General features: G+C 46.5%; 2 protein-coding genes and 1 long non-coding RNA gene across 6 annotated transcripts in view; 1 reads left to right on the top strand and 2 right to left on the bottom strand.

The window, feature by feature from the left end:
* The window catches only part of TECPR2 (tectonin beta-propeller repeat containing 2), a 43,325-nt gene extending 36,542 nt beyond the window's left edge, over nt 1-6,783 (top strand). For all 4 annotated transcript variants that reach the window (XM_041397385.1, XM_041397476.1, XM_041397295.1 and 1 more), the window contains 3 exons: nt 3,011-3,152; nt 4,145-4,294; nt 4,545-6,783. In XM_041397385.1, the coding sequence (XP_041253319.1) occupies nt 3,011-3,152; nt 4,145-4,294; nt 4,545-4,702 (450 nt within the window). In that variant the 3' untranslated portion in view covers nt 4,703-6,783. The remainder of the gene's footprint in view (nt 1-3,010; nt 3,153-4,144; nt 4,295-4,544) is intronic.
* A 15,496-nt stretch (nt 6,784-22,279) lies between these two features.
* Nucleotides 22,280-24,073, bottom strand: ANKRD9 (ankyrin repeat domain 9). The gene is made up of 2 exons (XM_041400933.1): nt 23,953-24,073; nt 22,280-23,518 (listed from the first exon to the last, which is right to left on the bottom strand). Exon 2 carries the CDS (start codon nt 23,466-23,468, stop codon nt 22,593-22,595), a length of 876 nt encoding a protein of 291 aa, XP_041256867.1. The 5' UTR covers nt 23,469-23,518; nt 23,953-24,073; the 3' UTR covers nt 22,280-22,592.
* A 5,006-nt stretch (nt 24,074-29,079) lies between these two features.
* On the bottom strand, nt 29,080-40,104 carry LOC121333175. Its single transcript, XR_005952249.1, has 3 exons — nt 39,951-40,104; nt 39,726-39,846; nt 29,080-29,276 (listed from the first exon to the last, which is right to left on the bottom strand). It is a non-coding gene; the product is annotated as an uncharacterized LOC121333175 (long non-coding RNA).
* Nucleotides 40,105-70,877: the final 30,773 nt, after the last annotated feature.

Consider the following 70,877-nt stretch of genomic DNA (forward strand, 5'->3'; position numbering starts at 1 on the left):
ATGGGAGATATCTGAGATAATATCAGCATGATTGTTCTAAGAAAATAGTTCATTTTGTCAAGAAAATTTAAAATTAATTTCATCCACCTTACTGTAGTAGCCATGAGAGTACCTTCTTGTTGTAGATGCTGCTTTCTGGGTAAAAAATAATCTGGAAGTCAAACCTTTGCAACAGGCTCTAGGAATTGCCTGTATTTGTTTCCAAACAAATTTCCTGGTCTGTGCCAAAAGCTGCTGTATATAATGATATGTATATATGATATGTAATGGTATGTGTATAATGATGTCCCTGTGTGTCCTTTGTCAGTTGTGTCCTTTACTGGCTGTTCCACAGCAGAAAGCTGGGGTGTAGAGGAATTGCCTGGATGCTTTGCAGTAGTGGAAAGAGGTTTTATTGATGTGAGGTGATCAGAAAGAACTGAGTAGCCTGAAGAAGGAAGAGAAGCTGGAAGTGAAATACCCAGATAGTCAGGGAAACTGAAGGATGAAGTGAGCTCACTTAGAAAAGCAAAAAATGAGAAGAATATTTGGCCAAGATTTAAACACATTATTTTGATGATTGGCATTTGTTTCTTAGATGTGTTGGTGGTGCAGAATAGGGTAGAAGTAATTGCTTTGATTACACTTGAGCCTGCAGTGGTATCAGGAGCAATTTAGCTGAGATTCATACAACTCCTTTTGTGGCTCTCCTTTTGGGTGTTTCCTCTGCTTTTCTTAGCTTACACTGCCTCTAAATCTGTAACAATGCACATGCTTAGGTGGCAGGTTTAAGCACTCAGTGAGTCTTTTTAGATGGAAATACTCCTCCAGCTCTTTCTGAGAGAATTCTCTTCCAGACAAAATGACAGTAGAAGAGAGGCATGGGATCCTGGCATATGAGTGGGGAGCAAGGTGCACAGATCTCAACAGTTCAGAAACAAAAGTCCCACCAAGGTGTCAGGCACGGTTTGGCATGGACCCTGGCTGGAACTTGAAGTGTATTGCAGAGCATAGACAGACACACTGTCAGTCTGTGCTGTGAAGGACATGGGGGAAAGGTGACAGAAAGTCCTGAATCTGGGAAAGAGGTGGCTATCTCCTTTTTACCTTTTCTTCTAAATAAGTGGATGTAGAAAATAGAAATATAAAAAAAAATATGAAAGGCAGAAGTCTCCTGTTCATGCAGTACTTCAGCCTGCACAAGCTAATAACTGCCCAGCTCCCTTGTGTGAAAACATGGGATTGCAGGAGCAGGAGTGTGGTGAGGGATGTGATGGAGCAGGAAACTGCACTGGAGGGAGGCACTGCTCCATGGCAGCCCTGGGGGGACGTGAGCAGGGACAAGGGGAGAGTGAGAGCCAAGGTGGCTGTTGAAAAGCAAATGAAAACGGAGGGGAGAAATGGAAACTGGGCCAGGAGTAAGGGTCACTTCCAGCAAAGGGGCAGAAGTCCAAATGGGAAAATTGTGTGGGGTTTTGGGGTGTGTTGTTTTTAGTGTGGTTTTGGGCATTTGATGGGTTGGTTTTGGGTATGTTTGGAGGTTTTTTTGGTGGGGTTTGTTGTTTTGGGGTTGGGTTGTTTTTTGGGGTTTTTTTTGTTGGTTGTGATTTTTGTTCAAGACAGTAGTTTAATACCAACCTGAAAGTAGGTGAGCAGCTGTATATTCTGTATAGTCAGTGCTTTTCAAGACAATTAGTGGCTTTACTTTTAGTGTATTCAAACAGCAGTTGCTTGTAAATTTACTGTGACCACAGGTAAATACTTGATCAAGCCTCTACCAGCCTCAAGCTTCCAACAAAGGGCAAATACCTAACGAGAGGAAAAACATGAGAAGATACTCTGTCAAGGGCCTTGAAACCTGAATAGACAGGATTGATTTGGTGGTGCAAGTCAGATTTGGTTGTGGCTTGGTCAGACCCAAGTCAGCACCAGAATCTTAAAAGCAAAACCAAAGCAGGTAACTGTTATGTACACAGAGGGCCCATCTGGGACTGGGCTGTGTCCTTGTATATACATGCAGATCATGCTTCTGTATCCCTTGGTTTATACATACAGAGAGCTACTTGCTCTTCTGTTTAGTACTCTGGAATTTCAGCTTATGCCCATGAGGCTAAAGCAGGGAATGCAGTGCTGCTTTGTGAGGAGATGATGTATTTCAGACACCATGCTGTCTTCTGCAGTGCCTTTACTAGGCTGATGTGGAGACAAACTTTTTTATTTCATGTCCATGTTTTATTCAAAGTACATGTTTTGCAGGATATTTGCAATCATCCAGCCTGATTGGACCATAGGTTTTGCTACAAAGTCTTGATGTTATGTCAATGCCACTGATTTTGAGCAGTAGTTAAGGCAATCTCTGTAGAAGCAGGTGGAGTAAGGACATGCCTGGGAGCAGAATGGGAAGTGTGTTTCACTTGTGTTTGCCACTGGGAAGTGTTGTGGATCCCCTCCTGCAGGTGAGGCTGCTCCGGTACTGCAGTGCTCTGCAGTGAGTTCCATGGATGTGTTCCTGTAGAATGGAGTACAGGCAAGAAGGCAGATCATCATTTCATTGCAAAGAGGAGACATTCAGACTGTAGAAATGTACTGCTTTAGAACATGCTTAGAAATAAAGTGTGGGTTTAATAATGTTAGGAAAGCTTTCTGTCAGGCAAAAGGAAAATGCTGCATTTTGTGCAATTCTTTGGAAGAGCTCCCTCTTCCAACTTGCAGCTCAAACTGTGTCTGATTGGAATAGCAGTGGTTAAGCAAATACTAACATTATTAGACTTGAAAACTCAACTTTAAATATTAATATCATTATCAGTAATGATACATTCATTCATGTTCTTCTTGCATTTACAAAGGGCTAAAGTTCTTGGAAAATGGATAATTGTGTACAATAGCACATAAAATATCAGATATTTTTCTCCCTGTTTTTAGTATCTGGTAAATATTTTACTGCTCCTGTGTGCTTCTGTGAAAAACCAATGCTACAATAGTACAAAGATACAGTAGTACAAAGTTTAAATACTATGCTTAATTTTTATAGCCAGTAGGAATCAACTTGGTCAGCATTCATTCAAGTCCAAATGATCAGATGTTGTGGGCAATTGATAGCAAATGGAATGTCCACGTTCGAGTTGGAATTACAGATGAAATGCCTGTTGGCACTGACTGGGAACATGTACCAGGTAAAAATTAATGCATCAGTTCCTTCTTGTTTCTGCCATTTTCTCAGTGGTTTTTTGTTTTGTTTAGGTTTTTTTTTTTCTTATTGCTTTTGCTTTTTAAATTGGATAGTAGTGCTTAATTTTTTTTTTTTTTTGCAGTCAAGTGTTTGATAAGGGTTATTTTTTAAAGAGGACCTTTGTTTTACTTAAAAACACTGAGTAATTAACTGGAAGAAATACAATTTTTAAAATTAATTTCTGATGTGTTATTTCAGGCTGCTGCCACTCAATTAGTAAGTGGTACAGTTCCATTTCAATTAAAACTAAAGCAGAATTCCTAAGCCGTAGGGAGACTGTTGTGCTGTGGGGTTTTGTATTTAATTGTGATATCACATGAGGTTTCTTACCTATATGTGGGTGACAAAAAGCTTACACTATTTTTCACATCTTTCTACTAAGCTTGTGTGCTGGATATGTTGTGGATTAGGTAATTACACTTTTGCCTTGCCTTTAAATAAAACTAGATTTTATTTCTTTCTTTCTAAATAACTGTGCATTGATGCTGTCTGCTTTTTAAAGATTTCCCACTGCATTAACTCATGGCACTTAGCTGTAGCTGTGGAGTACTCTTGTGAAGAGGGAGCAAGAGTCCACAATGTCTGTAATATTAACCATTTTTAGACAAATTAAGATTGTAGTTGTTGGCTTATTCCCCATGTGGTATTCACATAGAGTGAGAGCTCCAAAAGCATATTATGAAGGTTCTCTAATTGGATGTTGCTTGTGGCTGTGGCCACATAACAAATTATATCCATCTTGGGATAACCCTTATGATCAATAGATGCAGGGAGTACCAACTCTGCAGTTAAAAACCTTTTTTGTTCACCAGTGCTTCATGTAAGAATATATAAAAACTATTATATTCTTGATGTCTGCTCTCAGAGTACTTTCTGCAAGCGTATTTAGAGTCCAGGACAGCCTGATCATTCCCTCCTCATGTCCCACTCCTGTAGGTCTGCAGGCCTGCCAGCTGGCTCTGAGCGCCAGGACGGTGTGGGCACGCTGCCCCAACGGAGACGTCGCTCGCCGATACGGCGTCACTGACAAGAATCCTGCAGGAGACTACTGGAAAAAGATTCCTGGGAATGTCTCACGTTTAACAGGCAAGTTGGTGCTGCATGACAGTCTGTCCAAAACATTGGGATGTCTGCTTTGAGCCCTACCTGATGGTGCTCAAGCTGGCCACATGCAGCGAGAGCCACGCACACTGTGTTTCACCAAGGGTGTTTTTATCACATTGGTAAAAACCTTCTTTGGGTATAATTGGGAAAACAGATCCAAATATTATTTATTCAGTGTTTAGAATTGGAACCTGCTACTGTAATTAAAAGATGGATAATTTATGCTTTGCAGTGACCCCTCTAGATGAACTGTGGGCGATCAGTACTTCAGGATCTCTGCTCCAGCGCCTCACTAAGACCTTTAGCCATTCCCATAGTTTGCAGAAAAATAATGAGACCTCTGTTCTGCTTCACCCTGATGATTTAGAAGATGAATGGGAAGTGATATGAAGTCTGTCAAGCTTGTGAAGCAGTGAAAAAAACAGGAGGACAGAATTTCTGTAATGTATGTACAGAATATTGGATCGAAGAGCCACTCATATTGGACCTGTGATATTAGCACTTTTGTATTGGAAAACTGACCTGTTAAATAGCCCCCAAGCTGTGAGTTCTAATGTTTGTTACATAATCTTTTGGGAGACTCTTTAGGTGTGGCATACTGCAATTGTTATACTGTACTACTGTAAAAGCTCCTTTGGAAATATAACTTTTAAGTTAACCTTACTAGCAGTGGAAGTGAGTACTTCACAACAGCATGCAACTAATGTACTGATTTTGAGAAGGAATTCTATTGCATTAAATATTTCTCTACAGTGGAAACATCGAGCATTTCTCAATTTCTTCTTGTATTTGGAACTCCATAACATACTGATGGGATCGCTCCCTGACTTTTGTACATATATTTAGAATTATTTTTCCTTGCAGCATGGAAGAAAATATGGTGAAGTATTTCTTAGTAAGATCTGAGAACATCATGATTAGACAGTATTGTTAGAATGAACTTAGTTTGATCCATTTCCATATAAATAATTGTGAGGCTATACTAACCTTCCATTTCCAGAAATTTTGTTCATAATTTGGCTTCATTCACAAGGTAGAGGTTTGGATTACACCTAATATCAGGGGGACTTTTGCCCATTTCCATAGCCATCAGGAAGCTGACAGAGTTTTGGGGATGAGTCCCAGTTTGGAATAAGAAGAGGTCGCTTGTTGAGTTTGTAGTACAAAGCAGGAATGTACAAGGCAGTTTTCATAATTCCTGTTGTGCTGTATTTGTGCCTCCAGCCAGTGCTTTAACATTTGGACTCATATTGTTTTGAGTACCAAACTTAGATCTATTAAGAATAAAATGGTAATTGATAGAATTACCTGTATATCCCTTTAAAAATCATGATATTGTGAGAAAATACTTAACAATATTCTGACTTTTAGCTATGTTAGCTAAATTCTGAAGTGTCTTATACTTAACAGATGTTGCAACAGGAATATGTGATGAACTGGGAAGTAACCTAAGTTAATCATTGCAGTTTATTTTTCTTTATACTAAATCTTCTTTGAAAGATACCTCATCTTTTTTAAGCAATAGAACTATAGATGAGAGAACCTGAGTTCAGTATGTAGGCGGAGGAGTTATTTTGTGTTTGTTCTAAGCTTATAAATCATCAGGATGTTTTAAGCAGCTGCTAACCAATACTGTAAAAGAGCCAGCTTCAGGAAAGGCCAAGAGTTGAAAAGTGGGGATGTTTCTGTTTTCAGAACTTAACACAAATGGAAAAGGATGTGTTTTCTTTTTAACCTCTGCTCTCTTTCAGAATAGTTCATGCGTGTACTGCACTAAACTTGGAACAAACATGGTGCAAGGTGAGAATGTGAACTGGGGAGAGAGACGTTATGTCTTTTTTTTTTTAGTAGCACTTGTGGCATTGGCTGTCAGTTCTCAGATGAATCTCAGTCCTACAGGAAGGACAGATTTATTTCCCTTTTACAGATTGTTTGCTTCTTTGCTGTCTCATCTCTATACAGAGATTACCCCAGAGGGATTCTTTTAGCCTGTCTGGAAGTGGACGGTAAAGGAATCAGCTTGTGAAGTAACCCAGTCTGTTTTATGCAAGCATAGCTTGGTGTCTTGAGGACCCCAAAGAAGCTGAAATTCAGCTAAAAAGTATCTTATGGCAACTCCTGAGTCAATCACTTTGGAGAAAGGACATGAGAAAGAACAACTTCTCTGTGCTCTCCAAGCACCAGATGCTCAAGTACAATGGCATTATTTAACAGTAACAATTTTGTATTACATTTTTCAAAGTCATCTTAGTAATGGTTTGAGCTTGCTAGTTGTTTATTTACTGTATAATACTGTTCCTTGCTATGGTTGTTAATATTCAATTGGTGTCAAGAGCTCTTACAGACTACTTTTTAGGGTAGTTTCAACAAAATTAGGATGGGTTTTTTTACTTTTATTTCTGTATTTAGTTTTTTTTCTTTTGTTTGTGCTTTAAGACAAAGTGCAATAAATTAGATTTTTAAGAAATAAATTACAGTGGTAAGACTCATCTTTTGTGTGATTTACAAGAGAATTCTCTATGTCTGACAGTCATCTTGTTGTGAAAGACTGTGCCCTAATGTTGCCCCAGACAGCATGGTAGTGACAGTGTAAGGACCTGAATACTGTGAAGTTTATTCTATCTATTTTTTAAAATTGTGACAGGGATGTCAAGCCAGCAAAATGTTCATCACTCAAGCAAAGAAATTAAACACGTCTCTCATTTGAATATTATGCTTGTTGCATCCATATTAAGATAGTCTTGCTGTAATAGAAGTAAAAAAAAAAATTATTTCCTTGCATGCTGAACAAAAATTGCATGTTGAATATTTTAGCTCTCAGTGAAAAATAAGCATTTGTGGTTCCAGCTAGAAAATGGTGCAGCAGAAAATGGTGATTGTACCACGTGTGCTGTAACTGCACCCTTCCTTGAATTATTCATTATCTGAGGACTTCCTGTGTTTCTGGCATTTTACTGGAACTGCAGCTGGGGTTTAAGAGAGAACACCTTGGCTTTGCTTCCCAAAAGAGAGCTGTTTCCTGGCTGAGTGGGGACCTGGGTAACTTCACACAAGAGAATGTAACAGTGATTAATGAGGCTTCTGACTCTTAAACACACTTCCAGCCCCAGGAATCCTGTTCAGATTCAGATGGCAGTGTCCTTGCTAATTATCATAGCTTTTATCTTGACAAACTGGTTGAGCTGCTTCTCTGACTCCTGCAGGGAAATAGTAGTCTCCTTACAGCACTGGCTCCTTGCTGTTGTGCAGGAGTAATCCTGATGTCACAGCTTAAGGAAGAAGTCTGTGATGAGTTGTTGTGAAACCAGCTATCTTAGACAGATGAGAAACTCCTGGTTTTCTTTGTCTCACAGCAATAAAAATAGATAGGATCATGTTAAATGGTACAGAGAAAGTCTTTCACCAACAAGTGTCAAAGAAAATACACGAGTTCCTTAGGTAAGGTAGTAAACTGTTGATATGAAACAGTGCTACTGTTAGAAAAATTACAGTGAGAAGCACTAAATGATGAACCTGGGTCATTGTCTAAACGTAGCTTTACTTGTGCAGTACAAAGCTTCACAAGTCTTCAGCCTCCATTACCTGTTCCAAGTGTCTGATGGAATAGACCAGGATCCCCCTCTTCCCACACACTTGTGAACATCAGAACCCCGTAACTCTCCTACATTACTTTTCAATAGATGAGTTCTGCCAAGCTTTTCAAAAGCACTTGTGGGTTATTTCAGACTTGTGTAACACTCTGGTTTATATTTTTGCTTTTGTCTTGGAACTCCCTTTACTGAATGAGCTTTTGCTAGTTGTTTCAGCCAGTTCTGGGTAGATTTCAAGGAACAACCTTGATACACGTTTTCAGTAAATGCTGTTCTGAGTATAAAGGCTTGAAATTCAAGTGCTTGTATGCCTATGGCTTATCCTGGTTAATTAGCAGTTAGTGAAGCATAAATTGTTCATGAAGGTATGGAGTTCTCCTCATTACTTTGGTGTAAATTCTCAGGTGTCCAGATTTTACACTAACTGGCCCTGTCTACATCCCATCCCTACTGTCAGGAGTAGAGAGGTAAGACTGGATTGAGGATTTCCAGCTGTATTTCCAGCTGTTACTCCTCTTGCACTTTCCTGAAAGCCAAAGTTACATGTTGGAAACAGTATTATAGTGGCAAGTAGCTGGGAAAGGCTGATGGATCCCATGCCAAACAAAGTAGATCACCCTGATTTTTTGATAATGAGTTAACCACTCTCACATCAGCAGGACAGAAGAAAACTTGTAATATATAGGACTGGATTTTCATTACTGGAAAGTGAAAGTTGAGTTGCAGTCATTATCTTCTGTGAATTACTACAACCAGAGCTCTACCAATAAAGATTAAAATGTCTGGATGAATGAAATTATCTCCCTAGTCTGCTGAATAGCAATATCTGGGTTTATCAGTTATGGATTTCTCACTGCTTGAAATTGAGATGGGAAGTGAGGTTTGGGTTCAGTGCAGGAAATGTTTTAGAACGTTCTGTGGCTGGTATCACACTAGAAGCTGAGTGAAATTACCATGATGACTCCTTTGGCCTTTGAGTCTACCTGACTTGAAATCTATTTAAATATATCCAGCAAATTGTTATATTTAGCCACAAAGTTAAAATCCTGCTTGATGCTAGTGGAAGAAAAAAAGCATAGAAAAAGTTAAGATCTCTTTGAGAATCTTTGTGTTCTTCTGGATGGTGAACGGTTATATCTGTATATGCACATAAATAAAAGCTTTGATTTCTGTTCCGAAAAAGCTGATAACAAAATACCAAAAACGTACTAAATCTTCCAAGCTGAAAAATGCTCTTTCCATTTTGGCCCTCAGAAATTACTTCTACATACAGGGGTTTTTATAGACTGTGATTCTGATAGATGAACTGAATAGTACACAGCTGAATATCACTGAGTGGAGCTGCAGTTATGAATTAATCTTTCAAACATTATTCACTATTTTTGATACTGAAGAAACCAGTGACTTGTTTTTCCATTTTAATATACTTTTCTCATAACCTCAGCTGAGATACACTTAGAGCAGATAAAGGAAGGAGACTTCCATTTACAACACTTATGTTTTGAATCTCATATCCAGAGAAAATGTACCTAAAGATGTGTACAGAATTTTGTTAACGTCCTGTACTTACCATCTGGGGTTTGCACAAGTGACTGTGCTTTATTTGTATTCAGTGGACCTGCTGTCTAATCAGTGTGGGGAGCTTTTGCTGAGAGCTCTCTGCTGTTAAGGGTGTGCAGAGGTATCTTGTGTATGGGATGGAGAAGTGACACAGGTGTTAACATCTCTTGAAGCATGAAATGAGAATACTCAACACATGACTCCTTGCTGAGGCTGTCACGCTGCTGTATTTTTCCCTAAATGTGGGCTGGATGAATTTAGCTAAGCTCTGTTGGGTCAGGTGGAAGGTCAAGCCAACTGGATCTCTCCCAGAGAACAAATATAAGGCTGGGAGGAAAGTTCCAGGGAAGCCCCCAGCAGAATTCCTGGCACGTGTGCCTCGCTACAGAGCAGGGGGATGTACCACAGAGAATGAATTTGCTTGAGCTGCAGGGGAAAAACTGCAACTGCCAGCAAGAAACCCCACAATCCCTGGTTGTTCTAGGGAACAGACCAGCCAGCTGATCATGGGAAGTGCAAAGTAAGTAGGGTAATTGCTAGAATGACTGAGATTTTACTTGCTCAGCTCCCACGCTTGTCTTGCTAAATCCGTTTTGTGCCTCAACAGATGGTCTAGGGTCTGTTCCCTCTGTGAGCTGCACCCAGCACTCCAAACTGGGGATAAAAACATGTGAAGCAATGGACCTGCACTTTGTTCCATGGTGCTGTGGTGAAAGTCAGACCTTTTAAGTTAAGGAGAACGTGGTAAATGATCAGTGTAACACTTTGAAGTAGTAAATTTAGCACTGTTGGTTCTCTTTGTAATTGCTGTAATAATAATGCTGACCTTGTTAAATATTAACATCCATGCCATAGGTACTTGTGTAGGAGATCTGTTGGGCTTCAGGTCTCGTTAGCTGGTTACTTAAAATACTGCCAACATGGGGCATGTTTAAAACAGCAACAAAAACATCTGAAGCACGTGTTTGTCTCTGCTCGGAATGGATGCACTGGGGAGCTGGATCACCCTGCTTTTAAGGCCTGCTGATGGCTTTTCATCCTGTTCTTTGCTTAGTGGGGAGATCTTTCTCCTGTCCTATCATGTATTTACATGATGCCCATGTAAAGCAAATATTTTGAGGAAAACACAGACAATTGAGTGTTTTGTATGGCACTTTTTTCCTTCCTCCCCATCTTGCCACTTCTAATTGCTGTAGGATGGGAGTTGAGGTCCAGGGTTGTAATGAAGCAGCTCCTTCTACTTTAACTTCAGTTTTAATAAAAAAACAGCTGGGTTTTGTGTCATCTTTAACCTTTCCTTAGTCCTGTGCAGCATGTTTTTCACCATTGCTGGCTGTTTGCAATGTAGTGACTTCTTCAACCTGATTTTAATAGAAGACTTTTGAGATGGAAGGTAACAGATGTTTGGGGTTTTTTTCTTAAATGGGTGAGAGATGCCATATTTTTCCAGATGAGTTTTCAAAGCATATCAAGCAAGGTGAGCTTGGCTTTCACTTAAAAGGCCATGCTTCATTCAGTGTCTGAGTGTCACAATCATACAGCCAGTAATTTCTCAGAGCCACTTTTAGAAGGAGGTTGGCATCTATCTTGCTGTCAGCTTCAGGGACCTTAAGAATAATGCTGTCTCTGCAGAACTGTGCTGCCAAGAGCACAGACTTCAGTCTCCCTCAGCATGTTTGTTCTGGGCAGCATGGACAGGCTCATAACCTACATAGGATTCCCTGCCTGGTGAGTTTTGCCAGCCTCTGTGGGGGATAAGAGGAATCTTTTGCAGATCTGGACAAGTGGGTGGTTTTTTAGGTCTGTCTCTAAGGATTCTTGCTTTAAGTCTAGGGTTCCCAAAGTCAGCCAGGGTGGAACACATCAGTACAAGAGACACAAATTGCATCCTTGATAAGTTGTTATTACAAATGCAATTTTGTTCATGCTCTCTCAGGGTGAATTTCACCAAATTTCATGCAGTTTTTAATTTTAAAAGTTAAATGTTGAGGGGAGCAACACAGCCCATATTGTATCTACCATCTACGATTATTTTAGGACATTGAATGACAGGGATTTTCCGCAAGTACCCACCTCTGACCTTGAGATGGTTACTTTTAAAATCCAGTGTCTAAGGGACTCAACAATTAGGCCTCTCACCCTAATAATTTGCAAACTATTACCCTGTTTGCATTTTGCATTCAAGATTCTCACTTTTAGTTACTCTCTCTTTTACAAGTACAGCTTGTTCAGAGTGAGTAGATTGAAAATAGCTATTCCCAAATTCTGGAGTGGGTTGACCTGGGTCACCACTAAAACTTCCTTGTAGATTTTCCTGCACTTGTTCCATCTAGTTTTTAACAGAAAGCACCACAGAAGTTGTATGCTTCTGTAAACAAATGTGGTCCACTTGGCAGTGCCTGATGAAGCATCTTGGAGAATCACTGCTGCAGTGGGAACATAAACATTGCTTTCACCCCAAAAAAGAAAAGAAATCCGGGTTTATTTTTATTAGCACTGGTATTGTTGATCCCTTGACTTATATTCAGTTGTTTTCCCAATAGTAGATTAACAGTATCTTGTCATGTAAAGTCCAGGAAATACTGGCCACAGTTACAACCATGCTGACTAGGGGAAAAGCAAAACCGTTTTTTTACTATTTTGAAAAAAAATATTTTGTGAAAACACAGTCAGTCAAGTAGGGAATACTGGAATGGTTGTCTTTCATATTTAGTCCTATTCATGGCAAAGCTTTCACTACAATGGACCCTGGATAGGCTTCAGGAATATTATTAGTAGGCTTTGCCTATAATGCTTTGCCATATTACATCTCTGGAGGGAACTCTGCTTATGTTCAGCTAAGTAAGATGTTTTTGGAAGCCATCCCAAGCAAGTGATTTTGCAAAATAAATGGATCTTCTTTCTATAATGTGAATAGTCTTTCTTCTTTGGCAGTGACTCCTAAAATTTTAATATGGACAACACTTGGGAAAGGAACCATCTTTTTTTTTTTCCCTCTCTTTATCCCAGTCCTTCTGCTGTAGGCCACACAGGTAGTAAGGAGTATCTCTGAAAGGCATTTTATGCCACTGGTTGGGAAACAGGAGCATATCTTTTCAAATGATAGTCAAGTCACAGGAGGCCTGTGGCAGTAGTTTTGTGTAATATTTGCAGCTTTGTTCCTGGTTTGGGGTGAAGGCTTTTGCATTGCGTTGCATAATGCTAATGTGACTTTGTTTCCCTCTGATACTGATGTGTTCACATCAAGGTTACTGCAAACAGCTGGAAGGACCCAAATTTCAGAAAGGACATTCTGAGATAACCAGTGTGAGCAGAGATAATGCTCCCCTTGGGAAGGAGGGCAGGGATGGGAGTGAGAGAGCCTTGAAAGAATACCTACCTTAATCTGTGGTTGCTAGGGTGAGTAGAAGTAAAATGATGATTTCAGGGAATGTTGAAAAGAGTAATTCTGACCTGTGGAAGATGAATGAGGAAAGAAGAAACAGGCTTAATGGCAGGAAGCATTTCCTCATCATAAGACTTATTAGGTTGTGCTGTTGTCAGGAAATGGTTGCTGTTCCATTCCATGAAGCATTTAACATTGGACAAAGGGACCAAACTCTGTAATTATATAAAAGAATAAGAACATCTGTCTGTCAGAGCCATTTAATGTTCTGTTGCTTTGCTTGATTCTTTTATGTAGGTGGTATCACCTTGTTTTCACTTCTTAAAGTACTTTTATGTCCATCGTGTTCTGCTTGCTAGATCTGAATAATGTTAGCAGAATGTCAGGAATTCTGAAGGTGAAGAATGAGTGCATCTTCCTTTGATGTCATTTTCACAGAATCACAGAATATTATGAGTTGGAAGAGACCCACAAGGATCATCGAGTCCAACTCAGGAATGAATGGCCTGTACAGTCATTTTGTGCTGTGAACACACTGCAGTTTTGCACATCAGTCCTGCAGCACTTCTCTTATCCATGAGAACATTCAGGGCTTATTGATGGCCTGTGTGAAAACAGTGGTTTTTATTGTAGAAGAGGCAAAAAGCAATGCCACCAGCAGGCTCATAACGTGTGACATCACCTGTAATAGATGTAACATATCTGGGGGTTGGGTTGGTCTTTTTATTTTCAGAATCAGTATGTCACAAACATAAATAAGAAAGATTCCTTTGACCACTGATGATTTGCCATTACAACAATATGGGGGACTTCTAAAAAGCAAATGGTTAGACTTGTGTAGTAAATATGTTTTTGTTAAGCTCTGCGTGCTGGTTCCAATAGTCTTTCTCCACAGAGGTGATCCCTCCACAAGTGGATGCTCATGTGTAGTATCAGTCTTTGACTTCAACAGGTCTGAGCTGTCCCTTTTATTTATTACCTGGTCATTTTCCCCAAACCCAGCCATCTCATGTATTTATTGTGGTAAATCAGCAGTCAACTGATTTTTACCTAAAGGCAGATTGAGAAGGAGAGCAGGCAAACAGGAAAGAGGAATTGAAGGTTTGCTGCTGACAGACTGACTGGTCAGGCAGTTCCCAAAGGCTGCTCAGAAAGGAGCAAACCAGGGTGGTCATCTGAGTGAGGTGAGCCTCAGCACCCAGTTCAGCAGGATGTCAGGCACTGAGCTTACACTGAGGGGGTGGGCTTGACAGTGGCATGATGGGCAGACACACCCCACAGCAGCAGGAAAGTGAGCCACAAACCAGCAGAGTTGTGTTTTCCCATTAACCCATAAAGAGCTATGTTGCAGAGGCTTTGGAACTAGGACAGCAGGTGGAGATGCCAGGAGCACTGTGCTAGTTTCATGTTTTGATACCACAAAGAACATGGGTTTTCTTTAGAGTGAGAGCTCAAGACTTGCTGTCCCAGGGGGTGCAGCCCTTCTGCCAGCTGAGCTAAAATTCATCAGCTTGGGATGGCCAAACTTGCTTTTTTCTTCACAGACAGTAGCTAACAGAGAGAAGTAGGACACATCTTTCTGCCACACTGTATTTAATGTCAAGGTCACCTATGGTCAACATGGGATTAAAAGAGCACGTTTGGTATGTGTCCCATCAGCAAGGGTGTGTCCTACAGAGTGAGCTGCACCAGTGTCAGGTTTGGATCTGAGGAAAGCTTCGGTGTAGTCCAATTAATGAATAGGGCCTGGTAAGGTCACAATCCAAAGCAATGATTTGGTTACATAAATTTCTATGCTTTTGTTTTAATAGGGAATCTACACAAGATTTGTTTGGTATCTGAGCAACCAGTTTCTAAAGCACCAAATCCCAAGTAGGAGGCAGGAAAGGCTTCTTTTGATTCTGGAACAAAAGACTTCCGAATACCCTCTCAGCTCTGTGTCCTTGGTTTGGTACAGCACAGTGCCACTTCCCAAGCATGAACTGCAAATGCTGAAAAGGTGAATAGATGCAGATCCAGTCTACCAGCTGGGACTTATTACCTCCCAGAGTGAGTACTCAGTGCTGCTTAGCACCCTCTCAAAGGCACAGCATTTTCTCAGCAGAGCTTTTCTTTCTGAGCTGGAGGTGGGCAGAGCCAAGCTCTGTGTCAGTTCTTCCCTCTTCTGTTTGGCTCTAGCTTGGAAAATTACTCCCTCACTGTCAGGACTAGCAAAGTAATTTGTTCCCCATTTTTCCTCCCCCATCATTCAGCTGAAGTGGAAAGAGGATGGGAACACATGGGAGTCGTGCTGTTGGAGCAGAGCATTGTGGTTCTGTCTTTAGCCCCATGGGGCTCAGCTGTGCGGTGGAAACACCTGCCTGACAACCCCGGGCTGGGACCAGCAAAAATGCTGTTTGCAGCTGCAGCAGGGACTACTGCAGGGCAAGGTCTGCCTCTATCTGGCTTGTCTTGTGGGGGCCTGGGAGACTTCAGGAGTTAAAAGCTGCTGTGGTGCCACAGCAGGGCAATACTGAGCCAGAGACCTCTGGTGATAAGAATATTTGCAGATATTACTGATAAGAATGTTTGCTGATGTTACTCAGGAAAAGCTTGACCTCAAAACCTGGAATTCAGCTCCTCTATGTCTCCCTAAACTGGTAAAAGGAGATGTGCTGTGGGTTGGCTGTTCATCATGTGGGCAGTGGCTCAGCACCACAGGCATGTCTAAGCTGTGTGTAAGAACAGCTGATGCCATGTGGTACCAAAGGAGCTCAGGTTCTCACTGCATTCATGATACAAGTGTTGTGGTGCTTGGCCCCAGTGTGTGCCTATCCATGCTGTCTTCCCAAAGCCCCAGGTGCCTCCCACTCTGTGCTTCCACAGGGGCCTGATCTCCTGAGGAGCTGGGGCTCACCCAGTCCCTTGAGCAGTGAAGGACAGCTTGGATGCTCTTTGCCCATTGCCGTGCTGGCAGTGTGCTTCCTGTGCCTCCTGAGAGCAGGGCTGGAAGTGCCGGAAGGGGTCGGTGGCAGACAAGAGTCTTGGGACAGGCTGTGCTGGAGGGAGGATTTTATTGCTGACAGAAAGAATGGAGGGTGGAGTGCCTCTCCCTGCACACCCAGTCTGGGGTGGCGACTCTCGGGAAGAATTACGGTCTCATCGAGAGCAAAGGATTATGAGGAAATACACCTTGAGTCTTTCACCTAGAGCTTGATACCACAGCCCTGGATCATCATGATGGGATGGTAGCTTGCTGACCTGTCATGCAGGTTGGGAGGATGATGCTGGATGTGATTTGCTTGTCTCTGGCCAGGATGTTGTACAGAGCTCCAACACCTCAGCTGATGTTCTCCATAGTGAAGGCAGCCTGGTGATGTGTAGCTGGCATTTCACTTTGAAGGAAATTACCTGGTTTTATCCTTCAAAATATTCTACCTGCTGAGTGACTCAGTGAGTGACTCACCTGCTCTGCTCTCCCAGCAGCTCTTACCTCAGGGCTGTCTCAGAAGGTGTTTTTCTGTCAGGGTGTTTGTGGTCTAACCACAGCCCTGATGCTGCTGTTGGTGGGGAAAATGAGGTAGCAGCAGCAAAGCTGAGTCAAACCTTGGGCATCTGAAGGAGGAGGCAAACCCAAGGGAGTGCCACATTCTTCCCACTGGCATGAGAGTGTTTTTCCTAGAGCACTGACAGCTCTGCCATGGTTCTCTGGCCCTGCAGTGCTTTCAGCAGTTTTCCTAAGCTCTGGGGCCCTTAAGGTCCCAGCCCTGCTCCTGCTGGGAGAACCTGCAGATGTGTTACCAGAAGTGATGTGCCCCTCTCCTCACAGAAGAAGCTGTTCAGATCACCTCCTTTACCAGCTGGGGAATTTTATCCAGCCTGGCTTTGGCCACAGCCCTGACTGGGCATGACATTAGCAAGGGACTGAAATCAGTGGGAGAGTCTGCATCCCTCTGTCTTGTCACTTTGAGTCACCAACCATCAATAGCTTTCCCTATTGCAGGAGTGGGAGTGTCGCTTTGATTTTGTAAGACTTTGTTAAGCCTTCTGATGTTTACATTCTTTCAACAAACTTTCTCACACACAGTCCTGTAAATAACCTGTTTTGCATTCTTTCATGGAGGTGGAGAGAATTGATGGACCCTTGGTCTGTCCAGTGGCATTGGAGAGGGGGCACTGTCACCCTCCAATCCACTGTCACCTTTGGAAAACTATAAATGTTGGAGTCAGAAAATAAAGGTGCTTCTTTTTTGTTCCCCTCGAGAGCAGCCGTGTCTGTGTCATCATTTCGTGCCTTATCACAACATGGGAGAGAGCAGGAGAGCCCTAGCAGATGGTTTTAGACCAAAGCATGTTCAGAAACTGAGCTCCTCAAGGGGTTCTGTCTTACTGTGAGTCAGAAATTACTTATCCTTTTAGCCTTTGCTCTAAAATGCTGCCTCAAACATTGTCAGGAAAATGACATCACATTAAACATACAAGTGTGATGTAGTATGTGTTTATTGCAATTTACTTGCACGACTAAAAAGAAAAACCCCTAATGATTATAAAATAAAGCCTGAATATTAAGAGCATGATGACAAAAAACACTCTTTACATCAAAGCAGTAATTACCACTGGGACTGGAACAAAGGAGCAGAGGGACCATTTTGGGCAGAGTTGCTTTGCTGGCTGAGAGAGAAGATGGGGTTGCCCAGACTTCCAAACAGAGTCAAGGTCTGTGTACACAGCCTGGTCACTGCTGGGGGGACAGTCCATTTGCCCTCAGAGCATGAGACTGTGGGAGAGGAGCTGTGGCACTCACAGCAAACCATGCAGGGAGGCTGCTGCCCTCCTCGGAGCTGGAAGCTGCTCCCTGTCCTGGCTGAGCCAAGTCCTTTCTGCCTGGAATTCTCTCTCTCCTTGGCCTCTTTCCACTGCTTTCCCCTTTCCTGGGGAAGGCCTTGTCTAGCATTAATTGTTCATCTCCCTGTTGAGGTCCATGGAGTGTATTGCCCCTGTGTTTGCCTTAGCTGGGGAGCACAGGAAAGGGACACTGGTCCATGGTCACCCCTCACATCCCAGGCATGCAGGTGTCTTGCCATGGCTCCTGAACTGGGGAATTGAGCTTTTCAGGCCTTATTTGCTTTCCTGAAGGAGAAGTGTTGATTTTTTCTGCTTCCCATTAGATTTGCAGTACAGGGAATGTAACCTTACAATGGCTGGAGGGTCTGGAGCTCACACAGGATCCTCAATTACTGGCTCAGACTTGCTAAATCCTTGCTCAGAAAGCTGAAGTGTGGGACAGATCAAAGTCCCTCTCTGTCTTCCTTGCTTCTCAGAATTGTCTCTGCCTCTCTCTTTGCTGATTCAGATCCATTTTGGTCAATTCTCACATTTGGAAAAGAATATTTTTTCTTACAGAATAAGGAGGCAGGGTTGATGGCAGGGGATGTTTTGGGGTTTAGGGACAGATGAGAGATCACGGTTAGCTGGATGGGACCTTTGTTTGGCTCAGCTACAGGTTCTTCAGAGAGCCTTGGATGCACCACAGTTTAAAAATCAATAAAGTAAAGTTGGATTTAGATACTGTAAATCAATGAGATGTGATAAGCTCAACATAAGAACTGCTGGCCTGGGTCATTAGATCACCAGGCTCTGCTGGCTTTAGCAGTAATTCCTAAACATGATGAGATTCTCTTTGTTTGAGGCTTCTGAAATTAGCTTTGTTGATTCATGTGATTTTTTTTCATTTATCGACTAAACCACTGGGCAAACAGATACTGGTCATTTCAGAGGTCATCAGGGCAAATGGGGGCAATCTTTGTACCCCAGCTGAACTTGGTTCCATTTCTTGTAGCAGCAGGGAGGGATCTCTGATGCTTTTGCAAACCGCATTTGTGTTTCCTGCTGAGTTGGGTTTTGAGGGGGAGCTCAGCTCCTCCACTCTTGTGCTACACGTGCACCTGTACCTGTGTGGTGGGGAGAGCTGGAGCAAATCAGTGCAAGCAGCAGCCCTGCAGCACCACAGATGAGATTCTTGGTAACAGAGGACAACTGGATGTGGTCTGAGCAAGTCATAAGCAGAACTTGCTTTTCACACTTTACAGGTGGGGGAGGAGAGACCACTGAAGCCAGCCTGGGAATTAATGGTTATGTAGCCTCAGACATGTGCTGACACCAGGCAGGGATGGAAGTACTGTTATTAACTCAGATCTTATGAATCTTGGTTTGCAAGGATTTACAGCGCTTTTTAAATATTAAGCACATGGCACAAGTGCCTTGTTTGCCTGGATGGGATGATGCAATGCACAAGGATCTGCTGATGTCAGGACATTTCTTATACTGCAAATCAAAAACCCATATGGCTTGGACACCAGACATAGGACAAATAGGAAATTAGGAAACAAACCTGGCACCCTGGCCTCTTTCTAGTCTCTGTCTTTCCTTGACTCTGTGCCAGGGTAAAAGAAGACTGTTAAAGAGCACAAACCCATCTTTTAAACAAGTTACCCAAAATTACAATAGACTTCATCTCCTTCAGCAGACTCTAGGCAGGCTAAATTTTGGGAACTGTAGAGCAGAGTCAGTTGCAGAGTCAAAACTAACGCAATACTTCCTCCTCCCCTTGCTGTCACAGCAAATAAAGCCACTTTGTACTACAAGGTGGGTTGTATATGAATATTTTGGTTTGAAAGTGCTTGAGCAACCCATGGAACATATTTATTAGATTTCATCACTGTCTCCTGACAGAAGGTAGTTTTTTAGGGGGCTGTCTGTAACCAGGCTTTTCAGGAATGCTGGACTGTCTTGCATGCTTTTGGAAAGCATTTCCTATGGATGAGTAATTTGCCATGTGTGACAACATTAACATGTGCAGGTGAGACAGAAGCTTTTATCTCCTTACCCCTCTGCTCCCACGGTGTTAGGACTTTGTTAATCTTATTTTCCACACCTTTGTGGCCAGCTTCCTGGCTCTAGCACCACAGTTCTGTTCTGCAGTGACATAATCACTGTCCATGTTTGCTTTTTTAAGCTTGTCAGTGGTGATGCAGCTGGCACTTCTTGGTACTTTTGTTGGTACCCTTCTCCAAGAGATGGAAAACTGAATGGGCTGTGGAGCCTGCACTCCACTGTGCCCTAAAGGTGGCAGAAGACAGAGATGTGCTGGCAGGTCAGTCTGAGGAAACATGATGCTGCTATTGCTTGGTCTATAAACAAAAGACTCCTGTTTCCAATGCCAAGAAGCCCCAGCCTTTTTCCAAGCTGTGACTCTGTCTGGAAAACAAGCCTGGACCCAGCTGGGTGAGTGATCCGCGTGCTCTCCGGTGTGTTCTGCCCACAGTTCCTCTCCGGATGAAGCATGGCAGACACCAACGAGCCACACACAGCGAGGGCTGTTGGTGACCTTGGGCAGAGCCATCCCAGCGTGGGCTCAGCCCCAAGTCTGACTCCTGCCCCAGAATAAAAGGGCACAGCAGTCAGCTGGCTTGCACCCATCCCGACAGCTTGAGGGGATCAGCTCTGTTTGTTGAAATGAATTACCCCAGAGCTGGTGGGAGGGCTCCAGGGACTCACCAAAGGACAGCCTTTGCATTGGTGTTCTGTTAAAGGGCTCATTTGAAGGTGTAGGATATCCTGCCCAGCCTGTTGTGCTGTTCCAGGGTGTAATTACTCTCACAGCTTGGGAGCAGGAGCATTTTCCAGTTCAACCAACCAACCAACTCCCCCCTACTGCTGAATCTCGTTATGTGTTTGTCAGCAGAGCTGATAAACATTCTGTCCCACCCCCTGCTCTGTCTCTTCCCCACCTCACCTTGGAAACTTTGCCATGTGCCAGTTAGACCTGACTCCTTTACTACTTGTCTGCCTGGAAAGATGTTTCCACACCATTGTTACAGAAGCAATGGGGAACTTGCACTCTAATGAAGAGTGTATCAACATAGATAATATTTTGAAGTGGCTAGGTTTGGAAGATTAGGATTAGTTCTCTGGATTTCTGAATTTTTATAACCAACAAGAAAGCTGAAGAGAACAGTTAGAATTTTCCATGTTTTCCAGCAAGGAATTTGAATTTCCCATGGTAATAGGTTTGAGCACGTATCAGCTTCGTTTCTTAGGAAAAAGGAACATTTTCTCTTCTAAGAAACATTTTCAGTGCTATCAGGCTAAGAATAGCAATCTTCTTTCTGTTTCTTCTCAAATTTCAGAAGCATGGCTTATCTTTTATTGTGCATGCAGTACAGAGATTATTTTAGATTAAATACCACTTTGTTCTGCTGAAACGTGAACAGCTTATAGTTCCTAATTCTGTGGTTTTTTCGTTCCTTAACCAAAATTAATTAATGAATAAAGAAATTTGTGCCTTGAACATAGCTGTTCTCTCCTAAGCACATCAATTTCTTGATGACCCTTGAGTGAACAGCAGTCCTGAAATAGTTCAAGTGGCAAACAGCTCCCTGGCTATGAATTTAAGCCTTGAAACAAAACCCTACAGTTTCAATGACAACTTCCAAGAACAGAGCCAAGGCTGCAGTGCTGTGTCCCAGGAGATCACTATCATTGCAGGGCTGATGGAGCCAGCACAGCTCCCTGCAGAGCACACAGGGGCAGTGCCAGTTACACAGGGACTGCCCAGAATGCTGAAGAGTAAAGGCTGCAGAGCGAGGAACTGAAGCTGTACCCTTTGCTCAGTCAAAACAGAAGTGTTGGAAGCAGGACATTACCTCCAAAGGGTTTTTTGATCTGGAGCAGCTGTGAGGATGTTGTTTCTACCTTGGAGCACCTCAGAAGGCATAGCTGGGGAAAGTTTGGATATCTAAGCTACTCCTCTGGCACCCAGAGTGAACAATAAGACTGTCATGCTGCTCTCAGCTGAACCTGAGCCATCACACACTGATGGGGAGTGCCAGTGGAGTGGTCAGAATCCACTGAAAAAGCCATGGTCTAGGATCCTGGACCAGTGTCACACCTCCTTACATCCCCCTGGGAATAGCAGGCTGGCTCTCCTGCTCTGTGCTACCTCCTCACCTGCAGCAATCACACAGAGGGGCTGCAGGGTCCAGCCTGGCCAGGGCAGGTACATTTTTGGCCACAGCAACACGTGTGCTCCATCTCTCTGCCTGACAACAAATACCTTGGCCCTCCAAGGAGAACAGAGACAACTTTACAAGGAAGCCAACTGTTATTTATGCATATTTTAAAATACATTTTGTTCAGATGCACATCCTTGGCAGCCTTGTTTAGGGAAGTTGTAACAGTATCTGGCTTCTCTTTGGTCTTGTGTACAAGACGAGGAAGTTTTCATCTGTGCCTTTAAAAAAAACCCACATCTCTGCCAAGATGTATTAGGAGAGCTGTAAAAAAGGAGTCATCCTGTTCCAGGACGGCGAGGCTTATGTAACAGGGAAATCCTAACAAAAAGATACTCCCCCACCCTGCACACCCTTTTCCAATGCACATGCCACTCCAGGGTTTTCAGTTGCTTGTTTTGTATTTTGATCACATCTGCCACTGGTTTATTTGGATGTATTTACAAATATGTTCTTCCCCATACCCTCATTTGTACATGCCATAGAACATCTTTATAAAATGCAGCATGGCCCTCACCTCACCACAAGGATCTTTAAATAAAATATATTGTAAAGTGCCGGATACAATTCTTTTAAAAAATACTGTTCTCAGTAAAACAGATACTTGGCCACTGCATTAGCAGCTTTGTATAATGATACATTTTTAGCACAAGTCTGTTTCTGTCAGTTGAGCAGGAGGCTCCCATACCAGCCCTCTAGCTCTCCAGTTTCAAGTCCAAAGGCTTTAGAAAATGAGGCAGAGGCAGATTATCCAGACCCTCTGGGAAGTGCTCAGGTGAAATGGTCCTGATCAAGACACGCATGGCTCCGACAAACAGCGATGGGGGAGCTAAGCCCACCAGGCACTGGAACCTGCTCTCTCCCAGGAGGCCCTGCCACTGCTGCCGGCTGTCCAAAAGCTGCTGTTTCATTGCAAACTTGAGGTCCTGAGGCACGAAGAAGAAGAGGCAGTCGAGGCAGAGGAGCTTGGCACGCATGTCAGCTGCCGGCGAGTGGGAGATCTGCTGCAGCAGGGTGTCGAGGGGGGTGTTCCCCGCGCTGTCCCGCAGGCAGGGCGCCGCGCCGTGCCCCAGCAGCAGCAGCAGGCACTCGGGCCGCACCAGCTCGCAGGCCGTGTGCAGGGCCGTCTTGCCGCCCTCCACGCGGCTGCAGCCCTGGCGGTCCAGGTGGGCGGCTCTGTCGCTCGGGGGCAAGGCTTGGATGGCCTTGAGGATTCGGAAGAGCACCCGGACGCGGTTGTAGCGCACGGCCATGGCCAGGTGCGGGGCCGACTGGCAGCAGCTGAAGCTTTGGCTGGGCACAGCCAGGGCGCTCTGCGGGAACTTAGTGAGCAGGTGCCGGGCGTAGGGCTGGTGGTCGTGCACCAGCGCGTAGAGCAGCGCCTCCGAGGGCGAGTACACGCTCACCTTGCCCCCGTCCTCCCAGTGGAAGACCTCCATGGTCCGCATGTCCTCCAGGAACCAGACGGGCAGCAGGTCCCTCACCGCCTGGTAGAAGGCGAAGGAGGATTTCTTGCACTGCTTCTGGGACTGGGCGCCGCAGCCGCCGACCCAGCGGACGCTCCAGGGCATGGCGAGGGGCCGGGCTCCGCCGGGGGCTGCCTCCCACCATCGGCCCGGACCTGCGGGAGCGGACGGGCGGTCAGTGCCGGGCGGCCGGGGCTCCCGGGCTGCCTCCGGGGCTCGCGGGCTCGGCCTCCCCGCCGGCGCGGGGGACAGCGAGCCGGCGCGACACCCCGGTGCAGGAGACACCCGTACCCCGCAATCGCCATCCCTCCCTCTGTCCGTCCCTGCTTCCTCTGCACGGGACACCCGTGTCCCCGGTACAAGGAAACGGCCTCCCCTCAGCGCACAGGACGCCCATGTCCCTGGCGCACGGGCACCCGGTACGGGGAAACGGCCTCCCCGCGGTGCCCTGGACACCGTCATTCCCGTGCACGGAGAGCCGCTACAGGGGAGCGGCCTCCCGGCAGTGCACAGGACGCCCATATCCCTGACGAACGGGGCCCGGTACACGGGAACGGCCTGTCTCCCTCCCCCCGCTGCCGGCGCTCACCTCCCCGCCGGTCCCGCGGTGCCGCCCGTGCCGGGTCCGCCGCAGTGAAGGGGCGGGAGCGCCGCGCGCCGCCGCGGGGCCCTTTTATCGCCCCCCCGCCCGGGCGGTGAAGGTCGGTCAGGACCGGGGAACTGTCCGGCCAACGCCGATTGGCCGCCGCCCCGGCGCCCCGGCCGCCCATTGGCTGCGCCGGGAGGATGGGGCCCGGCGCCGGCGCGTGCGTCACGGAAGGCAAAGTTCCAAGAAACTTGGCTGAGGGCTCGGAGTCCCGCGGGGGCGGGGCGGGAATGCCGCGGGGCGGGGGCCGGGGCCATCGGGGCCCCGGGGGCGTAGGGATCGGGGCTTGCAGGAGCAGGAGGTCACAGGGACATGGGTTCCTGAAGTATGGGGGTGTGGGGTCCGGGGGTGTAGGGATCGGGGTTCTCGGGGTATGAAGTCCCAGGGATACGGGGTCCCAGCAGTGTGGGGGTCTGACGTCCCAAAGGTATGGAGTCCAGGTACATGGTGTCCCGGGGTGTGGGGCCCTGGGGCTAAGGGATGCAGAGAGCAGAGGGCGCAGAATCCCGGGGGCATGGGGCCGTGAGTCTGGGCGGTCCGGGGCACAGCAGAGCCTGGACACATGGGTCAAGGGCACAGGGTGTCTGGGCCACAGCGGGCCTGTGCCCAGCGGCTGTGGGACACCCGGCCTCCGTGCAGTGCCCGGGTACACGTGTGCCGGGGCAGGCGCTGTCACACCCCTGTGCCCGCCCTGGCAGGGCCCAGCCTGGCCTGTGCCAGGTCTTGGCCCCTGTGGGTGGCTCGGGCTGCAGCTTGGCACTGCGCTTCGGTCAGCGCACGTGTGTGCACATGTGCTTGTTGCTAAACTTGTGTCTCTGGGATGTCTCCAGAGAGTGACATTTGCCTGCAGCCATTCCCTCTGACAGGCACCTGTCAGGTTTAGGCTACAGAAGAGCGAGGAGATGGTCATGGCGTGGGGTGAGCCCAGCGCTGCCCACAGCCCTGCACCAGGGGCTCCCCTTGGGCACCTGCAGTCCCTTGGCCCTAAAATGCATGTGTACAGTCACACACTGGGAAAGCAAGTGCTGGCATTACTGGGATCTGCTCTCTCATAAGGCCTCCTTACTGATAACAAATACTGGGATCTGCTCCATCCTTGACCCCCTGAGACCATTTCCGTCTTCCTCTGTGTGTTTGGCCCTAGTGTCTCCCCCTCTTGCAGCCATTGTCCTCTCAATCAGGAAGATCAGACTCTCTGGCATCTGCAGGTGGGCAATGCCAGTTGCTGATGGGTTCACAGACCACAGCTCTGATTTCTCTGTCCTTGGAGTTGTCCCACTGCTGCTGTTTGCTGCTGGAATAGAGACGCTTGTGCACACTGAGGGGGATCACCAGACAGGGGCTGAAATGCTCTGCTTCCCTGCAGCCCTCTCTGAGAAGCTACTCGGGGAAGCAGGAAGAGAGAGACCACATCACGCTACCAACTGTCCTGATGACCACGATGAGTAAGAAGCTGGCGAGGAACAGCCATCCCCTTTGTTGTGCCTCTTCTGAACCACCATTCAGCCAGGGAAACAATGCCTAAACTGTGCTTCCTTTGCTTTGTAACTTCCCTGCCAAGCAATGCTCACAGCAAACCCTGGGGATCTGTGTGAGGGGGTGCAGGCAGGTGGGGGAGCTGGGCAGGATACTGTCACACTGACCGTCACACTCTTGCTGACCACATCTGAGGGAAGAGAATAGAAGAAGGATAACATCCACTGATCTGCTTTGCCGGAGAGAATTACGTCCAGCGTTTGTCAGCACAATTCGTCATCCGAGGATCCCTGCGGATCCACCACGGCTCCTGGCATCTTGGATGTCAGCCACGGCACAGAAAATCCTCTTTCACTGCTTGTTTCCGATTCCAGGTGAAAACCCATTAAAGGCAGCCGCCTCACCATTCCCTGCTATCACCACCAGGGCACTGACCTGTCAGTCACGTCCTATCACTGCAGCCACGGGATAATTTGTACCAAAGTGCAGGACCCAAAGAAATGGTTTAAAAATAGCTGCTTCAACAGCTCTTCCTTCCTGTCTGCCCGTGCCTTGCTGCCCATTGCTGATGGCAGTGGTACCCACCACATCTCTGTGTGCCTCCTGCTCTGGGGAATACCCTGATGAGAATCCCAAATCCTCTTCTACCTGTGCTAGGACATTGCCTTCGATTTGGAATGTCCAGTGTGGTGATGTCAGGTTGCCCAGCCACTTCTACTCATCCTGCACATATGCCTGGGCAAGCCAAGTCAGGGCCCAAAGGCAAGGCATTAGTACAGTTGCAAAGCCAAACTGGCTTTTTTCATGGGAAATGAATGTCTTTGGTGTAGGAGTGGAACCATTATTCACAGGCCAAGCTCTCCTACAGAGGTGGTGGGAATGGTTACAACCATAGTGTGCTTTGGCCCCAGCAGTGGTTTAAAAATAGGCCAGAGCATGCCAAGTCCTTTCAGCCTCGCAGCTGGTGGGTAACCCTTTGCAAATTGTGTTTGTCACATACATTTGAAGTGGGAGCGTGCCTGTAGGAAAGGCAGCCTGTCTGTGGGCTGCACTGGATTGCATTTGACCCCAAAATTGTTTATAGGGTGCGGTGCTCAGCTCTAGTGATGTAACAAGACAGCCCAGAAAAGTTTTACTTTTCTGATGTGTATATTTTTTTGCACAGACCCATGATTTGTTTGTTTGCAGTCCAGCCTGGTTTTAATCACTTTGAATTAAGTAGCTGATCTTATTACCAATCTGACTATGAGAGGGCTTATCACAGGTTCCTTGGCACATGACAGAGATTACTCTATTTGTGCAGCCACATCCAAGTAACGTGACGTATTCTCTCAGAGCTATTTTCATCTTCACCCTCCTCTGGGATCTTGATCCTTTGGTTTCTCCAGCCAGTGACCAACTAAAACCTTCTTAATACTACGGAAACCCCAACTACGTAATTGGGCGAAGGGAAAAGCTCTGCCATTTCTTGTGGCAGACGTCATTTGCTTCCTAAGGCTTTCATTAAATTGAGGGCAGGATAATTTTGACATAATGGACCTGACTGTGTGTGTAATTAAAAGCAAAATAAAAATAGGCACTATCAGGGAGTACACTGAACATAGTATAGTGCTGGGTTTGAGCATGAGATTGAAGATGGGCAAAGAGTACATCCCTCATTCTTGAACAGAGATAAAGGATACAGGGTTTACTCCAGTCCTTGCAAAGAATTCATGCATGGGTTTAACTCTGAACACTTACCAGTCTCCTCTGGAAAAAGGCAGGCTCAGAACCAAAGGTCAGCAAAGTTTGAACAACAGCTCTACACCCCTGGTGGGCTGGAGCAGCACAGCTGCCACTTCACTTTTAGCCTCTGGGATCTTCATCAACAAGTCAGAGAGAAATGCCTAATGTCCTGTTTAGCTAAAACTGCACATCTTCAGAGTGAAGTGAGGAATGAGGAGAGTCAGGGCTTTTGTGGTAGGGGCGCTGGGCTGGAATAGACGCAGTGTATGTCCCCCTCTCACCACAGGTACATCACTGATCTTCAGTTTAATCTCTCTGCCACCAGCATCCCCCCTGCACACGGGGTGCAGTAACGCTGCTTCGACCATCCCATTTCACTGGTGAGTTCTTTAGGTCAGGGATAATATGCAAGTATATTGTTCTGGTCCTTGGGGGGCTGGGCTTGGCGTGGGGAACCCTCTGTTCTGCTGTGTTAGACACAGGACAGAGACTGGTCATCCTGTGCAGAGACACGGTGGCAGAGCTGCTGGCAGTCACTAGACAGGATTTGTTCTCCTTTGGTGAGGACATGCCATGTGGGGAGGTGGATGGCAGCCCCAGGCACTCTGTTCAGCTCTGATGAATAATAGCTGTTGCTGACACCTCGTGGAAGCCTCACACAAACATTTTCTCAGAAACCTTTCAGTTTCATTTCTTCTGCTGCTGGTTCCCCGATGAGCGTGTCCTTTGTTTCTGTTCTCTCAGGGCCCTTGGCTGCCTGCAGGACCAGGGATGGGAAGGCAGCAAGGGAAGCTGCCTGGGGCTGCCTGATAAGGAGGAGTGCACATCTTCCTGCATGGTGGTGAGTGAGGGCTGTTCACCATGCGTGGCTGTTGCACATCAGATGTAGAGATGAGGGCATCTCCCTCCTATATCCTCCTGGGTCTGTGACACCTGGGCCATGTACCTGCCTTTTGTGTGTCTCTTTGCCCATCTCCATTTTTTAGGGGATCATTTTCACAAGTAGCTGTCCTTTCATTTCAGAATATCAAATCAGTTTGGAAAAGATACAGAAGTTCTCCTGGAAAGTGCAAAAATATTTTCATTTGATAAAGAAGACAGCTGATTAGAGAGTCAGCAATGATCTGGGTTGGGGCAATGCTCCTGACTCCCTTGCTGGAGTCATCAGACAACATTGCCCTCTCCAGGGGAGGAGTCATGGCCTTGAACTATGCCCTGTTCTCATGACTCACCATTGCACTGTCTTGCATCCACATCTTCTTCCTCCTCAGTCTTCATTTGTATTACAGTTGGTCTCTGCTTGCTTGACTTTGTGTGAAACACCATTTCACACTGAGCCAGAGCTACCCATAACCTTGGCTGCTCTGCTTTCTCTGCTGTGTTATAAGGGTCAGCTCCATCCTGATCCATGGCATGAAAGAAAAATCTGCTTTGGAAACAACAAAGTGAGCAAATCTTCTCTTGTTATTCTTGTTTCCTGCATGTTGCTGAGCAAATTCCAAAAATCTGCATCCGAAATGGTTCTTGGTGGAGTAGGTTGCCCAGAGACCTTGAGGAGTCTCCTCCCCTGAAGATATTAAAAAGCTGCCTGGACACAATCCAGATTAATGTGTTCCCAGGGACTCTGCTTGAGCAGAGTTGGACTAGCTGACTTCCAGTGGTCCCTTCCAACCTAAACCATTTTGATTCTTAAGAGCCCAAGTGAAGCTCTAATACATTTTGTTTTGGAAAGGAAATCTCTCCCGTGGCTCTATAGGAAGTACATAAGGGTGACTGCTGTCAGACATCAACTGGTGAGAGGCTGAATAAATGTCTCAGCTGGTGTCACAGATTTTTTGATGTTGCCCACCAGTGAGATTACCTGATTTTTAAGGCTTTGAAACTTATTTTTTATTCTGATTCCTTGATAAAGTGGGCTGGCAGAGTGAACTGGGTAGAAAGGTGATGAACTCCTTCTGCTGCAGGTGTTTTGCAGGCCCTCAGGGATGCTCACAGGCTGTCATCAGTGTCCTCTTCACCTTGGCTGGGTTCACAGCCTACATCTCATTAAGCTTTAATTTTGGCACCTGTAATAAAAGAGCAACATTCATCCTTTTGGAAATTTAGGGAAATTCCCAGAGCTAAATCAGAGATTAAATTTCATCCAGCATATTACAGAGGGAAGCTGAAAAACGTGCTTGGCCCTTAAAAGTCTACAGAGCACCTTTTGGGGAGCCTTTCTGTTTTGTAAGCAAGCAGTCAAGAGGGGTCAGAGAGCTCCTGGTGCTTGTGGACGATTTTGGCCTTCAGCTTGATGTTGGTTGTTAAAAATATTTTCCCAGATGTATTAATATGACCAGACTGGATTGCATCTGAGCTGAACATTGTGAGCCTGAGGCAGGACATAAATATAGAAGCAAAACAGGCTGACATAAGAGTCATCTGTCCTCTTCTACACAAGAAGTGAAGGGGAAAGAGAGGGAACTTATTCTGTTGCAATTTTTAGATACTTCCAGGAATTAGCCTGAGCCTCAGTGAGTGCCTGCAGGGGGTCCTGAGGCACAGAAGCCCCCACGTATCCCTCTCTCAGCCCCTGGTGTGCTGTGCCAGAGGATTGCACACTCAGCATGTTTTTAACCCAGGCTTAGATCTGCCTAGACAAGGCCTGCAATCAGGAATGACTATTTGTTTGATGTGTTTGCCTAACAGGATTACCCTTATCATAGTGATATAGCAACCTGGCCTTGGCAGAGCAACCCCCAAGGGCACAAGGGGTCATACCCTTGTGTCCATTGCCCCAAATATGCTCAGCATAGCTTGTCTCTTATTGTGCAATATCCAGCCATGCTTCAGTTGGCATTCAGTGCTGTGCTTTGGGATAGAGCAGTTGTGCCAGGTACTGCTGCCTGCTGACATCACACTTGGCATTTCTCTCCCCACTTAAAAAAAAAAAATCAATAATATTCAAAAGTTAGAATAATGATGCAGTGTTTTATAATTAGAGAATAGGATGGCTTCCCCAGTGGAAATTGCTCTGAGCAAATGCCTGATTGAATTCCATGTGAATTTGTTACCCTGGCTTCCTAAGAACCAATGAATTGCCTGCCTTTTGTATTGTATATCATGAGCATGCCTTAAAACCCTTACAAAATCATCTGTTTGTCTATAAAAGTATACCTGTGATTATTAAATTTTGCTACCTAAAATGTTCAAGGAAGGTTCAGGACAAAAGCTCAGTTTTCCTGTAGATAAGTATGATAAAGGTTTTGCTAAAGCAGAGCCTGGCTCCATTGGGGATTGGTACTCAGACTTATTCATTCCAGTTCCTGGCCAGGCTGGGGACACCTCCTTGTTCCTTGTTGGTGTCATTTTAACCCCAGCTCTTTTCAGGCTGGTGGATGTGAGCCTGTCCTCACCAGCTCCCAGGCTATTTGTGGAAGCAGAACCTCTCACTCGCTATGTGCCGCTTTCAAAACAAGCAGGATCCTCTGTTTATAATGTGCTATAATTGGCCTGAATGAAACCTGTGGTTCAGGCTGTAGGGCCCAGGACTGCTGATGCAGCAGCACCCTAATTCCAAGCAATGCTCCTGAGAATGCCGAAATGGCTTTGCATAAAGCTGAGGGATGTGTAGGTACACAGTGTTAGCGGCATGTTCACAAGCTCCTGTTTCTGGAGCAGGCTGTACTTGTCAGGGCTGTGTTGATCCTCTTCTCTATGAGGTTTGGAGGAATGGAGCCTCCTTGGAGCAAAGCAGAGATATCCTCTTTTTGCAGCACTTCACTGTGTAGATGCTTAGGTTGCCATGGGGAACATTACCCTAACCATCCTTTTTTTCTTTCCCCCAAGGCATTTGTAGCTGGCATGTGAGTAGGGCTCTGTGACTCAGAAATTACCTATCCAACCATTGGGCCTAAATGGTTTGAATTCACCTGTGATTAGTGTATATTTAATTTTGGTGACATGTGTGGCTGTTCAGACCTTGCTGTTCAGCATGGAACTGTTCTGACCTTGTAGCTCATTGCAGGACAAGCTCCTGTCTAAGATAAAGCAAAGCACTCCCCTCACTTTTGTTTAGAGGCTGGTACATACAGTATAATCCTCACCCAAAAGTTGCATTTGATCTGGCTTTGCTGTAAGAAACCCCTCTGCTATTTCAGCTCTAAAACACAATAGATATATGGCCAAGCAGAAAGATTAAAAAAAGAACTGGCTAATGCTTTGTGTGTCTTAAAAGACTTATTTTTATTCCCATTTGTTCATTCTTTCTGCTCTTGGCTGCTGCTGGGTCTGTTGAAATAACAAACAGGGATGAAGAAAGAGGGCAGCTCTGTCGTGAGCTTCCTTCAGAGGGAAGCGGCTGCGGTGCAGCAGTTAACTCCACCGGCGACTGCAGCCTCCGCAGCTCTGCCGCCAGCAACCCGACGGGAAACCCGTTCCTCTGAGAAAAGATTGGATTATCACTCAAAAGCCTTTCTGCTGCAGAGTGGTGTTCAGAAAGAGTCTGTCTTTTGCTTTGTAAAAAAGTGGTCAGAAATCTTCCAGTGCTGCATGCAGCTGTTCTGCTGCCAAGAAAACCTCCCGGGCCTGGATGAGGCCTCTGCAATATTTCCGGTTTCTCTGTAATTACTTTCTAATTAAATTTTCAAATCCAAGTACAATCAGGAGGTTAAACCATAGTGAGTTCATAGTAGGGTCTTTCAATTTACTTTTTCTAAGTCAGTAGATATCCCCTATGTAGAGGTGATAGATAATTTTGTGAATATAAAGGTGCTTAAAATCAGGGTAGCAATGCCTTTTACCCGATGGATTTAGCACTAGCATAATTTCATGCACTCTCCATTTGGAAGCACTGCTTTTGCATAGAAATTGTTGTAAATGCCTGATCAGATTTGTCCATTAGTATGTTTACTCATGGCTTATTAAGTGGCTGGGGCATTAGGGTTCAAGCTTCCTTTGCCAGGATATTCCTCTACTCCTCCACATGCAGTTTAGGGAAACGAGAGGACTGATGTTTCCAAAGTGTTGAAAGAGTTTTATGATGCCTCCACTGCAGAAATAAATAAAGGTCTAAAAAGATGGTGTAAAGTAATTGAGAGATGGGATATATGACAAAAATGAGTAAATAGGGAAGCTGAGAAACAACTGAACTCAGCTGCTAAGCACTGCACAAAGGTCAGCTTGCTCCCTGCCACCCCCTGCAGGGGCCCCGGTGGTCTCCTCCCTTTTGGCTCTGCTCCCTGGACCTCTTCTATAGCCCTGCTTGGATACTGGGATCAGGACAGGCTGACTGGGCTCACCATTGCAGGGCTGCCCGCAGTGGAGCAGCCACTGTTGAGGTGAACAGAGAGTTTGGAGCACATGCAGGTTTTTTTACTGCAGAAAGATGTGAAGCAAACTTGGACAAAGGTCTTGGGCTCCCTCAGACTTTTTTGCAGAGCAGTGGACAGAGCCCATCCTGGTCACCCATCCCATCTGTGTACCCCACACTTGCCAACACGGTCTGTCACCAAGAGGGGCTGTTCTGTGGCTCTTGGGAGTGCTGCTGTTCAGCAGCTCACTCAGAGCTGGGTACAGCATCACCTGCTGAAGCACCCAACAGTGCCAGTGGGAATTACAGTCATGCTGAGAAGCTTTGTAGCAGACAGACAGACAGAATTACTCAGACTCACCTCTTCACATCTCTGTTTTGTTGCTGTCAGCCTCTAGCCTTGCTCTCCTGCCCCCAAACTGAAGATGGCAGAATAGGAAGTGCCTGTGTCCTGGTTTACAGCCAGGTGTTTCAGCTTAAACCACTGAAGAAAGTGGGTCTGGGATAATATCCCAGTGTGATAAAGGGAGGTAAGCCTTGGAGTAAGGTCTGTGCTTGGGAGACGTAGTGCTGTGGGGTTGGGGTTTTTAAATGATGTCAGCATTTGAGATCCCTTAGACTTGTGTTTTGGTTAAGCCCACAAGAAAATAAAAGTTCATTTGAGTTTACCCTGGAAACCTGGCTGCTGTCTCAGGCACAAATGCTCCTGGAGACAGCCTGCTCTTGCAATTCATGTATTCTGTGAAGCAGAAAGAAAAACATATTGGCCAGGGTTCAAGCACCTTTCTTGGTTGTCTTGGTGACAAGTGCCTGATGAAAGTTCAAGTTCTCTGCTTGCTTGTATAGAATAAAAGCAGCTATGCTTAAGTTACTGCTGTCATCCGTGGTCTTCCAGAGGGTGTTGATCTGTTGTTCCCAGTGTCTGGGCTGTTCTTGGTGAGTGAGACAATGTTGTGTTGTGAGGGTTGTAGTTTGTCCTGTGTCAGAGGTGACCTTTCAGTCTGTGGCATGCAGCAGTGGCTGTGTCATGGCAAACATTTGCAGTAAGCTGGATGCTCCCTCTGAGGGGCTGGAGTATGGGATGGTGGCACAAGCCCACTGCAGTTGGCAGCCTGCTGCAATGGTCCCTGGAAGCAAGCCAAAGGTAGCTGCTGTGTTAGCACAATCATTAGGCTTCAGAGTTGACAACACGAGGAGATGTAAAGGCAAGGGGAGCCTCCTTGGCACTGCCACTCCCAGCGTTTTCTTGTCTGGGGAAGAAGGGACTGGTTCTCTGATGCTTGGTTTGTGCTCTGAGAGACTCAAGTGTGTTTGAGGGCAGATTTTTTTAGCAGAAGTGTGAGGATGGTGGTGGGGGGAGAGTTGAGGCAAGGTCAGAGCAGCGGGATGTGACGTTCAGGTTTTCTCTCAGGGCTCCAGGAGGCTGAAACAGATGCCAGAAGCTGAACTCCTTGAGTCACCTGCAGTAACTCAAGAGCTGCATTTACTCTGCTGCCTTCAGCCCCTGCTCTCATGGGGCTTCCCCAGCTCCATCTGCCTGATACCATGGGCAACTTTCCAAAGCTGGAACCTCAACTGCCTTCATTTCTGCCCAGTTAGTCATTTCCCACTTATAAACAAACATTTTGGAGACACCAGAGAAACTGAGCCACCAAGAGGACAAAGTTCTGTTGCTTTTAAAGTAGCTCATTCACCAGTGAGTTTTACTGCACAGCAGCTCAGCCACCACTGAACTGAAACATACAGGCAACAGGAAAATGTGCTACTGGAGCAGGCCAGTCATCAAGTCGACTTCCATTTAAAGTGTTGTAGTTGAGGTGGCTTTGTTCTGAGATTTGTTTTAATCTGTCTTGAGACATCTCCTTCTTCCTTATATGCAGAGGTTTTCTGGGTTCCTCTGAGGACGCTTGCACTGGCAGTGCAATAGAGATCTGAGGCGTGGTTGTTGCTGCAAACTAAAGTCAAACAATCCCCCTCAATCCTTGAAAAAAGAGGAATCTGCTCACCCATGTTTAACTGCTTCCTGGCTTCTGCACTTTTCTAACCTTCATTCCCACTTGTGACCTGCCCATAGGTGTGTGCTCACACTTTCCTCCCACTGACCCAGCCAGGGCATCGTGTGCCTGCCGTGTGGTCCCACACTGACGTGGTTCTTGAAAATCCAGTGTGACTGAGGGCATGCACAGCTTGGAGGTGAATCATTGCCAAGTCTCATGGAGCATTACCCAGCAGTGCTGGAAGTGGCCCCAGGGATCAACACTCTTGCAAATGATCAGCCAGCCCCTTCCTCACAGAGATCCTTATAGGAAAATGTTTGTCTAAAGTGGAAAACTTTTTCAAAAAAAATCTCAGAGAGAGGGATAAATAAGCAAAAAAACAGTGGGAAATGTTTAAATCAATTTTAAACAACATAGTGGACATTTTAGTTGAGAGACTTATTCTTGTCTTATTAAAAAAAAAATCCAAATGTAATTATTTACCTAAAAGCTGTATCACGAGGGGTGGATGCTGCCAGCCTGCAGGGCTGAGCCAGAGCTCCAGATCCCACTGTTCCTGCTCTGTCCACAGGCTTTGGGCTGGCACAGGCACAGTGCTCCTTCCTGCCCGCCACCAGCCTGCTAAACACGGCCGACTTGTGCTCAAGCTTAGCACAAGCTCGGTCAGGCACCTGATAAATCGAAACCAAACCCAAGTGCCTTTGGCTGCTGAGGATGGAGCTGCTGTCAATTTGTTTTTCTCGGCTCAGCAGTTTCCCCTGAGATCTCCATCAACAAATCGATGCTGGGTGTGGCACTGCCCTGCCTCAGCTCCTCTCCCGGGAGCTGTGTGTGTCCTCAGGCCGGCCCTGAGGGACGCGTGGCCACCCTCGGCCGCCCGGGGCTGGCTCAGCCCTGAGCTCCGCTCCCGTCGGGGCTGCCCGGAGCCAGCGCAGAGCACAGCGAGTGCCAAGCGCTCCCTGGACTGGGACACACCGGGCTGCCTTGAGAGCGCTGTGCCACTGTTACATAAGCCTTTGGGGTTTCCTCTGCACTTCATTGGCGTTTGCTGCACTTCATGAAGAGCCAGAATTTTATATTTTCTGCTGGACTTCCCCCTCTGCAGTGACAGCCTGACTCTGTGCCTATGAGGCAAATACAACTTTTCCATTTGGGTATTTCCAGTGACATTGGTCAGGCACAAAATTCTTGTCATCTGAAGGAACAATTTTGGCTATCTTACCCCAAATGTCAGATTCTTTCTGTCTTTTTACAAATAATTTTAATTTTTAGGACTCTTTTCCCTAAACTGTTTAAAGCTAGGGAAAGCCCCAGAAGCTGTAATGCAGTCGGGACCCGATACAAATCAGCGGGGCTCTTCCTGCGGGCATTTCGGCCAAAGCTGACTCGCGGTGCCCGCTCCAACTTGCGGCAGCCGCGAGTGCATCAGCAGCCAAAGGTTCCCCCCTGCAGCACAGTGACAGCTACTGCAGGTGCCCCATCAGCTGGAGCTCACTTATCCACGAGGACTTTTCCAGTAAAAAAAAAAAAAAAAAAAAAAAAAAAAAAAAAAGCATCTTGTGCTGCTAAAATCCAGAGAAAATTCTACTGACTTCAGCAAAAGCAGATGGGATTGTTAACGGCATGACGGAATTGGCAATTATTGGCACTACTTTTCCTTTGTGAGACCCAGTCTGAGGAGTTTCCCAGGGAGATATGTTGGGCCATGGGTCATGATATAATGACTACATCCACGGGTCAAAATTTTGCTCCTCACCCATGATGAGGCATGAAGAAAAAATGGGCTAAAACTTTATGTGGTTCAGGGGACAACTGAAAAATTCATAGTGAAATGTGCTGAGGGATAACACCACAGTGCAAGGACAGGGCTAAGAATCAAACTGTTGGAGGCAGTGGGGTTTTTTTGGGGAGAATTTTGGTTGATTCTCTGTTCTGGTAACACCCCCTCTTCTGGGTGCACCCAGGACTGATGGATCTTCCCATGGTCCAGCCCCAGCACTCTTGTTATCTCATGGGCATCTGTGCCAGTGCTTGCCAAAGCTTTTGGGCTTGCCGTTGCTTCAAGCTCTAGCCAAATTTAGGCAAATGCAACTAAATGTACTACACAGACATCACAGATGAAATGCACTTTCTAACTTTACCTGGTTAGATCCTTTTCTAAAGGAAAATGGAACTCCTGAAAAACGTGCTGGCCTTGTGCATCACTGACACCAAGACCATCCACATGAGTGTATATTGACCTGCCCCATTTTATGGATGCAGTGGGCCTTGGCTAGCAGTTGGCAAAGGCTCATAAAGCAGTTGGGGTTCTTTGTTCCCCTCTTACATGCACACACAGACCCCCTGAGCTCTTAGCTGGCTGCTGCCACAGCCCTCAGTGTAGCACAGGCTGTGTTTTCTCATGTGAAATTCAATAAATTCAGCATTTTCAGGACCTCAGTATAATCAGGGTTTTCAATCTTCTCCTTCATTGCCTTCTAATATACCCTCCTGACAATTAACTCTGTGTGTTGGGAGAACGCCAAATGCAGGGTAAAAGACTTCGTTTTTCTTTCCCATAATTAAATGTCGTGTTCGCTGCTGTCTTTCCCACTCGATTAAGTGTCCGTGTATGGTCTAAAATGCTATTTGGTGAATTAGCATAAAGTCTGTCAGGATTTCAACCAACATTCTCCCTCTCACTGCATCTGTGCAGCTCACAAAGGGCAGTGTTGGCTGGCGGTGGGGGCCTGGAGATGAGTTTACTGCAACTCTGAAAAAATGACTTGCAAACCTCTCTCTGGTCTCACTCCATGCTGCAGGCCAATTGGGGCAGCTAGCTGATTAGAGTATTTTTTAAAAATTACATCTAAAGGACATAATGGAGAAATAGTCCCCAAGCTGGACTCTGGCAACATCTACAGCATTGCATGTGATGGCAAAAAATATAATCGGTTGTCAGTGACTAATAGATGTGTGAGTTATAGGCTGGGAGGTGAAATAGCAACTTTTCACCAGTTCAGGATGAGCTGGAAGTGAGATGATGACTGAGGTCCTCAGCACAAGACGAGCAGTGTGGTTATCCTGGTTGGCAGCCCTGTCCTAAGGAATGGTCACTTTCCCTAAGAAGCGTTCCCTGGAGCCAGTGCACTTTTTGCCCCATTCCCCAGGGCTGCTCTGTGCCACTCAGTTCCAGAGTCTGTTAACCCAGCACTGAACATCCCAGGTGCCACTCTGCACATCTTTTAAATACTTCCAGGGACAGTGACTCCACCACTTCCCTGGGCAGCCTGTTCTGTGCAGTACCTTCCTTGGGCAGCTTGATCACCATTTCAGTGAAGAAATGTTTCCTCATATCCAATCTAAACTTCCTGGCACAACTTGAAGCTGTTTTCTCTTGTCCTATTGCTTGTTTCTTTAATTTTCATAATTCTTCAATCTTCACAACTTCTGGTTTGTTACCAAGGCCAGAAGCAGTCTCTGATATGGGACGATGGCTCATTATGAGTTGGGAAAAGACTTAGTGGTGAGGGGAACAGAGCTGGCATATAAACCTGGAATGTGACAGTGAGTCCCAAGCCCTCCTTGTCCAGAGATACCTCTGCTCCCTGAGAAAGGATTACACTGGGTGGGATCTCATTCTCCTGCTGTTTCCCCAACTCCTCCTGCAGTTCTCTCCCTGTCCTTTGGATAAACAGCTGCAGAAAGGGAGCCTTTGTTTCCAGAAGCGTTGGGGAATGGCTCGTGGTGGTACAGATAACCCTGCCTGTTGAGGAGAGGCAGCAATACAACTGGGAGGGTACACAATGAATTATTCACCAGCTGTTTCCTCTCCTTTCAAGACATTTTCTGTAAAAACAGGGGTTGGAAGTTGTGCCTGCGAGATATGCAATCAACAACACAGAAGGAGTTTGAGCTTTTGGCTTGCTGGGTACTCAGACTGTCCGTCACAAGGAACTGGTTTGTGCAAATCTGTGTCTGGACCTCCATGATGTTTGACTGCAGGTGACCCATAAATGTGTTTTCTTTTTCTCTGAATGCCTGCTGAAGGCCTGAAAATCTGATTTACAGAAGTGCCAGGTGCCTGCAGCTTTGACAGATGTTGGTAGGAGTGATGCTTTAAACACACAGAGAGAGGCACAAGCAGGAAGCCCCAAGAGCCCTTGACCATGCTCTTGGGGCTTCCTGCTTGGGGCCCTGGCTGTTTGCAGCCTCTCCTTTGCCTGGTCTAGTCCCTAAGGAGGAGACAACGACAGCCCCTCCCTCCTCGGGCTGCAGATAGAGGAGATGCTCTCACCTTGGTGAGCACTGGCTTGCACTGGTGAGGTGCAGTGGAAAAAAGCCCATGAGAAAAAATACAGGTCCCCACGTCTGAGTCCAGCACCAGTGTTTGGGGTTTTTTTTTCTTTTCTTCAACCTGGCTATTCAAACTGCCATGAAAAATAGGTCCGTTCTTTTCTTTTATAACCTCTTACAAGTTCTCAATTTTAGCCTCCACTCCCCAGAGCCCATAAAATAAATGGGTAGAAACACCATAAAAATGAACAAAATCCCAAACCATAGCTAGTTCATATTCTGAGTGTATTGTTAAATGTGTATTAAGGAAAATCCCTCATCTTACATAAATATGTAATTGTTTATAAATCCGTAACTAATTTTAAGCTATTTGAAACAGCCTTATAGTAGAATGACCTTCTAGAAATTGAAGGGGGTGCCAGATGACTGCACTAAAGGACAAGAACAGATTAGATGTGACATACCTCTGTTTTAATATATTTGAAAAATTTTTCCCAAAAAAAATACAGGTTAGAAAAGAGGTAAAATTGCTCATTTATTTAATATTTTTGGCTTTGAGTAATAAGAATATTTTCCCCCTAGGAGGTCAGCGCCCTGCCATACACAGGAACTGAGGATTTAACCAGGAATCAGCTGGTCAGGCCACCTTCCTCTCCTGCTGTCACTTTTTAGCAGTGGGTACTCAGCCTGCTTTCTGCCATCACCTCCACCTCTACAGGGCAACAGCACAGATGTGAAAAAGGTTATTGGGAAAGGACAGTATCTCCTTGTACTGCCTTGCTTTATACAAATAAGAGCTATCTCAGAGCTGGAAAACAGTCTAATGTGCCTGCAGTTCCAAGGGGAACACATGGCAGGAGAAACAGAGGAACAGACATGAAAACAAATGGACACACACATTGTGTTTCTGTTTCTCATGCTGAATATTGATGCACAGTGCAGCCAAATCCTACCTGATCCCCTGGCCTGGATGCAGGGGATGAGAAGTGCTTCCCAGTCTGCAGGGTCATGTGCTGACAAGGTCTGGGCATCAGGTTGAGGCTTCCCCAGTCATTTCCCAGCCCTAGCCAGGTCCTACTCCAAGAAAATAGGAGCAAGGTTAAGTTCTGCATCCTCCTTCAGGATTGCCCCCAGCTGAGGAGCATCCTTCACAGGTGCCCTCCTGTTCCCAAGTGTACCTTTGTCATGAAACCAGAGGATGACTCTAGGCTTTCCCCAGTCTGCCTGGGGAGAGAGGAGATGGGATCCTGTCTCCTAAGGGAAGGTGGAAACAGCTGAATTGGTAAGAAGAAAATATATCCCTGTCCTATCTGTGCCTGGGCTCCAGCAGTGGCTCCCTCTCTAAGTGCTTTGGAGGGCACTTAAAACATTGCTGCCTCTTTGGTGGAGACTGAGCTGGCCCCAGAGTGGGGCTGAGCCTGTGCTGCTGCTCCGGGTGGGTGCACGATGACAACCCACATGATTACATTCCCAGCAGTGGGTACAGTGAAGTGCTGCCAGATGATGACACCTCACACGGTCCCAGGGATGCTTTTAGATTCATCTATTAATAGCTCCCTGTGTTTTCTCTTCTGGAAACATAAATATGTATCCCCAAATGCTCCCGATTGTCACATGCCTGGAAGTTGGTAAATTGGCGACTGATTTCAGATCTGTCCAATGTAAGGCTCTGTGATTGATCAGCATGTCCTGAGCCGTCCCCGCCTCACTCCTGTGCCAAAATCCTGGGAGCGTGTGCTCATCACAGTGACAGGCTGGGAAGAATCTGAGGAGGAAAGCTGCAGGAGCTGGGTCAGTCCTGGAGCAGGCTAGCATAACTTCAGCTGATTTGAATGTGAATTACACTCGTTTAGGCCAGGCCTGGAATTTGCCCCTGGCATGGGCTGGCTCTCTGCAGCTTCACTAAACCAGTAGTTTTTGACCCAAAATGCTGTCCGTGGGAAAAGAGCTGAGCAAAAGCAAATCGTGGTGCCAGCCTCAGTTGCGACTTTGCCTATGAAAAATGTAACTAATATGAGCGATCCTTACTTCTTGTGATCTTAGATTTTAAATTTTTTTTTAGAAATTGCAGTAGTTAATGAGTGCATACAAATGTGTGTGCATGGGATGCAAACACATAAACTCCCACCCATGAACATACATTCTAAATACTGGCTGATTCAAGTATAAGTGTTTTGTTTCTGGATTTAAGCTTCCTCCAGATTCAGTAATTTTGGAGTGGAGATTTTGTCACACTGTACTGCTGAGATGCTCAATGCAAATGTCGGGTTAGATCTGGCTGCTGACAGTTTCTTGGGTGATTTGTGTTCTGGGCTTTGCCACATGGTTCCTTCTCTGAAGCCAAAAGTCTCTCTGGGGTCTGGACTAGCTGAGCTGCTGGCTTTGGGATACATGGTATATTGGCAGGGCTCCCCCCAGATCAGAGATCAGCATTTCCACCTTCCCAAAAGATCACTTTGTAGCATCTCTTCGCTGTTGAGTGACTAAATTAAAGTGTTCAACCTAGTGGCACTACAGGAGGGACATCAGTGACCCCACTGATGGGGACACATTTGCACAGGTGTGTTTAAGACCAAGTACAGTGAAATGTCTATCAAGAAGATATTTCCAAGTGATGACAAATTCAATCTGCTAGACAAGAGCCACCCTGAACCATCCACAGCTGGTGGGACGATGTCCCTGTGCCCAGCACTGCCTTTCCATCCTTTGGCAACATGAAAATCACCCAGGGTGAGCTGCTGCCTCATGGACCTGCCAGCTTCAAATGTCACCCTGATCCATTATCTGATACAAATGCAGCTCTTTCTGGGATCAAAGAAAGCCACCTGCATTGAAATGGACTCATCCAGAGCTTTGACTCTGTGCCCCCTGCTCCAGGTAGGACAGCCACCCTCAGGAGTGACAGAGGACACACAGCTATGCCCTGCAGAGGTCATGCTTCACTCCAGGTGGAAATGTCATTTCTGGGTATCCTCTGGCCTCTTTTAAAATTCCTAATAATTTAAAGTCCCACATTTGGCTAAGGTAAAACAATTTGCAATTCTAGTCACTCACATGAGAATTATTTTAGGATAAAGAGCAGAGGCATTTGCAGTCTGGTGAGACACTCCTCACAAGTATTAATTTGGTCTTGTTGCTGGGGGGACTTTCTGGAGAAAGGAATGGTGAGGAGAAAAAAAAAAAGAAAAAAAAGAAAGCAGAGGAGGAAACTGGAAAGTGAAGGTCATGTCTTCCCTGTCTGGAGATGGTCTTTACCAATGGTGGTGAACTGTCCTTGTCTAGATCTCTGTGCCTGGGCACAGAAGGGGAAAGAACAGCAGTTTGGGCCCTAAAAATGCAGAAATAGGAGGGTGATATTTTGCTTTCTTGCTGCTCACAGAGAGTCACTCAAACATCTACTGCAGTGCAGAGCAAAATATGGCAATAGTGATCCAATTGCTTATCGAGCTGGGGAGGGCCTGAAGTCAACTAATTTGGTAGCAGACTGTTTGTGTAGTGTAATCCCATGTTAGCCTTGAAAATGCTAAATCAGGACTGAAATCAAGATTTTTTCTCACTACTGGATTTAGTTTAGCCTTTCCAAATGGTATAATACAGCAGAATGCTGCCTTTATTGGAGCTGTTATATTTCATCCCATTTTATTTCCTTGTTTGTTTTGAGTAGTCAAGGACTTTCCAACAGAATATCTTTGTGCTCTGCAGGCTGCTCAGAGCAGGTCATATTAACAAGCTGTGGATGATATTTCAGAGAGCACCTCAAACCAGAGCTGTGCTCAAACCCAGGCTGCAAAGCCCCTGGGCTATCCAACATCAGGTTTCCTGTTCCAGCACCGGTTTTCTCCAGCATGACTGAGGCTGTAAGAAACAAGCTATCAGTGGGATTACTGCATGGCTGAGCTCTGCTTCCAAGAGACAGGAACCTGCATTAAAGAACCAGTGCAAGTTGCAGGGCACAATGTGCACTGTGCTGAACTAGTGGCACTGGTTTGGAGGCTACTGGTACACGGAAACACTGGGAGATGGTGTACCCTAGTGTTTAGTCCCTGTGTGCAAAGGCTGTCACAGGATGCATGACTCATACTTCATGGCCTTAAACTGCTTTTGTTAATGTTGCTGGCCCAGATGGCCTGGGAAAGGCTGGCCAGGAGAGCTCCCATGGCGGGCAGTCCATGCACAGCCTCCTCTGCCGACACAGTGGGGCTGGAGGGAGTTCCTGGGGAAGGGCAGCAGGCTCAGGAGCCACAACCTCCCTTGCTGCCTCATTCCAGGAGCACCTTCTTCCGTGGTGGGAGAAAGGCATGACAGCATTGGGAGGACTTTTTTGGGAATCATTTGCTATGGGGTTTGCCATTCCTTGCCCATGGTTTCCACCAGCAGGGTTTGGGATAGACTTGGTAACAATGAGGACTTCCCAGCGTGTTCTTTAGGACTGGTCTGACAGAGGCATCCTGTGGGCAGTGTTGTGAAATCCAATCTGGTTTTTTTTCCCTGTGACACAGATCTCACTTTACCTGCTCTTCTCCTGCCTACCAGCAGCTCAATCCAGCTGTGTCTTACACTGAACTCTTGCTTGAAGTCTTTGAATTTTCCACAACCTTCAGTCACAGATCTGAGTGTGCTGATAATTGATTACAGCTTCCAAGGACTCTTGCATGCAGTCTTCTCTGTCCATTGTGAAACACAGATGTGTGACAGAGGAGGAAATCAAATAAGTGACAATGACAGAGTTGGTCACAAACTGAATGAATCAGTAAACACCCAGTTTTCAGTTATTTACTTTTGATAGACCAAATTTTCAGGGCTGAATTTTCTCTTCGGTGCTTAAATCACATGCAATACTTTGCAAATATAGATTTCCACCTCATGTGTATAAACAATGAGATGAATAATTTTAGCACAGATGGCTCTTGTAATACTGTTCTGGTTCCAAATATTCAAGGATCCTTTTAGAGCCCTGGGTCCTCATTCCTGGTATGTGAAAGCTAATGTTTGACTCTTTTTATCTTAAATTCTATTCCATCTCTCAACTTCAAGGTTATAATTTTGCCCTAGAAAGGCTGAGGAAAATGAAGAAATGGGAAGACACTCTCAAATACATATTTTTTGAGATCATTGGTGATTTTTACATTAGATATTCTGAGCCTCTCTAATTTGTGGAATCACAGTTGATAATGTCAAAAAAAGGTATTAAAGATAAGGTCCCTTTTAAACAAATAGTATGTAAGGACCTGACCAATACTAAAACCTCTTGAAAAAAAACTTGTAACACAAAGAAAAGTAGATGGTGTGATTGCAACCTAGCATGGTTTCTGCCTGGTTCCACATGATGCTGGGTGGAGAGACTCAGGGTGACCCCTTACTCACCATGGCTGCCCAAATACCCACAAAAAAAACCTTGGCTGATGAACTCCTCACCAGGTGGGTGGTTAAAGCTTTCATTTAGACATCAAAAAGCCCCAACAAACTACAGCTCCTAAGGACTGGCCTTCAGGTGCTTGCTGTTGGCTACTCATGGTGGATATAGAGGGTACTTAGAAGATGGAAGGTTTGGATTTGGAATCTTAAAGAGGAGGTGCTGGTTTTAGGTATCAATCTTTGCTGGTCTGTTCAGCAGCAGTCCTGGGATTTGGGCTGGAGGGAAGCTTGTTTTGTTAAGCTTTCTGCTGGGATCTGAGTGGTGCCTGCAGGAACCTTTCTCTGCCTTGGGAGATGAAGGTGGGCTCTGGCTTCCCTGGAGGATGTAAGAGCTGGGCTGGAGGCCAATGAGGCTTGTGTGTGTTTTGGAGGATGGAGAATTGCAGAGCCAGTGTAATGCATAGTGGTTGGAAAGCCCTGAGAACCTGATGCTAGCATGTTCAGTGTGGGATGATCTCTGACATGGGAGAACAGACCCGTCCAAGCTATTCAGAGCTGGGGCTTTAAGGAGCAGGAGAGCCCAGGGTGGGCAATTGGCAGTGTGAGGAAGGTACTTCTACAGACAGATGCCCTTGGGGGATATGTCCCAGAGGTCTCTCACAATGACTGGTCACTGCTTTTAGGAGTTGTTGCTGTGCTGATTCAGAGACTCCCTGGACAAAGTAATTATTACTCTCAGAAGTATCATCTTGCTGCTTCAGATGTGTTGCTTTTAGGCTGATCTGTGGCTGGGACTGACCCTTCCAACAGCAACTGAACATTAACAGCTGAAGGCTTAACAGTAATATGCTTAGTGTAATAAGATCAATTATATTAAATGCCTGATTAAGAGCCCTGGGGACTGGAATCCTTCCTCTGCAGAGGCACCAGTGAGTGCCCTGGCACCAGTGGGTGAGGCTTCCCCTCCTCCAGAAGCTGTGTGTTCTACACTTCCCTGTCATGTCCAGCCTGCTTTTAGGTGTAAATAGACATTTTTTCCTGTTCCTACCACTCTTCACTCCTGGTGCAGGTTGCATCAGGGACTCCTCTGGCGTGGATTTCTGCCCTTTGAGCTGGACGGCCATCACTGAGTTGCTTCATCCTGGCTGGGAAACAGGATGTATCTGAGGGCACTTCTTAAGTGGGACTTGAGGCACAGCCCTTGGCACCTGAGCAGCTGAGTTCACATGGGGCACAGTGCTGCAAAGCACCTGTGCATGGCAAAATTAGCTTTACATGTAATAATGCTGTGTACAAAGAGCTTCAGAAAGAGGGAAGCAGCTCAGGACAAGCTGGGAACAAATATGCTTCTACTTCCAGCAGCTCAGCCTTCACATTCCCAGACAAAACATGAATTTCAAACTGATTATATAGTCTACTAAATGTCTTCAGCTCTCTACTCAATATATTAGAGACACACACCAGAAATTTAGAAGAGAATTGAATCTGAATATTAAACCAGTGATTCCCCAGAGGGAAATTTTCTCAACTTGTCTGATTCTCCAAGGAGATGGTATTCCCAAAGAACTAATTTTTTAACTAATGATCAGATGAAATAAGGCTCTGTTGGAGGTTTAGAAGACCTAACTTGGCATCAGTTGAATGCATATGGAATTTGTCATCAGTCATAATGAAAAAAATTGCTTGAAACTTTTTCATTGAATGTGCATTTTTTCACTGAAAGTGCACTTAGAACTAAAACCTCTGTTCTTCTCAGCCTGTGAAGTGAGTAAATGACTATGTCCTCTGAAACCCATATCAAAGGGGATGCTCTACCTTTCTATAGTGTTTTCCTTCTATTTAAAGCCCTTTTACAGAAACCAATGGAAGTTGTCATGACATGAGAGGCAGAAGAGTTGCCAAATGTCTTGGAAACATAGGCAGCTACTTCTGGGAAAGTGGATAGCTAAGGGCTAACAGGAAGGCAAATGCCTGATCCCAAATTTAGATTCAATGTCCCAAAAAACATAAATCTGCTGAATTTCATCTCTGTCTATTCAGGCCTCTTAAAAATCTTGTGCTTGAGATGCTGTGTCTCAGGACTTTTGAAGGTAAGTTCTGTCCCCATTTGGCTCTAGCAGAATGGCTGAGCGGATCAGGGTTTACTTATTCTTTATTATTTGCATATGTTGTAAAATATAGTAATTTTTCAATGTGTTCAGCCCTGAGCAATGGAGGAGCACGCAGAGCACAGCAGCTCTGACATGAGTTAAATGAAGGAGTTGGAAAGAAAGGACTGGGGAGAGGTTGGTGCTGCTCCTCCCCGGGATGGACTTGCCTGAGGGGGAAGAAGGTTCTTTGCTTTCCCCCTCACTCAGCAAGAGCAGTGCTGGCCCAGCAGTGGGAACCATCGTGTGATTGAAACAAGCTATTGCTAGGTGGGTGTTTGTTGGATGATGGGAGGATCTGGGTGGATATGTGAATAAAGGATAGGAATAAAACTGGAAGAGTGGGGAAGAGAAAGATCTGACTAATGGGCCTGTGTGTGAAAGGCATGTGAAATGTCATGTAGAGTCCAAGAGTATATCCTCACCAAAGGTGAGTGATCAGCTGCATCCCACTGCCCAGCTAAAGGGCATTGTGCACTTCAGTCCAGTGTCTTACACAGCATCTGCTCCCAGTTTTCAGGGGAAACCCGAGTGCTGTTTGCCTCCATGATTCTTCTCTCAGCAGGGCTGTTACCCACTGACCCAGGCTTGGAAGAAAAGCACCTCTTGTGCACTGACCTCCTTTTCCTTTTCTTTCTTGCCTGGTCTCAAATAGAAAATGCACCAGGACCTCACCTGCATGGCTTTTATACCTGAATCATGGATGCAAGGAATACAGACAGAGAAATCAAACCCAAAAAGCAGCTATGTGCCTGACCCTCGTTGAATGTTGGTGAAACTCCCTCATGGAGGGCTGTCAGCTAATGAGAGCGTATGAACCTTCCTGGCTGAGGTGGATCAAGAGAGGGAGAAGACTTTAGCTCTGTATATGGGTCCCTGCCTTCATGTCCTGCTGGGCTGCAGCAATCTGACCTGTATCTCGACCAGGTGACACTCCCAGGAGACGTGAGGATCCACATGCTCCCTCCCACAAACCTTTCCTTGCCTAGTGGCTAGTGGTGCCCAGAAGAGTGTGGAGGATGCCTTTATTGGGAATGGGGATGTGAGTGTCCAAGAGTGACAGAGTCCCTGCAGCATCCGAGCCTGGATGAGCTTCCCCTCAGCAAATGCTCCAGCTGGATGACTCGGCGGTGCAGTCATGCAGTGGCAGCCGTCCAACCCTGCAAACCATGGAGCAACAGAAACTTTAGACAGAAGCTGATGAATAGCTCTTGAGGAGGGGCTGCAAGAGGCTCAAAGTAGTCTGGTTGGGCCCATCTTTCCAAGGATAACTGAGACAATACCCTGGCCCAGAGTGGCCTTGAGCTCCTGGTGTGACTGTTGGCATCCTAGGGTGGGTGAATGCTTCTATGGAGCAGAGGTGCAGGACTGTCTGTGCTGACCTGTAAACCAAAAATAGCCATGTTTCTGTTACCTTTAACTATTTTTAGGTGGCTTGAAAGTTCAATTCTCCTCCAATTTGTGTTGGTTTTCTGTCAAGCCCAGTCAAGAGTCTGGCTTGTTCCTTGGAGTTAATGTAATGAGCAGGCCAGGTCTTGCACTGATCCTCCCTTACTGGGTTTGCAGTCAGGGTGCCAAGGAAAACAAATCCCTTGGGAAGCTGGGCAGCTTTCATAGCAGTTGGTGATGCCTCTTGGCTTTTTGTGTCTTCCTTGGACGCTTCTCTTGTGGCTCTGTCCTGTGGGAGCTGGCAAGGATTGACACTGAAATTGCTGCTGGGGAAAAGGGCTGCTCCTGCCTCCCCCAGGTTTTGTGGGTGCCCGTGTCCTAGGACTGAGCCATGGCCTGCTTGTCACTGCCAGGGCCACCACCTCGCAGCTGTGCTGCCCTCCTTTGGAAGGGATGAGCTGCAGTCCTGACAGTTCACAGGTCCTGCAAGATGCTCTGAAATCCTGTTCTGAGGGGGATAATCGATCCCTCTCTCCTCAGTGATACAGTGGGAGGCTGGGAGGCTGGAGCACCTTGGAGCCATTGCTTTGTTCCCATCGCTTTGAACCCACCACTCCAGCTGAATAGTTGGAGTGTTTCCCTCTCAAAAAGCACCTGCACTTTAGAGTTCGGTAACTGCCAACTTAAAATCCTCCCTCTCTCCCGGGCAGAGGGACATCTCTTGTTGCTTTTTCATCCGAAGTGCAGCAGCCTTTGATAGCCCAGGTTCCAGCCCTGAGTGTGAAGGGGAACCAAACGCTTTGTGGAATGTCCTGGCCTTGTCCTGTGGGATGGCTGGGAGCTGCACCATGGCTCGTTGCTTTTCAGGGCGGCGAGCTCTTGGCTCCGGTATTTCTCAGCCAGCGGCTCCCTGCGCCCGGGCCTTCGTCCCCCCGCGGCCCCGCGCTGCGGGTGCTGCTGCCGGGCCCGGCTGTTCCAGAGAGCGGCTCCGCACGCCAGGGAGGAGCCTGGCTGGGGGCTGGATATTTTTTTTCTTTTTTGGTGTTAATTTCCCCAGTCATTGTGGCCGCTGCTGAAGGGTTTTTGTGCCTCCAGCTCCACTAGAGGGCAATATGATCTGCGTGGGGACGGCTGCGAGCCCGCCCGGGAGCGGCGCGGCTGCACCTCTGGGTGGGATGGGCCTGGGGCTGGGCGAGGGCTCGGCTCACCCCTGAATGCGGCCCCAGTGCTGCGGCCTGAGCATCTCCTGTTCGCTGCCAACCCAGGGCAGAGACGGGACGGGGCCTGGCACTCAGTGAATGTCACCGAAAAGGGGGGTAAAGCCCCAGGGACTGCCGAGCGCTGCTGAGATGGCAAAGGCGTGGGTGGGGGATGGATGACACGTACAAGCACGTTCCTGCTGCGAGCAGAGGAGCCTGCCCCGGACACAGCTCCTTCAGGAGATGTCGGGGGTGATTGTTCCGTGCTTGGAGCACAGTCCGGTGTGGTGGGAGGGCAGGCTGTCACAAGTTGTCTGTTCTCCCTGGGGTGGGGGGGAGGCGGGTGCAGGGAGCCCTTTGTTTTCATAGGGTCTGGGAGATTGTATTTTACCCAATATATTGAAGATAATAGGGGATCAGTTTCCTTTCCTGGTCTGGGTAAGGTTTGTTATAACATCACACCACTCTGTTTTGAAACAATGTGTGATGCAGTGTGGCTTCTCCGGGGAGTCCTGAGTTTCTTTTTTCGTTTTTGTTTTTTGAATGTGGCGGTTATCTGATTATCTGTGCTTCCTTACACATGATCAGGCACAACAGAACGAGCAGGAGTGGGCCCAGACTGAAATGGAGGCAGGGGAAAGCTGCAGACCAGTGACCAGAGTAAGTGTGGGGTGGGGAGGGGTGGGTGACTGGGCTCCTTCACTGAAGAAAAGCTCCAGGCTCTGGCAGTAGTGAGGCCAGCATTGGTAAGCAGCTGTGGCAGCTGGCCAGCAGCTGTGAGGTGTAGCTATGAAGTGCCCACACCTTTGGATATGGATTGTTGGCTCCAAGCTGATTGCTCCTGTGGCCCTTCCTCTGCAGAGGGTCATTCTCCTCCAGGCCAAATGCTGACCTAACTGTTACAGTGGCTGAACAACACATTCCTTGTCTTTAGGGAAAAAGAGAGGAAGAAGATGACCTGAGGGAGTCTAGACCTACTGTAAATGTGGATTTGGGGTTTAAGACCAAGTCTTCTTAGATGGTTCAGGGGGATGTGCTTTGGCAGCAGATTAATGCCCCAACAGAATGCCTCCTGGCATTCTTGCTGCTCTGTCCACCCTGCTTTAGGCTGCCCATGCTGGGCTGGTCATTGTCCCCAGGGAAGGCTGTGGAGCAGCATGAACCATGCTGGAGGGGCTGTGGGACCCTACCACGGCTCTTGGTGGCCAAAAAGCTCTTGAGCCTAGGGTGGCCCTGGCTCTGCCCTAAGCTGGTTTCTGGAGTAGGCACAGCCAGGACTACCGGCTCCCCATGGGGGAGACAACACCACAGCAGCTACCTGCCCTGCTGGAAATTGCACCTGTTAAATTTAACATGGAACCTGCTGCAAGGTGGTATATCAATAAAAATGTGAATTGCTGACTCTGACACTCCCTCGCATGAAAACTGACCTTGGGAGATGATAAAATGCAGCTGTACTGAGGAATGACTTAATGAAGTTTGACTTTAGTTATTCTAGGCTTTCTTCAACTTTTGGTAGGTGTTTGCACTGCACTAACACTGTTGTGGCTCTCCTCTCCTCCTGTCCAACACCTTGGGCATGGGCATGTGGGACTTGGTGACCCCTTCCAGAAGGCTGTCAAGAAAGCAAAATTAATTCCAGCTCAGTACATCATGTCGTTTTGTTTTTCTTCTGTGGTTTAGTTTTCTTTAATTTCATCTGCTCCAAATTTGGTTACGCAGAAATTTCCACTTCAACCCAATCTGTGAGCTTTTGACAGACAGGCTTATTTAAGACCTACAGCTGGAAGAAGTAATTAAGGTTCCACTGAAAATGCAACTTCTTGACCTAAGGCAAAAGTATGAAATTTCAACTTAGTTTTACTTTATAATCTCAGGTTCAGCTTCATAGTTGTGTAACATTTTATTGCTGATGGTGGAAACAGGGCTCTTGTATCCTCCTTTTGTTTTTGTAGTGGAAGCTCACAAAGATATAAAAAGCCCCTGAAAACCCATTTCCCTCCCTTCACAAAGCAAAGCCTATGATGGGGGCAAATATATATATTTTTCTATTTAGGGTGCTGCAAACAAACACTTTTAAATGTTCACTTCCATTGTAGGACTGTGGTGGGGTGGCCAGGGTTTGTCCTTTTTTCACCAGGACTGGGATAAATTGTCTCATGATGTCTGGATCTTGTATTGCTGAGCTGAGCTTTGGAGCTTCCATCCCTTAACCCCTTTTGGGTGATACCTACCCCAGGTCAGCTCTGGCCCTTGGAGTTCTAAAAGTGCTACCAGCCCCTCACCCAGCACTGGGGGTAGGGATGGGAAGGGAAGCTGTGCCTTGCCTGCATCCCCCTGAGAGCAATTTCCATGCCAGAGGTGGAGGGAAATTTAGGCCTGCTCAGGGAGAGGGTGTGTAAAACTCACACTACAGCTGCCTGGAAATATGGCCAAATGGGAATATACCCAAACCTCTTAAAAAATCAATAAAGCAAGAAAGTAGTGTGGAATCTTTAGAAAATCAGATGCCCCCTCTTTGTCACAGAAGAGCATTCCACACTGTCTTTTTATTAACTTGCAGGCATTCTTGAACAGCCTTCTCTTGCCATCCCTCTTTCTTCCCCCTCAACCTTTCTAAAGGTTTTCCTGGAAAGAGTGGACAAGGAAATGGCTGATGCTCAATGGAAAACTAAAAGCCAACTGTTTTAGAATGACTTACAGGAACAAACCTTGCTCTGTTTGTCTGGGAAAACTTTACTTAGTTAGCTCTCTTGGATGAATCACTGCTGGTAGCAGGAAAGCACTGCTGGTCTCGTCTCTACTGCATCCTCTTGCACCCGTACCTCATCTCCAGAATATGTGCTGTTAATCCTATCTGGAGCCTGTTGCTGCCTTAGAATTCTCCCTTTTTGTCTGGACGGGGTTGCTGCTACTGTTTATTAACAAGCACAGTTAAAATATGCTGCTGCTTTTTGCTTTGTGCCGTGATGCAGATTTGTCTGACCCCAGCACCAGGAGCTGGATGAGAGGAGAGCCACGAGCTTGGTTTGCCAGAGCAGTGAATAGCTGCTCCTGGAGCCTGGATTACTGCTGTCACAACCCCCTTGCTACAGAGCAGTGGTACAGCAGGAGCTCCTGCTCCACATCCACAGGGGCTTAAAACATTCTGACAAGTAAACTGTATGGGCTGGCTTGATGCACGATCAGATAGAGTTTGTCAGGGCTGCTCCAGCCTCATGGTTCACTGGAAATTACCCATCTTCCCACAGCTGGCATGGCCCTGGCACATAGCTCCCAGCCAGCTGCAGTGCTCAGGGGAATCCAGGCCCCTGTGCTTGTACCTGACCAGGACCAGTTTTGGACTGGGGGGACCTGCTGGTGCTCACACCTGGTGAGGTGATACCATGGCTGGAGTGAGCAAGGCCTGTTCTACCCTGCAGCTGGCAAGTACTGCAAAGGAACGATATTTTAGGTGGGCAGGGATGCAGATCCCAGGGGAGCGCCAATGTGCTGGGTTACCCAGCCCAGGCAAAGCTTTGCTGAGGCATAGATCACTGAGCCTGACCTGGGGAGGAGCTGGTGTGGTCCTCAGCCTTCACAAACCCAGAGGTAGCTGAAGGGGTGCAGCCCAAGCCTGGAGGATCCATCCCTGTCAGAATAAGAAGTTCAGTATTTGTGGAAGAGGAGATGGATTGTGTTTGCTCAGCAGTCCCAGGGGAAGTTGTGTCCTGGGGAGTAGAGAGTGGGAGGCAAAGGGAAAAACAGAGAGCAATTTAAAGGAGTCCTTCATTCACTGCCTGTGCTTGAGGTCAGCAAGGAGGCTGTTTGGGAGCTTATGGCACTGCTGCTGCATTGTGGCATTTGCTAACACAGCTTCTAAATCCAAGGGGGGGGGAGAGAGAGAAAGAAAATGCAAAATAAACTGCAAAATTTGGTTTAATATAAAATAAAATCTGTTAGATGCAAAAAATGGGAATAACTTCATCCCTGTCAAAATACTTTTGATACAGTTTTGTGTGCAGACTGCCTCATTTTCATCCATTTTGCAATAAAAAGCACCCGACTTTCTCACCGGGGCTGGCTCTGGCAATATCCCTCAGTGACGCATTTGCAGTTGGCAGGGGAAGGAGGGAGAAGGTTCATGTGGGGTCAGACACATCCCAAACGGGTGTTCCTCCAAGCGGCAAGAGCTGCAGTGCAGAGATGCAGCTGCGGTGGCTCCTTGTCCTTGGAAAGGCCCTGCAGGGCTGGGGAGGGACAACAGTGTTCCTGTGCCAGCTCCCACGTGTGTTCAGCAGAGCCCTTTGCTGCGTTTTGGTCCCACTGGCTCCCTGTGGGCTCCTAGTGGTTTGAGGAGGGGCTGTAATGAGCTGGGGCAAATCTTTCTGCCAGGTCTGTTCTCTGTGGACTTTGGGTGATTTTTGGGTAGAGCTGGCTGTGTGGTTACATGTCTCAACACCCAGCTCCTCAGTTCCTCCTGTAAGAGTGATACCTGCTCTTCCCTACAGCCTTTAGGGCAGCCTGGAAAGAGGCAATGACTGGGTGTCACAAGCAGTGCTGGCCAAAACCCAGTGTTTGTGTTCCCTTCCTGTGTCCTCAGGTGGATTATGTGTATGAGCCACACTGCTACTGCCAGATAAGTGATGGTTCAATGTTTTTGACATTTAAAAAAATCTACTTTTCTTGTTCTAAATTATTTCCAAACAGGAGCTAATTGTCTAGATGATTCCCCTTGTACCAGAGAGTTCATCTTCCCATGTTCAGCACAGGGTCTAGTCCACTAGTAGGGCTTTGGTTGCTCTGGCAAACAGTTATGATCAGGAGGAAGAATGACAGTGATGTTGAAACAAAATACACTGAGCTGGACTGGTTTTCTTTGCAGGCATTTTGTTTTCTGACAGCTGCAGATCTCTTTGCCTGAGGATCCCGTGCTGAGAAAAATACCCCTGGGAAAAGCAGTTCAAAGGCATTTTTGGGAGAAGAGACTTTCTTCCAGTCCAGCTTTGACAAAAGCACACTCAGACCAAAACCCCTCTGACCTCTCCCAGCAATCGGCTGGACTCCTCAGAAACCACAAGCCCTCCTTTCTCTAATTCTTAACTAGAACCATCCCAGATACCAAGGGTTTGGCATCTGAATCATACAATTTGTCAGTGACCTGTGCTATTTGGAGACTTGGGAATGTGCCACCAGGATGCAGAGCAAGGCTCTGTTTATAAGTCTCACTGCTGCTGTAACATATGTCCTCAAGGGCAGGTCTCAGGGACATGAGCTCTGAGGTGAAATGCTCCCCTGTTCCCCCTGACAGGGAGGGATGCACAGCCCTTCCTGGACCGGTGCTGGTCATGGTTTGGGACTGCAGTGGAGGAGTTTTCATGTGGAGCTGGGGACCCTGGGAGGGGAGGGCACCCAGCCTGGCTGTGCTCAGAGCTGGCGTTGGCCTGACCTGCTGGTAATGACCTGACCTCCTCTTAATTAAGGGAGTGAGCCCTGGTTGGGGTGATCATCATCACCACAGTGGCTCCTCGCTGGTGCTGAGCTGTGCAGGGCAGCAGTGTGGGGATGCAGATTGGGCAGCTTTCTGAGCAAGGGTATTTTTATAGGGATTGCCAGAGCCCACACGGTCCTCTGGATGCAGCCTCTTCATCCCAAAAGGGCATTAAAGGCAGCCCTAGAAGGGAAAATGCCAGGACAGGGGGGCTAGGAAGTCATGGGAAGGGAGGCAGAAAAGATGTTAACCGAGGGCCTAATTAGCACAAGTGAAAATATGCTAATAGGGTGAAGAGAGACTAGGAAGGAAGGGGAGAGCTGTGTGTATGTAGAGACCAGCTGGTGGAGAGAAACCAGATGAAAGGGAAGAAACCAGAAACAGGAGAGGAGCAGGGATAGGGAAACAGGAGGTGGGAGGTAGAGAAGGAAGGCGGGAGGATTAGTTATTTTGAGGGATTTTTTCAGCAGAAGAAATTTAAGGTTAGGGGAAATGGCATCTGTGGAAAGTAGAGAGGTGAGTTGAACTGATGGAGGAAAACCTGTGCTTTAATATTTCTCTTCTCCAGGAAGAGGATAAAATGGTTTCAGTATAGCTGTGTGCTTGGTTACACTGAGAGGAAAACCTGGATAGTCAGAGCAAGAAAAAGACCAAGGCCCATAGTGAACAACAAAGGAACAAAGGAACAGAAGGAAGCTGTTGAGTACCTGGTTGCAAAGAGAATGCAATTGGATTTTCTTTTCCCCACTAAGCAAGGTAAAAGTGGGCTCAGCTCTCCTCTCTCTGAGTAACCCTAAGGTGCCTGTTTTGCTGTTTCTCTGCTGATTATGCTGCTGTTGGGTTACATCCATGCTGTGCACATGGGAGCAGAGCTTGCCCACAGAGTTGTTTCCCATTTCCAGGCCTCTCCTGGGGGTTTCTCCTGCAGGGCTGGCTATGGGCACTGGCTGTGCCTGGGTCTGCAGCCCCAACACAGGGCTCAGAAAGCCATGTTGTGATGGGGTGCTTTGCCTTCACAGCTGCACCCCAAGGAAGCTAAACCTTAGCTGCAGCCTCTCTTGCTCCATGTCCCATCTGTGTGCCAGGTGAGAACTCCGTTTTAATTACTGAGCAATAACCTTTTTCCCTCTCCCTTTGGAGCCACTGCTGTTGAACTACGCTGGTGTGCATTGCTCAGGATGCTGAGCCCCTGTGCCTCTGCCATGCCCAGACCACACAGCCAGGAAAGAAACACACACCTTGAAAAGCCCAGACTTTGTAGACATGGCTGTGGTGGGACCATCTCTGCTGCTGGGCACAGCTAAGACCAGGGAGCAGGCAGGTTTCTCATGTTTGTTTCCTTCTTTCTGCAATATGGACCCTCTATAATTCCAGTAACATGGGTGTAATCATGTCTAGAGGGCTCAGCAGTTCTTCTTCCCCAGTTTGTACAGCAGTACTATAGGCAGGGGTACCTGGGTCTGATTCAAGAAACTGCCTTGGCAGTGCAGGCTCTGCTCATACCTGCTGGCTGGGCACAGGCAGAACAGCACTTGTTGGCCTGGAAACTCAATTGTAGGAATTCTTTGGGGTGTGTGTGGTTTTTTTTGCAATTTCATGTTCTTGATGTGAATTTCTGACAGATCTGATGAAAACATTTAACAGCTTCCACACCACTTAAAACGTCCCCCTGCCTCTCTTCCTCTTACTGTAATTGGGGGGGGGGAGGGGGGTGTAAAATAAAATAAGAATTACCCTTGTGGTCTATCAGAGTTGACAGTGGAAAGGGTCCTTCTGTGAAGCAGAAATAGTTTTGCATTCTAATGCACTTCTGGACAGATTTTGGTTCTGTGTGAGGTTTGCATCCAGCAGAGAGGGGGAAAATGTCTGTTAAGCAGAAATCTTTATCAAAATAATGACACCACAATAGAGGCCCAAATCCTGCTCCTTGTCACCACCCAAGTAATCATGTGGAACCAAATGCAAGTGCCACTCCTGTAGGAATCTCTAAACTGACTGTGGTGGTGGTGTAAGTCAGGAGTGACCCCAATAAGTCAAAGCATCACCTTTCTGCTTATGTCCTGCAGGGGAAGGCACAGTAAGTAAGTAAGTAAGTGCTGTGAGGTCAGGGATGTGAGCACGGTGTGGTCCTGCACATACCAGCCCCCAGGGCAGGACTCCACAGCCAAGGGGGAATCACTCCTGGCTCGAGTCATGTTCCCCCGGTTTGGGGGATCCCCCCACCTTTGCAGCAGTCCTACAGCACAGGGGGGCTGGTTTGCTGCCCATGCTGCTTGCCCTTGCTGCAAAAGGAACCATTGTGCAAACAATGCCTTTGATGGGGCAAGGCAAAATCCAGGACTGGGCAAAACTGAAAGCAAGGTGATCCCAGGTGAGGGGAGTGAATCCTGTCTGAGGACACAAGGGATGGCAGAGGCCATGGGTGTTATGAGAAAATCCTCCTTCAATGGGCATCTCTGCTTGTAGTACAAGCATGCTCTGCAATGTAGCATCTCTGCTGCTACTGCACTTCAGGCAAAAGGCACATGTGATTTGGCATGTGCCAAAGTGAAACTCTTCTTGTTTATTTTTCTTAGCTTTACAGCTCATTACTGGAGTGGCTGGGTTTCCTCCACAAAAATTGCAAAATTTAATGACATTGAAACAGCTGAAAGGTAAAGCAAAGTAAAACTGAACACTTCCCTGTTTTTCTAAAAATTTCAGACTTTCAGACTTCAAACTTTTCTTCTCTTTTTACTCAATCTTTATTAATTTTAATTAAAAACCTGAAAATCATGGTTCAGTACCAAACCAAGCATTTCATTTCACATCAAACTGAGGTGCCAGTAGCAATAGTAACCACATAAACAGCCATTTTCTTAATACAAAGAAAGGGACATGCTGAGGCTGGATATCTTGTTTGGAATGGGGGACTCAGTGGCTGCCCTGGTGACAGTAGCAAGAACACAAGTGCAGGCAGTGGTCTGTCCCTTTCATTGACAGAGTAAGATCATACAGTCAAATTGTACAGTCACAAGCCTTACAGACAGAGAGGCCCTTCTGGGATGGAATAAGGAAACTGCAGCCCCTCCTTTTCAGCATTTAACAGCAGTTCAAGGCCCTGGATCACACTTCTCTCCTTCCAGTTATAGAAGGCCAAAGTGGTTTTGCTTGGTGAAAAGAAAAACATACCTAAAGCCTCAGAAGAAAATATCAAACTCCCTCCCCCCGCTGAATTAGGTATTTTTTATAGGATGACATTTTGAGGGAAGCAAACATCATGAGAGCCAGTGAGCGCTGAGAGATCTGTACGTGGTACGTGATAAACTGAAACCATAGCAGTTTGGGGTGGTTTAACTGTTTTAGCAGGCAGATGCTGGGGCTGGGAGGATGTGGGGATGTACTTAAAGTCCTGCTGCCCTTATGGACTGAGCAGAGTGGGAGCAGGTGGGGCCCTGACCTGCCCTCCCCATGGAGTGAGCAGGAAGCAGGACCAGTGCTTGCCTTGCCCTGGGCTCTGCCCGTTGCCTTCACCCTGGATGGTTTTGTTCCCTGTGCTGTGGTGGACAGGTTCACAGGCAGCAGTTCCTATCAGGCATCAGTTGTGGACCACAAAGTGAGTCAGATCAATAGTCTCACTGCTGTGATGTCGTTTTGGTTAGCACAATGTCCTGGTGGCAGAATTGGGTGTCAAATCAGCTGCCCTTGGCTGGAGACTGAGCCAGGCTTGGCTCCTCTTGGTAGTGACCAGGTTTTCTACAGCATCCCATTATTGGTGACTTCTCCTTTGCATCAGACACAGACAACAGACTTGTTGGTTTTCCTCTGCCAGAGGGAAAGCAGCTAGAAATGTCTCCCTAATGCAAATCTGCACAGCCAGGTGAAGAGCACAGCCACCCGTGGATGTCAGGGCCCTCACAGGTCTCCAAAGATCTCTCCAGTATTCAGGTCATGAGTCCTTGTAATAAAACCACACTTCCTTCACTCTTCCTCTCCATCTTCAGAATGAAAAGCATTTGTGAAGGTAAAACCACACTACTTCCAAGTCCTCTTCTTGGTCCCATTTTGGTGTCCATCTGTTTTATAACTGAAGGCTGAAGGATTATGTTCAGCCTTTGACTATCCAGTTCCCTTTCTTCTCTCCTTCAGACAGCGTCACTCCATGTGAAACTTCATGGAGGTGACTTGGACCAGTTCTGTGCTGTGGATCTTAGAGATGGTGCCTGGCAGCCTGCCTGCCTGATGGTCACCAGGAATTTGCTCAAGCACTGTATCAATAAAAATGGATATATAGACTGTTCCTGGCCTTATAAAGGAAAAAAAAAAATCACTGTACTGCTTAATTTTAATTTTAATTTTAATTTTTATTTTTATTTTTATTTTTATTGCTACCTTTGCAAGCACATGTGGCAGTATGACAGGACAGAGGCTGGGCCAGGAGGTGCAGATATTACACTGCTCAACACAGTGAATATTTCACCATTTTGGTCAAAAGCATTCTTAAAAGTGAAGAAAACCTTAGCATTGGCTTGAATCACAGAGCATTTACATTTCACTTTACCCCTGAGGCCAGCTTAGATACCAGCTGCCCCCGCAGCAGAAATGTGCCTGGGCTGCCCATTTTTGCACAGCTGAGACCCCTGGCAGGGCAGGTGTCAGAGACCACCAGCTCCAGCCTTGCACTGTCCCTTCTTGCTACCAAAGGGTGCTGGCATGTCCTGATAATCCATTATTTTTTGATGTAATTGAGGAAAAACGCTGTATTTATCTTCTGCTCAGCTAAGCTCAGTTTGAAGAAAAGTTGCTGCCCTCACAGCTTGAGGAGAACCTGTCCAGAGAGGTTAATGGCAGAAGATGTTTATACAGGAATGGAGCTTCCCAAGGAGGGAGCTGGGTGGAGGGGAAGTCTCCTCTAGCTGTCACTTTAATTTCCCGTGTTTAAATGATCCATCCCTGCCTTTTAAGAAGGTGTGTTGGGTGAGAGCTTTGCCATTTGTGGTGGTGTGAAGAGAATAAACTGATGCCTCCAGCCCCACTCATGGATGTCAGAAGCCCAACACCTGCCATCGGCTGGGGGTCCTGTCTCTGTGGAACAGCCTCTGGCTGGGAGCCCCTTTAGTTTAACAAAGGGAGGGGTGTACCAGAATGAGGGAGGCTTGTGCTACCTTCTGTGCTGCCCAGAGTGAGATGTGCCCTGCCAGAGCCACAGCACAGTGCTGTGGTTACCCCATGGGCTCCTGACCCTTCTTCACTCACACCCACACAGAGGTTGCACCCAGCCCTTAGCAGCACCCAAACTTCTTATGGGTCTCCAGCAGTGTCATGTCAACCTTCTAGCCAGGAACTTGGATGGAAAAAGACATGCTGGCCATCTTCTGGAGGCAGGGGCTGGAATGATGTTGCTTTGCCTCCAGATGCCCAGTCAAATTTATGCATCAGCACAGTTTCTTTCCCCATCCTGAAAGCCTGAGAGAAATTGTTCCACTGCTCTTCTGCAGAACTCACCTTGGAGGAGTGGGGACCTAAGGAGTTTTGGGGCACAATTACCTGTGAAAAGACACCAGCAACAGCTTGGAAGACAGATGTGAGCCAGTAGACTTGAGAGGTCATTCCTGCTGCCCATGGTACCAGACTGTGGTTGGAAGTATTGATGGACCAGAGTTATCTGTACCAGTGAAGATTGCATTATAAAAGCAGCAGCAGATGGGCGCTTGACATAAAGGATTATCCAGTGCTGCTGACCTGCACCAGGGGCAGGCCTTCAGAGGGCTAGCATGGGGTGCCAGGCAGCTCCCAAGCTGTCTCAAGTGAAGCCATTATTCTAGTTGGACTGTATTGTAAGATGCAGGGTTTGCTGTGTTAGTGGGAATGCGATCAGAAATGCCTATGTAGGAGACACAGCACACAAACAAAAGTAATTTTGCAATTTTTCACAATTTGACTAATATTTCTGGGAAGATAAAAGGGCTCCTGATGGTGATGCTTATTAAAAATGTCTTCTAAATAGCTGCATCCTGTCATGTCCTGCCCTGATCCTCCATGGATTTCAGCTGTCACCAGCTGTCCCTTGCCCTTGCCTTGTGAGCTATGTGGAACAAAACAAGAGTAAGTAAGCATGAAGTGTGAATGGCCTGTGCTGCAAACCATCCTCAGGCTCTCTCCAAGAGCAGAAGCCAGGAGTCAGCAGCTCTAGAGACCTGTGCCAGCTCCAGGAGGGACAACCTGCTCCACACCCTTGCAAAACCTTGTTTGGCTGGGGCACCAGGCCCTGGTGCTCGCCAAAGCAGCCAGTGTGGAGGGGGGCAGAGGAAGGCCAGTCCTCCAAGATCTCTTTATAGTTTTCAAATGGATACACTTGGACTTCAAGGCAAGCAGAGCTCACTGAGCACCCTGCTTTCCTCTTCCCAAGAGAGCATAGGAATGGACATGATCTTCCTCAGCTTTCTCATGTGATGCCTCATAAAGTCTGATGATGCTGCTTAAAGTCTGGGTCTGGCTGACTGCAAAAAGTGTTACCCAGCTTTTCTTCCCTTGGCTTTACTTTCCTCTTTGTTCTCCCCTCTTATTTCTTTCTCCTCCTGGGTAAAGCAAGCATTTGAATCTCCAGCAAATACAGACTTTAGGCAATTTAACATAACCATGGCTCCCCTGCAGTTGGAAGAGGCCAGCAGAAGGACTGTGCTGAACTGCAGTGACTTGGTGGGCCTTTGTTAGTGTTCACCAACACTGGATCTGGCAGTGAGAGCATTTGCATGTCCTCTTGCCTGCTGCCACCAATTCATGGTCCCTATGCTCGTGCTGCCTCCCTCTCTGGTCTCTATATGAAGATGTATATATATATATATAAAAATGTCAACATATATATATATATATATGTATAGACACACACATATATCATAATATCATATATCACACACTTATCATAATGTGTGACAGAAGCAAGATTAGGTTTACCTTTGGGTATATCTGTGGTTTTTCTGGCACTGTGATAATTTGACCTCTCCCAGCTCTGCAAGGAGACGAAGCTGACTGAACGTTTATTACATTTGTAGATTACATATGCCCATCTACAGCATATGTTTACAACAAATTTATAGACCCCTATAAAGGGGCTAACAGGCATTATATTTAATTAATGTGGCAGAAATTATATCATTGTAATAACTGCCTGGCCTTTAGAGGTAAAACTTAGTGCCAGGGATTCCCAGATGAATCATCTCTGATAAGAACCAGAAATGACATAGGCCATATATTGTATGGTGAATTTGTTTGGATTGGTACCTTTAGGGTATTCAGCCTTGCCAAGTCTCTGTGGTGCTGACACAGTTTATTACACATTTTCATTTATTAAGAGATTATTTGACTGCAGTTTGTTGTTTTATTGTACAGCAGGTGATAATTTTACACTAAATTAACTGTAACATCTCTGTTAGGAACAGGCCGAAGAGGCTTCTTGCTATGATGCTAAATACTAAGTAATGGCTTTTATTCATCAGGGGAGTAATTTACTGCCATGTGCAGGGCTTGAATAAGACTTTCCACTTACCTGTTTCTAGTCTGTGCATGTTCAGGTTAGGGTTAATGGTCTTCTGCCAACACAGGCTCCCTCTTAAAAACAGATATCTGTGCTAAAATTTCACCGTTTTCTACTTTCAGGCTGGACTAAAAAATGATTTTAGGCTACTAAATCTACACACAGGCAGAGAAATGGCCATGGAGGTCTGGAGATGGGTGATGCTTGTTATGTCAGTCTATGAGCTGGGATTTTAGCATCAGAAGAGGTTACAGATGGGCAGGCAAGGAGTGAAAGCTCCTTGCACGGTTTGACTCTTCAGTAAAATAAAAAGATGTTGTTTCCACCCCTGGCTTAAATATTTGTTATTGCAACAAAATAAATAATTCAACCAGAAAATAATTTTCAAACCCTTTACAGAAACAAAGGAAAAAATAAGCAACAATAACCATGCTTCTTTTCCCCCAAAGAAGTTAATAATTTTTGAAGGAAAAATATTTATTCAAAGCCCTTTTTTCCATTTAAAATAGATTACAGATGAAAATAATTTGCCTATCCCTTAATGAAATCCATTATGCCAGACTAGTTTCATAGTCTGTCTCACATAGATACCATTGAGTTAAGCTTTGTGTTGGGAGATGGGAATTCCACACCAAATTGAATTGGAGACTGAAGCAGGAACAATTATGGCTGCAAATTATTAAAGCTTTGCTATATTGGAAATTCACAGTGTGCTTATAGCGGTAACTTACTATTTAGAAGAACCACACTACAAAGCGAAAAAATAGAGGAAAAAATCAGAACCATATTGCTTTGATCACAAGTCCATGTTTAAAGAAACCAATCATTGGCAAAATAATCCCCTTCCCAACTGTGCCGTGGATTAGCTTTGGTTAATGCTAACACTGCCTTTATATGGAGCACATCAAGGGAAAAATTATCAAATAAAATCTGGGGCTGCCTAAGTAATTCACAGTAAATAATGTGCTGGAGGGAAGGCCCTGACACACACACACACACACACACTCACACACTCTTGCTCTCACTTAGGACTTTTCTGAGCCAGTTCTGCCTCTGAGTGCAGGGCGAGCTCTGAGTCACACACATCTGTTCTGACTGGACAAGCACATCAAGTGTTATATTTCCAGCTACTGAAAGGATGATCAGAGCTCCTAAATTAGCTGTCCAGTGTGAAGTTTTTTATGATTAGTTATTCCAAGTTGTCTTCTGGGGAATATTTTCCCAGCCTTCTTTTAAAATTTGCTGCTCAGATTGCTGTGCAGCAAGCTTGTTAGCTGGAGTGCTCATGGAAAGCTGCTCCCAAAGCAATGCACATCCATATGCTGAGGATATGAAATAATATTCCTAACTCCTTTTTTGCAATATTCCCCAGATCTACTGAATGGGTATGCTTCTTTTATTTATTTGGGGGTGTTATTGATTTTAGATGAGGGAATGTGAAGCTATAAAAATGAATGTTGTCTTGTTGCCTTTTGGGAATGACATCTGATTTTCATTGCCCTTCCCCAGTTTTCTTGGAGTCTCTGTTTTCTGCAAAGGGAATGTACAGAAAATTTCAAGCTTATCCTTAATGTGGGATTTGTTGGTTTTTTTGGGTTTTTTTTAAGAGCATGAGCAATACCAGCCCATGAAACAAAACTCTCCCAGGCCCCAGGCCTGAGAATTAAGTGTTGGTGAGTGGGAGGCTCTACCCATGCATCCCAGCTTAGGTGTGAACATTTGAGGAAAAAACCTGCATTTTTGAGAGTGGAGGAGGTGCATGGCACTCCATGGACAGGCTCAGCTGCATACAAGGGACACTTGAGAATGAATCCTTTGCTGGACAGCTACAAAAGCTGCTGCTCCTAAAGGCCCCAATGAAAAAAAGATGAGCGAATCTGGGGTCCAAACAAATCTTTTGTGTATATTCAACATATTTTTTTGGGGGCATGGTGAGATTTTAAATGCATTCAATCTTTCAGAGGGAGTTTCAGTCACTGCTTTTAGAGGGACGTGGTCTTGTGCCTGGCTTGCCTCAGCACTAGCCCAGTGCTGTCCATCCCTGTGGATTTTAGGCAGCATAAAAAGCACAAGGTGAGCTTGTAAAGCCCTGAGAGATCCCTGAGTGAGGGCTGTTCTGCAAGGACCCATGGAGATTACAATCCTCTTGTGTTCAGGCAGGATTGCACACGCTGAGGTGAGCTGGCATGAGTGACATGAACATCAACTAGATCATGCCTATTTTTAACATCCAGCAAAATTATTAGAACCAGTACTGTTATCATCTCTAGGGCTAAACCCCCCCTAAAAGGAGAAGGTATTGTGGGACACCCCGTACAAAGTGATGCTTGGAGGTTACACCACAGTATATGATATTGCATTACATTTCTACCCATCTACCATCCCTGCAGCCTGTTCAAAGAACTGTAAGTAAAAGCTGAGCTGCTGATAACCACTTTACAAATGAAAACCATGATTTTATTTGATGGTGTAAGACTTGTGAAGAAAATGAGGGAAGAACATAGAACAGAATGAATTTTATTAGTTGAGTAGATGTGGCAGAATAATTACAGTTTCTGGGAGAGTGTGGAGAACAGTGTAAGAAGGCTGGAAAAGAAATAGCAGCTTAAAATGTGATTGTCTGTTTGGGGTGATAGTAAAGTCAAAAGTGCCATTTCCAGTCTAAAATCCCTGTATCCAATACTAAAGAGCATTAGAGCCTAAATAAGGATTTGAATACAAATGTCTTCAATTCCAGCTCACTACAAAATTAAAGGATCTGTTCCAGGAAATACAGTGTACGCATGAAGAGACCCCCCTAGATCTCTGCCTTTGAAGCTTAAGTTTTAATTTGGGATTAAAAAAACCAAGTTGCACAGGGCCCTGCAAGAATCTGACACAGTATCCTGGAAGAGATCCTGTGCTGCTGAGGGCTCGAGCAGAGCAGGACTGGGGGTCTTGCCACTTGCCTGCCCTGGAGAAGGAACACTGCCCATGGTGATGCTGCTGATGCAAGAGTGATTCAGCTGTGAACATGGAAAGAAATGCTGAATATCAGAGAGAAGCAGGGAATCCAGGGCAGGCAGGATGGCACACAGGCTGGCTGAGTCCTGCTGATGCTGGTTTTAAAGCCAAACACACATGGTTTGAATTAAGGCTGGCCTCCCTCTGTCCAAATGCATTGCAGATTATGGATGATGTGGGTTTTGCATGGGTAATTTCTTCTTTTTCATCTCAGTATAAGGCAGCCCAGGAGAAACCATCATGTATGATGTGAGCATTTTTCTTGTGTTCTGTGTTTGATTTAATCAAAAGAGCTTTCTTAGCAGCCTGGATACACTGGGTGACCACTTCTACTATTCTCAGCATTTTGCAACATGATTATTTTGCCAGTCCTCTTTTATGTGCAGGCTTGAGTGCACTCAGAAACAACAGGCACAGCTCATTGATTTAGGGTCATCTGATCTGGGATAAAATAAGACAGTGGGCAGCCTTTACCATGGTGTCTTCACCTCCTGGTGTAGACAGGGCTGGAAGCAGGAGCCCATGGGTGCCCCTGTCAAACAAGACCCCTCAGTGCTGCAGTGCTGTGTCCCAGCAGCAGTGGCAGAGTCCCTGCATGCAGGGCATTTCTTAGCTGGGCTGCTGGGAGCTGAGGCTGGCCCACGGTTCCAGTGGTGGCCTGTGGCTCCAGTGGTGTCTCACTGTCATGGTTTGTGGCCTCTCTGGTGGTGTCCCCAGGCAGGTGTCACAGACCCAGCAGCACCAGGAGGCTCTGCCTCAGGGTGACAGTGGGGATTTGCTGCCCTGCCTCACTGATGCTCTGCCAGCTGCCCAGTTGCTCTGCAAGCAATCCTGTGATTGGGGTTTGGTTTTATTTATTCCATTACATAAAATATTCAAATTTGGAAACAACAGAAAAACAACCCACACCAACATCAGGAAAGCCCCCATTACCCAAAGGTGTTTCCAGAGAAGGATATTTCCCATTTGCTCCTGCTGGGCAGGGTTGCTGTCCCTTTCTCCCGTGGTGCAGTGCTTTCCATTTTGAGGTCTGATGTTCGTGGGTCAGACCTGGATGCAGGAGCCTGTCCTGCTAAGCCTGGCTCATGGACCACTTGCAAGCCCCCTCCACAATGAGTATATGCAAATTCACTGATTGTATTCCTTGTCTTTCTGGAGCTTGTTGTGCAACTCAGGATGAGTTTCTGAGTCATCCTGCTGTGAGCCCCAAGTCCTGCAGGGAGATGTGGCAGTATGAGCCATGTTAGTGAAAAGAGCTGGTAAAGGGGTCGCTGACTTCATTTTAGCCAGTGGGAGATTTGTGCAATGCAGCTCAGCTTGGGCTCTGAGGGCAAGGAACCTTTGGTGAGGGGCAGCTGAGAGCAAAGGGTTAATTTTTTCACCTGAAAAGCTGCATTTTCCTGAAGAGGGAAGAGGCTCCGAATCTCTCCTGTGAGCTCTGGAAAACATTTTGAAATTTTTTTTCTTCTTCAAATAAAGAATTCATTAAGTTTTCTGTTCCTCTGAGTCCCTGTGCTTCCCATTCCCAGAAGCATAATATTGAGCCTAATCACCAACTAGAACAACTGAGGCCTTTATTTTGGTGTAAAGCTGCATGAAAAAAAGAAAGTCCCCTGTGTATGCAGCTGTAACACTTGCATAATTTCAAGAAATATGGAGAAACTCACGACTGATTTCCAAATCTGCGTCTTCCTTTTCCCTATAATGAGTGTGATGCATAATTTACACAGGCAAGAAAATGTAGGAAGCTGATTATTTTTTTCTTTGTGTTTATTTTCATTCAGTTACAGAAGGGCTGGAACTGTAGAGAGCTGAGATAAGAGCCCTACCCCTTCCTTGGTGCAGTGAGCACGATATGAAGGATGAAGAGGAACTCAAGGTACAACCACCAGGATTTAGTTGGGTCTTTCCAGCAGTTATCAAAAACAAATATGTCTCATCTGTTTCCTGTCTCGAATAGGAGGAGCATGAGAGTCATGGAGTTAAATGCTCAGTGAATTTGGAAGCAATCACTGCCTCAGCCACTGAGATACCTGGCCACACCCACAGCTCTGGCAATAAACTGCTGACTACAAGGAATATTATAAAAATTCCTCCCTGGATGTCACAGACAAGTCGATGGTTTTGCATATGTTGAAAACTCCCTGGCTAATGACATATTTCCTCTTTGGGCTGACTCATGAGCTGCTTCTCCTTGTTGCTATGAAAGTTGGAAGCACTTCAACGCTGTGTGCTGCAAGTACATTTCATGAAAGGAGAGGAAAATCTCAGTATTATTTCTGGATTCAAAGATTTGACCCTTTCACTTTTGCAGTCGGTGAGCTCTGTCACTTTGACATTTATTAAATAGCTTATTAGTGGCAGGAGGAATGGCAATAAAATTTGTGTGTATAATTTAAAGCAAACAATCTCCACTCTTAATCCGGCCTTCAAGGCCTGAAGTAAACAACCACATTTCAAGGGAGCGCTACTGAGAAAAGGAAAGGTCTGCCGGGTGCTACTTGCTTTTAAGCATTGAGACAAAGTGTTTAACAGCCTAAAAGCTCTAAGCCCCGCTTGTTCTGGGGAGATAACAGCTCCATTAATTAGATGATCAAATATTACTTTATGGTAAATTCTTGTATTGGCCTGGAATGGCTTGTGCTTGCTTATGAGACATGTAACTCAATTCTTCTGAGCATTTATAATATTCTATAAGTTATTTAATGTAATTGCCATAATTCTCTAATTTAAGTGATATTTGCATCAATGTTGCGTGTTGATTATGACCTGGTTCAGGGTATTTATCTGTGCTGATTTTCAGCAACTCTCAGGGAAAAAAATAAAAGGTCTTTTCATGATGTACAAGATTGACACAATGTCAAACCTTGTTTTCTGTCCCTCACCGGGACAGGTGAGACTCGTGGGCTTGTGTACATGAGCTCAGTTTGAGTTAGCACCATGCCAGCACATGAGCAGAGGGAAATGTGAGAGCAAAGAGGCCGGATAAAGCCCTAAGGGCTGCTGACACAGAGACCAGGAGCCGACCTGGCTCCCCTGCATCTGAGTCCTGAGCAGGGGGAGTTTATATGGAGATGGACAGCACCTTCCTCTGTGTCTGTTTGCCCCGGTGTCCTGGTGGTTAAACCACCTATGAGCTGCTGATGGCCAGAGGTTACAGCCTCGGGGCTTAAGGGAAACTGAAATCACTGCTAATTCACCTTGAAAAGTGGGCTGTAGGCAGTGCTCAGGGCTGCAGCTCAGTGCTCAGAGCCAGAGCGGGGAGCCGGGGGCACACACAGTGGCAGAGTTGTGCCAGCAGAAGTCACTTGGCCCTCGAGCCAGCACCAGGCTGTCTTGCAGGGACGTGGGCTGCACAGACTGGAATCGCTGGTGGATTTAAATCAGTCCTAGCATTTCACAACCTCTCCCTGCAGCTCCCTGTGCAGGGCCCCTGTACATTTGTATACCATACAGCTCCTTCACAGCCTACAGTACTTTTAATACATAATATACATGTTTATCTCAAAGCAGGATAGACACCAATTAACACTGCTCATTAATGAGGGCACAATCAACTTGCATAACCTTGAACCACTGAATGCACACAGTGATGTATGAATGAGAGGTTAACTGCAGATGACAGCTCATTTCTTTTTGCTCTTCTGCCCAGAACATCCTGCCAATACACACATTATAAATAACATGTTCTCGTGATGGCAATGGGGGGGCATCTCAGAAGCAAGCATTGCTTATTTTTTTTAGGAGTGATTACATGACATTAGGGGGTTCAGCTTTAATACCATCTGTTACCTTGGCTGCTGGGATCAGCTGTTTCTGCTGCAGGATCTCCACTGCTGGTACCCTTGACCACAGCCCAGTTCTGCATTCTGAATTAGAGAGTTGAATGTGAAACAGATTCACATAAAACCCTACAGAAAAGGGCAAGTTGCATTTTTGATGTGCCCGAGACACCGGTGCCCATGTGACTCACAGTTCACGACTCACAGAGTGGTGTCATTCGGAATTCGTGTAAGCGCTCACTTGCTCACCCACACCCCCGTGTTGTATCCTGCTTTTCCATGCACAGCACTCAGCCAGCCACACAGCCCAGTTACCAACACGCTGTCTCTGCTCTCACGCAGACTGCCACACCAGCGTTCCTTCTGTGGGGAATAGGTTTACTTGCTGCAAGGAGCCATCTAGTGAGGGTTTACTGCACATAAAATTAAAGTAACTGCTTCTTTACTGTTTGCCGGCAATACCGAAAGAAAACATGCTTAATTCTTTCCCTCTTCACCTGTTTCCGTGTTCTCCTTGCCGCACTTAAGGTGCAGCAAAAGCAAACGTCTTGAGCAGGTGAGGCTGTGCAGGACAGAGTGCTGATTCCCCAGCTGTCCCCGTACAAAGCACAGGAGCACATGTGCTCAACATTGCTCAGCCCTGCTCTCTCAGTGTGCTCACCCTGGCTCAGCCCTGCTCTCACATGTGCTCACCCTGGCTCAGCCCTGCTCTCTCACATGTGCTCACCCTGGCTCAGCCCTGCTCTCACATGTGCTCAGCCTGGCTCAGCCCTGCTCTCACATGTGCTCACCCTGGCTCAGCCCTGCTCTCTCACATGTGCTCAGCCTGGCTCAGCCCTGCTCCCTGGGGACCCGCACGGAGCCAGCACAGTCCCCAAGGACCTGCCCTGGGCGCTGGCAGCAGCGAAAGCCAAGAGTGTGGGTGGAGAGCACAGGGAAGGGCAGAGAGGAAAGGCCGTAAACCCGGTCCCGCTGCGGTGTGCGGGAGCTGGAGGCAGAGCCAGCCGGGGAAAGTGCCCGTCGTCACGCAGGCAGCTGTGGCATAGCTGGGAGCTTAATTTAATTGGCAGAAGGCTGAGCCAGAGCCTCCGTCAGCACACAGATAAAAGAGAGCAGCGTTCGAACGGTGGGCACTTCTTGCGAGTTTGCTTTTTAGGTTTTGTTCTTTAAAGAGCGATGAGCTCGTGCAATGGAAATGCGAGAGTACAGCTGAGAGTGTCTGTGCGCCGCAGAAAGCTGAAGTTACTTCTCCTGGAGCATCAAAAGCACAGCTATGCTGCAAATTCATATTGTTAGGAACGGTGCAGTCCGCAAAGGGACCAAGCACGCCGAGTTAAATATTAAGCCTTCACCCAGGGAAATGACAGCAGCTTTGCCACAGGTTAGAAGTAAGATTTTGTGTTGTGCTCTGAAATTTTCCCCAGTGGGCGCAGCCGGGTGCAGGGACAGGGCGGAGGGGCAGCACCGCCTGTTTCAGGTGTGCTGGAACAGTCTCCAGACTGAAACCAAGCAGGCACTCGGGTCTCCTTCGAGGTGTGCCTGGATGCTCCACAGCCGGCCATGTGCTGGAGCCTCCTCCGTGACATTCAGAAGGGGTTCCTCTGGTCCCTGGCTCCTCTGGTCCCTGGCAGCCTCCTGGGGGGAGTTTGCAAGCAAGCGAGCAGCTGCACAGCACTTGGAGCAGCCTCCTGCTGTGCTGCTGCTGGAGTGATCCTCCCCATCTCCTGCCTGCCTGTTTGCAGCGCTGGCTCTTAGCAGGCAGCTTTTCTGCTCCTCCACAGCTCAGCTCTTGCTCTCCCACGTCGTCCTCAGCTCAGTTCCCTTAGGCACAACTGGCCAGCCCTCAAAGGGAGAGCTCCATCTCCATGGCACGCTGGAGGTGAGATGTTCGACACTGTGATACACAGCAAACAGGACAGTCATTTTTCATAGCTACAATGCATATCAGGATAGGCAAAGTAATCCAACTTTTATAAACAAGCCTGTGTTCTACAAAACCCAGACACTTTCTCATGCATAAGAAAATACCCTGAATTATGAATGTCTGCCATTTTACAATAACTATTCCTTGCTTTTAATTTTTTCCTTGAAAATGCAATCAATTAATTTTTTTTTTTATAGTGAGAAAATTCCCACTTTTAGTTGGTGGAAATTATTTGATTACATCAATGATTAATAGGTTTAATGTAATAGCTGCAATGGAAATTTAGAAAGCAAACAAGCCAAACAGAGCTGAATGGATTTGGT

This window comes from Onychostruthus taczanowskii, unplaced genomic scaffold (assembly GCF_017590055.1).
Source record: "Onychostruthus taczanowskii isolate IOZ18803 unplaced genomic scaffold, ASM1759005v1 scaffold1, whole genome shotgun sequence".
Taxonomy (NCBI): domain Eukaryota; kingdom Metazoa; phylum Chordata; class Aves; order Passeriformes; family Passeridae; genus Onychostruthus; species Onychostruthus taczanowskii.

What these genes read in the sequence shown, in the direction of transcription:
- ANKRD9 (XM_041400933.1), bottom strand. Translation starts at nt 23,468, where the DNA reads ATGCCCTGGAGCGTCCGCTGGGTCGGCGGCTGCGGCGCCCAGTCCCAG.